General features: G+C 52.0%; 2 protein-coding genes across 5 annotated transcripts; one reads left to right on the top strand and one right to left on the bottom strand.

The window, feature by feature from the left end:
• The first annotated feature begins 1,346 nt into the window (after nucleotides 1-1,346).
• Nucleotides 1,347-28,758, top strand: PDE1B (phosphodiesterase 1B). Of its 3 annotated transcripts, XM_047741714.1 has the most exons (16): nucleotides 1,347-1,716; nucleotides 1,806-1,928; nucleotides 18,287-18,400; nucleotides 19,287-19,469; nucleotides 19,672-19,738; nucleotides 20,074-20,190; nucleotides 22,442-22,582; nucleotides 22,981-23,081; nucleotides 23,189-23,314; nucleotides 23,450-23,551; nucleotides 24,624-24,744; nucleotides 25,060-25,141; nucleotides 25,471-25,579; nucleotides 26,055-26,185; nucleotides 26,728-26,847; nucleotides 27,363-28,758. In XM_047741714.1, the coding sequence occupies exons 2-15, from the start codon at nucleotides 1,819-1,821 to the stop codon at nucleotides 26,829-26,831; spliced, it is 1,608 nt and encodes a 535-aa protein (XP_047597670.1). In that variant the 5' UTR covers nucleotides 1,347-1,716; nucleotides 1,806-1,818; the 3' UTR covers nucleotides 26,832-26,847; nucleotides 27,363-28,758. The 3 variants fall into 3 exon arrangements, with proteins under 3 accessions (XP_047597670.1, XP_047597671.1, XP_047597673.1); XM_047741715.1 differs by lacking the exons at nucleotides 1,347-1,716; nucleotides 1,806-1,928 and adding an exon at nucleotides 13,394-13,728; XM_047741717.1 differs by lacking the exons at nucleotides 1,347-1,716; nucleotides 1,806-1,928 and adding an exon at nucleotides 16,440-16,483.
• On the bottom strand, nucleotides 25,798-38,097 carry PPP1R1A (protein phosphatase 1 regulatory inhibitor subunit 1A). Of its 2 annotated transcripts, XM_047741719.1 has the most exons (7): nucleotides 37,439-37,745; nucleotides 33,678-33,738; nucleotides 32,626-32,663; nucleotides 32,210-32,273; nucleotides 31,459-31,614; nucleotides 30,417-30,523; nucleotides 29,748-29,879 (listed from the first exon to the last, which is right to left on the bottom strand). In XM_047741719.1, the coding sequence occupies exons 1-7, from the start codon at nucleotides 37,520-37,522 to the stop codon at nucleotides 29,874-29,876; spliced, it is 516 nt and encodes a 171-aa protein (XP_047597675.1). In that variant the 5' UTR covers nucleotides 37,523-37,745; the 3' UTR covers nucleotides 29,748-29,873. The 2 variants fall into 2 exon arrangements, with proteins under 2 accessions (XP_047597674.1, XP_047597675.1); XM_047741718.1 differs by lacking the exons at nucleotides 31,459-31,614; nucleotides 32,210-32,273 and having other exon boundaries at nucleotides 25,798-29,879; nucleotides 37,439-38,097.
• Nucleotides 38,098-60,948: the final 22,851 nt, after the last annotated feature.

Genomic DNA, 60,948 nt, shown 5'->3' with positions numbered 1-60,948 from the left:
AGGTCTCAAGGACTGACCTAACCTCATTACCTGAAAGACCATTCTTTTACGCTGGAAGTCTCTACCCTGCCACTTCCCTTCTGCTCTTTTCTCCTCCATTGCCTGGCAAGGGGGTGGGAGCCTCACCCCAATATTGAGAATGGAGGAAACACCTTCTCCTGATCATCCCTCCTTCCAACCTCCAGAGTTCTTGAAATGAAAACTCACATTCTGGGATTCTGGATTAGTGGCCTGTTCAGGATCTGGCTGTTAGTGAATACAGCTCCACTTTCTGTTTACATAGGATTTCCCCACAACACTAAGGTAGGTGGTTATCAAGGAAGAGAACAATTCTAAGGGATCCTAAGGTGGTTCCTGCCAGAATCCTAGGTAGGATTCAGCCGGATGGAGGAGGCTTGCCCTGTTACAAAGTCTTGAATTCAAATTTCAGTTCGTTAATTCTCCAAAAAAGTTTAAAAAAGATTTTATTTATTTATTTGAAAAAGAGAGAGAGAGAGGGAACACAAGCAGGGGAGGGGCAGAGTAAGAGGAAGATGCTGACTCCCTGCCCAGAGCGGGGCCTGACTGCCCTGGGCTAGATCCCAGGACCCCGGGCTCCATCCCAGGACTGTGGTATCATGATCTGAGCCAAATCAAGTGCCCAACCCACTGAACTACCCAGGCGCCCCTCATTCTACAAATGTTTGAAGCAGCTAGACTGTACTGTGCTGGGCCCTTAGCCATTAGATTTCTTTTACAGAAGACAAAATAAGAGGGAATAAAAAGTACCCGCTACAGGAGGGGCCGAGGTGACACACCAGGAATGGTTTCCTGGTTCTAACGGAGTTCTGTACAGAGAGGATGCAGTCCTGCCGGCTCTGGCGTATTGTGTCCAGAAAGCTTTAAGCTTGGAAGAAACTCCCACTGGCCAGGGGGATGGATAGAGGCACCAGGAAGGAAGGCCACAGCGCTGGAGACAGATCAGGACCATCAAGTTAAGGGAACTGAGGGGAGGAATGGGGTCCCATGGCAACTCGGAGCAGACCTTGAACTTTTCCCCGCAAAGGCCAGAGCGCAAGGTGGGAGGCTCTTGTCCCGGGCCGGGTTCGGACGGTGGATGGCTGCCCTCAGCCACAGCGCCCAGCTTCCCCGGGCAAAGTCGGGGAACTCCTCTCCGACCCCTCCCTCACGCCAAGGGGCGCACAGGCGGCTGGGCTCTCATGGATACACAAAGCACAAGCACATCCACAGAAACTCGAAGCACAGAGCCGGGAACGCCCCCGGCCGCCCACGCCGAGGGCTGCGGCCGCCGGCGCGGCGGGCACTCTGTCAACACGCACCCGCGGCCCCCTCACGGGGCACCCGCCGCCGCTCCTCCCGGGCGCCCGGCTGCGTGCGCTCGCCCTCGGCGCCGCTGTCTGCGTGTGCCCCCGGCTCCCCGTAGCTCCGCGGGGAGGGGGAGGAGGGGCCGCGAGAAGCGAGAGCCGAGCCGGCAGGCCGAGGAAGGCGGGAGCGCAGGGAGGGGGGCCGGCCGAGGGAGGAGGAGAGAGCAGAGGAGGCGGCCCCGGCGGCGCGCGGCGGCGGCGGCAGCGGCGGCGGCGGCGGCGGCGCGGAGAGCTCGGACTGGGAGCCAGAGCTCGGCTGGACAGCGCGAGAGCAGGAGCCGCAGGAACTGCAGCTCCGCCAGCTTGGGCCGAGCCCAGACACACCGGCCTGGCTGCTCCGCGCCAGCCGCAGGTGGGAAGGGGCTGGGGTGGGCGGGCGAGGGGCTCCGGGTTCCGGGCTGAGGCTGATCCGCGGGGCCGTCCCCTCCCTTCGTTCCGCAGACAGAGGGTGAGCATGGAGCTGTCCCCCCGCAGCCCTCCCGAGATGCTGGAGTCGGATTGCCCGTCACCTCTGGAGCTGAAGTCAGCCCCCAGCAAGAAGATGTGGATTAAGCTTCGGTCTCTGTGAGTCCCAGGCTGGGAGTGGGGGGAAGGGATCTCAGGGAGCCTGGAAGTGGTGGTGGTGGCGGCGGGGTGGGGGGGAAGTAGCCGGAGCCCGGCCGGTGGATTGTCTCCCGCACACATGTTGGCAGGTGCGAGGAAATAAGCTGCCCTGACACGCAGGGTCAGGCCACATGTGCAAGGCGTGTGCGGAGCAAGCCGGCTGGTTGGAGCGGGTTTAGAGGAGTTGCAAAGCTAACGCTGTGCCTGTGCCCGTGGACCCCCGGGTGACACACGCAGCGCGGACAGGAGGCACATTATGCGCCGTGTGGCAGGGCTGCAGACGGGCAGCATTCAGGATGTGCCAGGCTGACTCACACGTATCCGTGTGTAGGGGTGTGCAGATGTGAGACACACATGACATGTGTGTGCGCGAGTGTCCGTGGGACACACAGATGTGTGTAGAGTGATCGCACACAGCTGCAGATCTAGTGCGTGGGGATACTTGTGCCAACCTGTGGGTCATATGTATCCCTGTTGGGATTGGTGGTTTCTGCCTCCTGCATCTTTTAGGGGGTGGGGATGGGGGGGCGCTCCATACCTGAGCTGCTCAACACTGGGGGCCAGGAAACCCCCTGTACACAGTAATGTTGGGGGCTGTAGCTGGGATCTGGGAGAGTTGGGGTGGAGCCCCTACCTGGGAGCTGGGGTGGTGGTGAAGAAAGATTGATTGACAAGGGCAAGGCAACTGTCAAATCTTTTTGTTGCTGTAGGTCTCCCAAGGATCCCCAAGCACATTTAGGCATCTTTTCTTGTTGTGGCAGGAGGAGGGCATGGGGGTGGGGGCTGGATAAATAGGAAAACCAGGGACTTGGGTGTCCCTACTCCAGTCCCAGGGGAGGGAAGCAACTTTTCTTTCTGTTCTTCAGAGATGGAAAGGAGTGGGTCAAAGACAAACCAGGCAGCACCTTTATCTCCCAGTCAGCCGTCATCGGGTAACCTCCGCAGTCTGTTGATTCTTGATCAGAGAATGAGGGAAGGTGCCCCTCTCCCCGATATGACTCCCAGTGGTCCCAGGAAAGAGACTGTAAATGTTCAGTGAGGCAATGCAGGAACCATAGTCCCGAAACCCAGTTCCTTCCCATTATCCTCAATAGTGAGCCCTGAAGCTTTCCCTTTCTGGGGTCCAGTGGAGGGAGAGATGGTGGTAGGAGATGGATAGATGCTAGCGATTGTTTTGTTTTTTTTAAATACTTCACCTGTGGTAATAAGATGACACCTTGATATTGGGTGGGTGGGTCTGATTTATACTTTAGCTGCTTAGCGAGGCCTTAGGGAGAACTGAGGCCAATGGGCAACAAGGCTTGGCATCCAAATGTGCTTCTCAGTTCCTGTCCTTTGCTGCCTCTAGCAAATGCAATTTGCTGGGCTCTGTGAAGTGCAGCCTTGGAATGAGTTCTGGGATGAAGAAATGGAAAACCGGATTGAATTGATTTTTGTTGGGAGGAGCACCGAGTGATTCTTGATAGAAAATGATGCTCTGTTAATGGTAACTAAGCTGGGGAGGTGGTGATGGTGGTGGCAGGTAAGGAAGTGGTGGAAAGGCAAAGAAGGGGGCTCAGGGTTTATAAATGGGAGAATTCAAGGTGTCCCAGGACGGCTTCCCCCCATCATATATTTTCCTTGCCTCCATTCCGGGTAATGAGTGGGCCATGCTAGGGGGCAGGTTTTCCTTGTTTCAATGTCTCCCATACCTTTCTAACCAAAGTCTTTCTTGGAAGCAAATCACTATTTCTTCCTTTAGTATGAGAAGTGCTCAATGGTGAGAGAAGAGGATCCCCAGAGGAGGCATTGCAACCCAGGGAAAGAAGGGAGTAGAGGCAGCTGCCCCTACACAGTGCATTAGCTGAGATGTCCTTACAGGAGATCATGGTGGACAAGGAGCACTAATCTTATTGATTAAATTATTCTGATCTTCACTTATTTCAGCAGTCTGGTCCTTAAGAATGTTAGCTGCATGTAATAATTTAGCCAGAAAAGGCCCATTTCCATATTGTTAATCACCAGGAATAGATTCTCAATCTCACTTTCTCAAAGCAAAGAAAGATTTTGATATCAAGGTAGATCCCCACTTGATGGCTTACTGGATTTGGCCCTGTTTGAATATTAGTGAGGCTCTAATGAGAATAGGGTGATAGACACGATTATCTCATGACTGTGTACTGAATAGAAATGAAGATATATAAGGCCTCTACACAACACGTCCTAACCCCTCACCACCACTCCCCCAACTATCCTTTTAATTTCTAATCTAGGACATCTAGATTGTTTTCAGGGAGACCGGGTTTAGTGTTTTTGCCTCCAGTTAAAAAGCCCATACTAATATAATTTTGCAGGGCAATTTCTTCTTGGGAAGGGCATCCAGGAATTCTGTTTCCCACAGCAGGACTCTGCCAAAGATTAATTCAGAATCTGGAGCATCTGAGCTGAAGAGTCTCCAGCTATGGGATTTCACCTCTACCTAGCATGAAAATTTTCCTAACTAAGCAGACTCAGAAGTGAAGGCATTCGAGTGGCTGGAATAGGGAGTCTGGAGATGATGGGCTGAGTAGGGTGAGCATTTCTGGCCCTAAGATGAAGGATTTGACTGGACTGCTTGCCTTTCTCTGAGACCAGAGGACCTTGAGAAGCCTAGAGGAGGCTCAGGAGCAAGGGGTTTCCTGTGTCTTTTGTGAGTCAAAAAAATCTGTAAAGGGAGATTGGTTTGGCATCCTTAGCTCATTCATTCATTCAGCAACTATTAATTGAGTGCCTCCTGAGGGTCAGGTGATGTGCTGGAGACCGGGGTATGATTGTGGGCAAAGTAGACACAGTCCCTGCTCCTATGGAGTTCATAATCTGGTTCACATATCTCAGGGGGGTTGCAAGTGTGTGAGGCACCCAGTTCCTCATTTTGCTACCCCCATCCAAGTGCTAAGACTTTTACCACTTTGGTTTCTGCCTGATCCTTTCCTTTGGGGAGAGGGGGGTCTATGCACACAAGAAAAGCATAGAAACGAATTCTTTCTCTTTCTCCCAGGATTGTACAAACATCACTTTCTTCTCTCTGCCCCAGTTTCTCCTGGAATTTTACAGATAGAACTTCCCTTTTCCTTTGGGATACTATAAACACAATCCCTTTCTCTTCTCCTTTCTTCACATGGGACTCAGGACTCCCAAGGTCTAGGCTCTATGTCCTAGGCTGTGGTTCAAGGTCATTACAGCTGAGCTGGGGATTCTTTTTGCTCATCTTTGTTTCATCTGAGTCTAGTGTGGTACCTGAAACATAATAGGCACTCAAGAAATGTTGTTAAATAAAGGAATGGACAAATGAATTAATAAGTATCCGTGTATATGTCATGGAGCCCAGTTCTGTCTGATTCTGTGGTGCGTGTGCTCCTGTGCGTGGGCGGAGGGGGATGGGGGAAGGAAAGGAGGTGGTGTTGTTTTTTGAGAGGGTGATGTTTAAAAGGTACAGGGTTTGAGGACCTCAGGACAGAGCCTGGAACTGAAGGAGTTACAGAGAGGCTATGGAAACGTTATTTGGATGTGTGAATGAGATGTTTCAAGATGAAATCGTGAATGCCTGACGTGTATACATATGTGTCTGGGTGAAGGTTGGCAGGCGGGCGGGGGACAGCTCGTGGAGTCAGAGCTCCATGATGATGTCTCTTTGTTTTCATGTTTATAAATGGCACGTGTGATAATAAATAGGTTCAGAAGCTTTGCACTTACTCGACTACCTGAGATTGCCTTATGTATGAATGAGATGATGCATGTGTGTGAGTGTGTGTGTGTGTGTAGGTAATGGGATATTATGTACCTGCGATCTTGTGTATGTGTTTGTGACACACCAACATTTTTTTATAATCCTGGGGAGATCAAATGGGCAGGAGGAGGAAGCTGAGGGACTGGACTGGGTGCCTTACCGGTTGATTTAGTCTGCCTTTTGTCTTCATTTTCTGTATGCCCCATGGAGTGACCTTCTGTGGTTCTCACTGGTTTTGAAAGCTGTACAGTGGTTCCCCTTTTTCTGCATATGGTTGTGGAGCTGCTGTGAACATAGCAAGGTAAACTGTGGCCCCCTGGGTCTCTGGAGCAAAAGGAGCACCATTTCTCCCAGGCATTGGCAGTGATGAGTTTTTGTGCCTCCCTCCACGGAGCAGCCCTTCCTCTTTCATTTCCAACCATGGCCAAGGGGATCTCTCCTCCCTGGGTTTTAGATCCCCTCTCCCATCAATGCCTTCTGTTTTTACATTTCTTTCATCAGCTGTGTTTTGAATGGGGCATCTCGGGATGGGAGAGGGTAAAAAATGCTTGCGGTAAGGTGAAGGGAGCTGCAGAGAGAGGGGACATCAATTTAGACCAAAGGAAGAATTTCACAAAGCTCTGGTCAGAAGAGGGGATTAGGGTGGCAGGGTGGTGGGAGGGGAAGAACAGAGGGGATGGTGGGAGACTCGAGTTTGAGTTCACGTTCCCATGCTGCGAATTACTAGCTGCATGATCTTGAAGTCACATTGTCTCTCTGAATCTCAGTTCCTCATTTGATATTATGCATATGAAAGTGGTTTTGAAATGATAAAGTCTGGAGTTCTTTCAGCGCTGGAGGGCTTGCTATATGAAGAGGCTGGGGTGGGGGGGGATGGGAATGAATGGGGGACCATTGGCTTGGATGGGGAGAATGATAAAGATTCAAGAGGCAGGAATATGAATTACTTAATAGGTTTAAGTCCTGGTGTCTGGGACATGATTCAGAAGAGGCTTGTTGATGAATGGTTGTCTGGAGGGGGCGAGACAGGTGTCTGAGCTTAGAGACTAGAAGCTTGAGTGGGGCAGTCTTACAAAGGATGTGGGCCACTGAAGTCAGAAGAAAAGGGAAGGACTTAACTCCTATCATCTCTTTTCCCAGTGGTTAGAGCAACTGTTATTCTAAGATGTGGTGGGTGTGGGGAGCTCCAGGACTGCCGTTGGTGAGTTCTGTAAGCGTTGGAGAAACTCTCTAGCATTTATCCTGCATTTCTAGGCCTTGGGGGTAATATGATCAGGTATGCCATATCTTATTTTAGGGAATCCCTAAAGTCCCTGAGAACCCAAATATCACTTTGTTTGCCCAGAAGCCCCAGGAGGCCAGTTAGAAAGACTGAGAAGAAATTTGACAGTGGAAAGTTGCATTTGTCCCTTTTGCCAGGAGGAGGGTGAGGTAGGCCAGGGATGCTCTGGTCCTGGAAGGCCAGGTGAGAGACCCAGGAGGGGAGGGGAGGGGTCTGGACTTCTCTAGACCCCTTTCCACCTGCCTTCTGTCTAGGGAGGTTCTGAAGGCACTGAAATGAGCGGTTGTTTCCTATCTTCCCCTCTTTTTTTGGCCACTCCCATCTGACTGAGATGGAGGAGCAGGGAACCTTTTTCCTCTCTTTTAAAGGAATCACCAAGGATTTGTTTCCAACCTCTCTGCTCCCTCTGCTTTCCTCTTCTTTGATTCCCTTCGAATCCTGTCTCTCTGTCCCTTTCCTCCTTTGTTCCCATCTCTCTTTGCTGGGCTGCATTTTGCTCTTCTCTCTTGTCCCACTTCCTCTATCCCTATTCATTTTGACTGGGCTTCTCTGGCCTTCAATGCCTCTACCCCTTTCTCACCTTGGCTGGGAGCCAGGAAATCCCTGGGGGCTCCCTCCCCTGCCCCCAGGTGTTGGGGTGGTGGCTGTGCAGGGTGAGTCTGCTATGGGAGGACCCTTCGGGACCACCTTAGGAGTCCAGCCTCAACTGGTGCGTTCTGCAAGGCCTTTCTTTTGCCTTCTCAGTGACCTCATCCTCCCAGCTCCCCCTGGGGAGGAAGCCAGTAATTGCCTTCTGCTCTCAGGGGGCTGATTTTCTCAGGTACGGAAGTTGAGTAGCTATTTTCCAGCTCTCTTCAGGACAGCAGCAAAGAGGGACAAAACCAGGGCAGCAGGTGGGGTGCAGGTGAGGCCCCCCCCAGGGTCTGGAAGTTGTTAGATAATGAGATTGTGCCCTAAGGGAGGAAGACTTAATGGTCCTCCAGAATTGGTAGAGCATCCTGGGGCTATGGAGTGGGATAAGGACTGGGAACTGAGGGGGAAGGAGGGCTTCTGAGAAGGGAAAAGGAGGAAAACAAGTTGTTGTCCATTCAGTGCTGGGAAGTCCCTAATGCCAGTGCTCTTGCCTCTCTATCCTGAATATCCATCCTGTCCCCCTCCACCCTGCCACCTTCCTACAGCTGCTCCTCTCTCCTCAGCTCCTGCTGCATCCATGTGGATCAGGAAAGGAAACATCAGGTTAGGATTCTACTTCAGCATCCCAGACCTGGCAGGAGTCCACTGAGTGATCTGGGATGGGGTTGTGGTGGAGAAGCAGGCTTGGTGGGGAAAGGACAGGAGGGATCCAGGTATAGGTCCAGGGGCATGGGGCTGGGAGAAGAGCTAGAAAAAGGGTGCTCCAGGGGGTGCTGTTGGATACAGCCAGGTTCCTGGGTTAGTGGGTTCCACAGCTGCAAAGAGAAGTCAGATTTGCAAATAATTATTGTGGCTGCAGTAGCATGATTTGGCTGCCAGCTGGTGTTGGCACCATTTAGTTCTGGGAAGGGAGCTTGGCTTCCAGGGGGCTTTGTGGTTCTTTGGCAAGCAAGACCTGGGGGCTGGAGAAGATTCTCTCCTTGCTATTCCTTGGCTTCCCTGCTCCCCTGTTTGTCTGCTCTTGCAGATCTAATGTGGTACCATCCCCCTGGCTCTTGATGCCCACCATGTTTGGGAACTTTCTGGGGCCTGGGCTGAGGGAGCACACATGCCAGCAGTGTTGCCAAGCTCCCTAAACCCCAACTGTATCTCTACTAAGCAGTAGATTTAGAAATTCCAGTCTTAAAGAAATACCATAAATCTGATCGCACCAGATTCACCCTAAAGACTTCTTTGTCCTGCTTCTCCTCCTCCTATCTGTTCTTTTTTGGAACGCCAAGAAAATTTGCTGTTGTTTTGATTGCAGCAAGATGGAATAAAGATAGATATGCGGGAGAACTTCCTGGAAACTTCATGGAGGTTAGAATGTGACCTTACTGTGATAAAGAAGAAAGCCTTCCTCCTCCTCCTCCTTTTAGCATCAGGTTAGGGATGCGTTGGGGAAGCAGTGAGCGAGTCAGAAAGGATGAACTTGAACCAGGGTATTGAGACCCAGGCATCCTATTTCCCTAGTGCCTCCAAGCCCAGCACTGAATCTGAGAACCGTAAAATGGAGCAGAGGAGGAAAGTGTTGCCCAGAGGTGGTTGGTAAGTTTTGGGGACAAGGGTTGGGACCAGACCCCAGTCGCACTGGTCCACACTCTTGTGCTGCTGCCATCACACCTGCAGTCAGTCCCTTGCCAAGCTTCCAACTCCGTTTCCCATCCCAGGCTGCCTTCCACATCTGCTAGGCCCCCTGGACACAGGGCATCTGCTAGAACATCTGCTGGGATGTGATTTGGAGGGCTGGTGGGGTGGTACATGTGGAGGTGGTTGATGAGCAGAATTAAACAGTGCTGGGGGGTTAGGGGACAAGAGGGTTGTACAAGAGAACCAGAGAGAGAGAGAGTTCTTCTGGCCTGGGTCCTGGGAGCCTCCTCTCTCCTTAGCCTTCCTTGCACTTTCTTGCCCCCTGCCCCCACTCCGCCCCCAAATTCCTCCTTCTCTTCAGGGCTGAAGTCTGAGGGTGAGGTGACACCGGTGCATGCTGGGCTAGGAGCTGGGATATCTGGGGTCTTTTTAGTCTGGGCTAAGGCTCAAGCTGTTGAGAGTACCCTCTTCCTCATCTGATCTGAGCTGTGCTGGGCTGTTGCTAGGAACACCTGTTAGAAACAGCTTCTGGTCAGGAGGCAGAGGGGGAGTTGTTTTCAGACACAGCATGGGTGGGAGCCAATCCCCTGTTCTAACAGTTCTCCTCCCCGTCCAACACCCCCCCATTCCCTACCTGCCCCCCTCCACTGCCTCTGCTGCTGTGCTTCCCAGACCCTCTTCAGCATCTTTCAAATCTCTCTTATTTTCCTCTCTACCCCCTTCATACCTCCTGCCCCCTCCTCTCCCTTCAGTCTCTTGGTTTCTGTTCTTCCCACACTACCCACCCCCCCATCCTCCGCCACCCTCCCTCTGCCCAGCTCCTCAGTCCAGTGCCTAGAGATCTCTTAGGACCGCTGCTGTGTCCACCTGGGGCCTGCCACCTCCCAGGATGGCACCCCAGCTCTGCCACCAGGGGGGCTATTTTTATCTCTAGAGCCACCCCCGCCACCGTGCCCAGCCAGCTGCCAGAACCCAGGCTGCTCTATAGCAATGGGAAGCCAGCGGAGTGAGGGGAGCACAGGGCTAGGGTAAGGTGGGGAGCCGGTTGTTCTTGGTTTCTGGAGCTCTATGCTGTGCACATTCCCCTTTCTCTTTCCACTGCCTCATGGCTCCTGTGGAATAAGGACCCAGGGAGAAGCCCTGGACATCTGGAATGGTGGCGGCAGGGTGACTAGGGCTTTTCCGCACCAGAGGGCCTGGATACAAGGGTGGGCATAGGAGACTTTTTTCATGGAAGATTCTTTTTTTTTTTTTTTTTAAGATTTTATTTATTTATTTGACACAGAGAGAGAGATCGCAAGCAGGCAGAGAGGTAGGCAGAGAGAGCAGGAAGCAGGCTCCCCGCTGAGCGGAGAGCCCAAATGCGGGGCTTGATCCCAGGACCCTGGGATCATGACCTGAGCCAAAGGCAGAGGCTTTAACCCACTGAGCCACCCAGGCACCCCTCATGGAGGATTCTTAATGAACATTTGTGGAACAAACTAAATGAAAGGTTGGGCGAAGGACTATTCTGTTGCATTCATGCATCACTTTATGGTCCCTAAGGTGCTTGCATGTGATCTCATTTGATCCTTGTGTGAATTCTGTGAAGCACATACTACTTACCCATTTTATAGACAAGGAAATGACCTCAGGACCTTGTCCTGCCCAAGGTCATGCCTAGTGATAAATTCTGGGCAAAAGTCTCCTGATTTCTTTTTAGTTAAAGATTTTATTTATTTGACAGAGAGAGACATAGGGAGAAGAGGGAACACAAGGAGGGGGAGTGGGGGAAGGGGAGGGAGGCTTCCTACCAAGCAGGGAGCTGGATGTGGGGCTTGATCCCAGGATCCTGGGCTCATGACCTGAGGCCAAAGGAAGACACTTAATGACTCAGCCACCTAGGCAACCTTAGAAAGTCTCCCGATTTTAATTTATATCCTCTTGCCACTGGATTTAGGTGATTTCTTTGTTTTTTTCAATTTCTGAGATTTTGGAGCCTTGAGATCAGCTGGTTAATCCCTTCCCTCACACCCCCTACCTCCACCCCTACTCCTACCTACTTTCCCATCCCCACGCCCTCTCTGCTCCAACCAGAGTCAGAGTTTCTTATCCTTTGTTCATCCCCCATCCCAACTCCTATTCTTCAGGAAGGTGGGGAATGCTGGGAATCAGCTTGGGAAGGAGGCATTATGGTTGTGCTCCTTGCTATTTTAAAACTAAATTTAAAGACTAGAGGATGATCCATGATGGACTCTGCTAGGGCCATCATCTGTCTGCCCTGTCCCCCATTCAGGGAAGTCTCCCCAGCTCAGATAGAGGTGTGGTGTGTGTGTATATGCATGGGTGAGTGGATATGTCTGAGATCCCCAGGAAGGGCTGGTGGCTGGCCAATATCCTTTCCTATTAGGAACAGTTAATCATAATTCTAGACTGGAAGGAGCAGGTGTGGGCTGCATGCTGGGACCATGCAGCAGGTATGGGTGTATGGGGAGGTGGTGAGCAGTCATTCGTCCAACCAGCTTTTGGTTGGGCAAGAGAGCAGAGGGATGGACAAGATATCCTCTGCAATGCTTTCCTAGTCTAAGAAATCTCCGCCTTTTGGTAGGAAGGTTGAGGTGAGTGCCAGCTTGAGGTGGCAGGGCCTAAAGTGAGGGCCTGGAATCAGGTGCGGGGGGGGGGGGGGGGAGCTTCCCTGGCTTGGTGTTTGTTGGGGTTTCAGGCAGTATGCAGCCAGCGTTCCTCCACTCCTGTCCTATCCTGGTCCCTCCAAGCAGGCATGGCCACGGAATGGGGGAATCTTGTCCTTCATCCCCTGGGTGTCAGTTCTGGGTTTCTGATTCAGACTCTAGTCCTTTTCTTCTAAAAACACGAACCTGTGTGTGTGTGTGTGTGTGTGTGTGTGTGCGCGTGCGCGCGCGCTGGGAGCGCAGAGAGAATGAGATGGACCCAGAGAGGGAGGGTTTCCTTTCTTCCAAAATCTGCAGCAGCCCTGCTTCATGGCTACCAGGAGTTCACTGGAAAACAACTTGTAGATGTTTAACTTCATCCCTCTCGTTGCTGTTGAAGCCCACTTCCACTTGTCCCAGCACTCAGTGAAGCTGAGAAACAGCAGGTTCCCAAACTTCATTTGTTTATAATCATTCAAGGCTTTGGCACAGTGACAAGCTTTTTAAATTTCTCTCTGCTTTTGTGGGATAGAGGCGGGGAGGAAGGCTTCCCGTCATAAAATTTTGGTGCTTGGTCTGTTTCTTCTCTTTTACCTTTCTCCTGTCATACTCATCCCCACGGGTCACCTTTCCTCATTTCCACATCATCCCCAGCCCTAGACTCTAGATGAAGGAGAAGGCGGTGGCGCTGAACTCTCCACTGGATGCGTTCTTCTTCACCCCGGGCTCTCCTCCTCAGCCCCGCCCAGCCTCTCAACTGACCAATCGCCGCCCCGATGCGCTTGTATTGGTGATGTCATATCACAGCCTATCCGGAGGCGGGCAGGGGCTGTATGCGCACGTCCACTTAGCGCCGCAGAGGCTGGCTTCTGTCCCCCAACCTGAGCGAGGGCAAAGCCTGGAGGCGGAAGAGGGGGGTCCTGGTCCCCAGGCCCGCCCTAGGCTGTCCCATCAATTCTCTTCCTCTGGCTGGGTTGGCCTCTCCCCAGTTAATGCCCAGTTATCCCCCAGTGCTCGCTTTCCAGATGAGAAAACGGGGGCTGGGAGTGGGAAAGTAACTTGCCCAACGTCTTGGTTTGTCCAATCGAGCCATCCCGACTTTCATTCACTGCTTGGGCGGGGCCTTCCCTCCCTGTGAGCTGGTGTCTGGGTGAGGAGCCCCAGAACCCCAGCTTCAGTGAGCCCCTCCCATGTTGTTTCTGGATCTTTTCCTCTCTTGGCTTCCGTCCTTTCAGGTGGGCTAAAGCTCCTTTTGAAAAATGGCCCCTGAAGAAGGCTGTGAGAGGGAGCTGAATCGCCTTAGTCCCTCCAGGGGGCTCTTGCGGGCCCCTTCCCCTTCAAGGGTGGACCGCCTGTCCACAGCAGATTCAGGGTGGTTTCCTGTCCCTGCACCCTTAAGCCTTCTGCTAACCTCTTCTCCCCTAAGAGGAGCCCCACCTACTCAGAGCAAGGGGCTGGACTGTGCTATTTCTGTCCTTTCTGGGATTCTTCTGAGAACAGATTCTTGTTTTCCGTCTGATTCAGATGTGAAACTTTTCCCGTGGCCTCTCACCCAGTTGCTGTGGGCTGCCACTCTGTCTCATCACTCCCTTCTTCCTCCAGCCAGGCCCCTCCTGTTCCCCTCCCCAAAGCTCTTCTCTCTGGTCAGTAGCTCAGTTCTTCGGAGACCTGGAGGAGGAAGTTGGGCCCAAGAGGGAGTCATTCCCTGCGGGGGCCCTGGGGGCCCTGGGCGTGGCATTTCGATACTCTGAAGTAGGACACTGTGATTCCCATGGCAAAGCCTGTTCCCGTGCAGAGAAGTCACCTGCAGGGCCCCATCTTCAGGTAGGCACCAGGGGAGGCACGGAGAGGGGAGGAGGAGGACAAGTTGCTATGGGTCCACCTAGTAGTTTGGTGGAGGGGAGGGATCAAGGCTTGACAGTCCCCGTATGTTGTGTGTGCATGTGTGTCCACATGTGTGTCCACTTCTCCACCTTTTCCCCTGCCTATCTTGCCCTTTCTCTTATTCTCCTCCCATTTCCCTTTGTATTGCTTCCTCTTGCCTGTGGCAGGTGACTTAGCTGTGATTCCCCTCCTTTCTCTCCTTTCTCACACCAGCATCCTCAGGACTTCATATCCCTCTGAAATTTCCCCATCTGATCTTAAGAACCCGAAAGGGAAATCCCATCCTTCTTCCAACTCCTAGCCCTTTGGCTTTTGGCTGCCCTGCACTAAGCCCCCTACTTAACAGTGATCTTTTAGGGTGCTGGAAGTAGGACAGGGGCTTTGGAAATTGCCAGATCATCAGCCATGATGGCCCAAAGAAACGAACTGGTGGGGAAGTTGAACTCTTCTGGGCTGTTGGGATTATTACTACCCTGAGCCTTCTCCTTCAGTGGGCTGCCTAGAGCTGGAAGAGACTGGTGCTTTCCAGGGGTCAGGGTCTGAGGCTGTTCCTGGGGTGCAGGGGCCAAGGGTAGAGGAGAACGCAGTGGGTGTGGTGAAACAGGACTATGGGTGGAGGTGGAAGGATTGTTGTAGAAGATTCCAGTTTTCCTTAGGCCTGGATGGGGACCTGTCAGTGGGTGGGGAAGTAAGACTTCCTGCAGGAGAATACTGAGGCGAGGGCTGTGGGTGGGCCCGGGCAGGGAGGGGGAGGGGGGCGATCCTAACTCTGATCCCAAGGCTCCAGCCACAGATTCTAAAGTGTGAAGGACTTTAGAATCCGAGAGGCCATTGCTGGGTCAGAGTGGCTGTGAGGGAGTTAGAGGAAGGCGACGTTCATTCAGCACCTGGATCCTTCTGGCTGCCTGAGTCCAGGTCCCCTTCTTAGACTCCCCATTTATCAAATTCATTCTTTAATCTTTCTTCCCCTTGCTCCCCACTTCTGGTGTCTGGATCATGTTCACTTCAGATTTCAATAGGAACTCTGAAAGAGCAGGGTCTAGAGGTGGAGTCAGGATGAACTTGGAGGAAAGGTTGTGTGGAAGGCCAGCTACAGCCTCCTTCTTCTCCGCAGGCTCTCCATTAGAGTTTCTGAAACCCTGCCTCAGAGATCTCCATTGTGAGCTTTGGCAGATAGCCCCCCCACCTGATTAGTCTGCCCCCTCTCCCTTTTATTTGTTTATTTATTTATTTACTTATTTTTAAAGATTTTATTTATTGAGAGAGTGAGAGCATGTGAGAGAGAGAGGAAGAGAGATAGTGTGAGCAGGGGGAGGGGAGGAGGGGGAGTGAGAAGCAGACTTCCCACTGAGCAGGGAGCCTGATGTGGGGCTTGATCCCAGGACACCAAGACTTGAGCAGAAGGCAGACACTTAACAGACTGAGCTACCCAGGCGCCCCTCCCTTTTATTTAAGAAACATTCGCTGAGCACATAACTGAGTGCTCTGAGTACAGCAGCAGGATAAACAAGTCATTGTCAGTCCCATCTAGACGCTCATAGTCTGCTATGAGCTGCCAGACACCAGCACTTCAGACCACAGATTGAGGAGCTGTGATGGAACAGGCCTCAGCCTCCCTCCAAGTGAATTACACGATCGAGCCCCTTCTGCCCAACACATTTGGTGTACAGGGCACAGTTAGGCCCCAACAGTGTGAGTCGTAGGCTTGCCGGCCTGACTGAGATGGACAGTTTGTGTGACCTTGGGCCAGTTGCTTAACCTCCCTCCTCAGGTGGTTGTGTGACCCAAATGAGGTTTGTCATTATGAAGGAGAGATCGTGGCTACTTTTTCTCTGTTAGGGGGCTTCCCAGTCACCAGTCTCCATGCATACTAGACTAACTCTTCTCCACCTGGACTTGGGAGGGAGAAGGCAGGCACTTGTTGTTCTGGAGGCCACGAAGTGTGAGCTGGGTGGGGCCGGGGTGGTGTTGGTCAGTTCACTAGAATTCCTATCACATTTATATAGCCCCACTCTGTGTGTCAGGCCTTTTGCATACATTATTTCATTTATTAAATAAATTATAAAATAAATAATAATTCTTATTAACAGGCCCTTCGCAGGTGGTTTGTCATCATCTTCACTGTTTTACGGAGGAAGGAACAGAGGCTCTAAAAGAAAGGTCCGGAAAGCTTCATGTGCAGGGGAATCATCCTGGGTATTTGTTAAACATGTTTGCAGATCCTTGAATCCTACCCTCAGAAATTTTGTTTTAGTAGTAGGTGTGCTGCGAGGCCTAGAATCTCGAATCTCAGTTTTTCGCAAGCATCCCAGGTAATTCAGATGCCAGTGGTCTACAGGCCACCTTTTGAGAGGTTCTGATTGAGAATTAGTGACTTGCCCAAGGGTTCAGGGCCAGGAAGTGATACTTTTGAACCAGGATTCCTGCCTCCCAGAACTGTGGCTGGAGCCTTGGTTTCTGCACTGAAAATAAGGGTGGCAGTTTCTTCCTAACTCCCTCCCTCTAGGCCCATTGTGAGGATAATCTGAGATAACGTAGGAGAAATCCCATTTTAAAATGCAGAGCTGGCAGCATTGTTAATGATTATGCGAATACATGCAAATGAACACCCGTGGGCTTGGCTGTTCACTTTGGGAGCCCGCGCTGGGATGTGTGTTTCAAGATGTGGGTCGAGAGAGAACGTGGAAGAACTTCGGTGAGTTTAAGTTTGGGTTTTATAAAGGGCTGACCGACATGGAAGATGAGGGCCAGGGTAGGAATCTGGGAGACGGATGGGACCAGAGGCTTTTCTTTCTTTTTGGATTGTGTGTTCCCTATATCCAAGGGTCTCTGGTCACAGGGACTGACCAGGAGAGGGAAGCCCTGGTTTGTGCCTGGGCCCCAAAGGTGGAGCTAACCTCTTTGTTCTGCGACCTCTGGGTCAGCACCCTGGGAGATGCTGGCTCTGTCCCCCTTCCCAGCTCATTGGCTGGGAAGCCTTTTATGTTGTCTGGCCTCTGTTCCACCTCCCTAATGAAGCCCTTGCTGGGCAGACACTTACTGAAGTCGGCTTCTTTCTTGATGAACAACCGCTGTTTGCACTTGCTGCGGGTACAGCAGGAAGGCCAGAAGTGGGGTTTGAAGATCACCCACTGAGGAGGCTGTAGGGTCACCCTCAGCTGCTTTTCTCCCATTTTCCTCTTTGCCCTTCTGCCCCATTTGCATTCAGACCGTTCTGGGCGGGACTGCTGGCCCTGAGGTGAGACCTGGCCTGCAACGCTTCCTGAGGCTGGCTGTTTCCTGCACTCCCATTCCAAATCTGCTGAGACCCCGGGACTCTGGAGCTGCTTCTGTTCAGGAGTGCCATTGTTCTCCCTCCCCAGCATCTCTGGGAATTGATGCTAATTTCAGCCTCTGGTCCCTGACTCATTCTTTTTTCCTCCTTGACTCATAGGGTGACCTTGGATTTCTGAAGCCCCTCTCAGTGGGGAATTGTCCTCGCTGCCACTTCACCCCTACCCCAGTGTTAGGTGGGGCAGGGCAGGGCTGGGGGAAAGAGGGAGCAGGGAATGTTTAATTGCTTTCTTTAAAATCACCATCTAAAGTCAAGAGAGTTTTGTTTGCTTAGTGGCTGCCCGGGCCAGATTCGCCAGACTTCTAAGAAGTCTCTGGCTTCATCCCTGACCCCCAGCATTCCTGAGTGCAAAAGATGAGGGACTGTCCCCTCAGGCAGAGCGTCCTGGAAGTGAGACCTCCTGGCCTCTCCCCCACTGCTTGGGCTCTGGGGGAAGCCGCTGAGGGGCAGAGATAGGGGATGGGTACAGACACACATTGCCAGAGGTTCTCTTGGGCACCGCATCAGGGAGGCAGGGGTTAATCCTGCTTTGTCTTGGTTGATGGATTCTGGAATCATAATCCATTAGCTCTGCCTGAATGGAGTGAGGCCAGGCGAAGAGCATTCAGTCAGATTGGTCTTTGTTCTGTATCTTCAACATCCCTGCCAGGGACAGAGAGGCTGTGGACATGTACCTCCCCCCACCCTGTCCACTTCCCGGCCATGACCAACCGATATAATGGAAGCATCTTGGGTGCTCTTTTGATTGCTGTTGACCCCACAGCTCACTCTGCTGGGGGAAATTGGCAGTCTCAGCTCTTGGTTATTCAGGCTATGAAACAGATCATCCCCAGAAAACCAAGCTGGGGCCTTGTACCTGCCTCAGTCTGCTGGGCCCCGGGCAGTGTAAACAAGTTTTCAGGGAACTGGCCCAGGGGAGGTGTGGGGAGGTCAGAGGTAGGTCTCTGATGGTGGTGTCAGGAAAAGGCCTGGGGTTAAACTTGGGGGTATGTAAATTTAATACAGGCAGTGGCAAGAGCCCGGGATGAAACACCCTAGCTGCGATCCCACCCCTGTTGGAGAGAGTACCTATCTGTGGAAGACTGAGGCACCTTATCCAGGGGGGTCCTGCTCTTGTGACCAGGTAGGGGCGCCTAAGCAGACCGTCTGTGCCCACTCCCACAGGTTGCGCTACATGGTGAAGCAGCTGGAGAATGGGGAGGTAAACATTGAGGAGCTGAAGAAAAACTTGGAGTACACAGCTTCTCTGCTGGAGGCCGTCTACATAGATGAGACACGGTGAGAGACCGCTCCCGCAGTAAGACACCCGGCAGACACAGTGATGGGGGTGGGTGGGAATAAGACAGAAGGCTGGAGATAGAGACCCGGGACAGGGCCAGAGCAGGGAAGAAGAGCTGTAGATGGAAATACCACAGAGATAAAGGGGCAGAGGAACAGACAGGGGGTTGCAGAGACTGAGACAAACACAGGTGTCAAGGAGGGAAGACCGTTTCAGAGCTGGAAGGGACCAGAAGGCTCAGGTAGTCCTAACTCTCTGGCCAGTGGGAATCCCTCAAGACCTGTGTGGCCCAGCATGGGCGCCACTGGTTTCATGTTGCTGCTGAGCCCAAGGATGAACCGAGACGTGGATTTGTGGGTGACACGCACGCTGGATTTCAAAACCGAGAGAAAGGAATGTAAAATCTCTCTCTACATTTTGTATTGACTTCACATTGAAATGATACTATTTTGGGTGTATTTGGTCAAAGAAAACTTATCATTAAAATGAATTTCACCCATCTGTTTTTACTTTTTTAATGTGGCTCCTAACCAATTTAGAATTACTTCTACGTGGCTTGCATTTTATTTCTGTGAGACAGTGCTGCTGGTCTCAGCCTCCCTGACAGGTGGCATCTCTTCCGTTTGCTGCCTGAGCGCTTCTAGAGTTGTTGGGTCACTCACTACCTCACATAGTGGCCTGTTTCATTATGGGAGGCATCATAGAGACAGAAATTAAAAACAACAACAACAACAACATGTAGTGAGAGAAAGGAAGGGGAAGGTCAGAGAAGGGAGAGACCTGGCCTGAGTGTTCCTGAGCTGTGGGGTGTGGCTGGGCCCAGCGTCCCTAGGTTGTGGAGGCACCTGCTGTCTTTCTTCTGTGACTCCCCTTCTGGGACCTCAGGCAAATCTTGGACACGGAGGATGAGCTGCAGGAGCTGCGGTCAGATGCTGTGCCTTCGGAGGTGCGGGACTGGCTGGCCTCGACCTTCACCCAGCAGGCCCGGGCCAAAGGCCGCCGCGCTGAGGAGAAGCCCAAGTTCCGGAGCATCGTGCACGCGGTGCAGGCTGGGATCTTTGTGGAACGGTGAGGCTTGCCCTTGCTCAGCCTCCATCTGCCTCTAGTTGTGTCCCCCTTTCCCAGACACTCGGGGCTTCTGGGACCCCACCAGAGCCCCAGTGGTGTTCCCCCCACCCCCATCCCCCAGAGCTCATCCCCATAGCCCCACCTGATCAGACCCCACTTCCCAGACCTTCACTGTGGGCTGCTTCTCATTGTTTGCTCTTAGGATGTTCCGGAGAACATATACCTCTGTGAGCCCCACCTATTCCACTGTGGTTCTCAACTGTCTCAAGGTGAGTGCTGGGTGTTCGGGAAAGAGGAGAAGGTTGGGGGAAGGAATGGTCACTGGGACTTTCAGATTCTTTGTGGGGTGGTTTTTGCCTTCCCTTTTAACTGTCATCCCCCTATTCCTCAAAACAACATTTTGCCCCCTCCAGAGGCAAACTCCTGTCTTTTTGTCTCCCCTGTGCTGGGAAGAAAAAGGCCCACACTAGCATGTCTTTGTTTTCCTTTTTCCCAGATCTCAGTAAACATTGGGAAGTCCCCCTTGAAGTCTAACTGTAACCCTTGCTGCTGCTGGGAAGCTCCCCTTGGGAGTCTCCCTGCCTAGTCTGTTGTTTTTCCACAGAACCTGGACCTCTGGTGCTTTGATGTTTTTTCCTTGAACCGGGCAGCAGATGACCATGCCCTGAGGACCATTGTTTTTGAGTTACTGACTCGGCATAACCTCATCAGCCGCTTTAAGGTTGGGCAGCATCCTACCCCTGTTCCTGGGCAGGGCTCTCCACTCCCATCACTCCTGTTCTACAAGATTGCCAGCAAGCAGGTTCCACAGGCTCCCTCACTCAGTCTCACTGTCAGGGAAGTTTCCCCGTGCCCACCTGCTTAGTCTTTCTGTCACTTGTGCACCACCAGCTTCTGACTTCATTTATTGCTTTCCAGAAGATTCTAGGTCTGTAACCCTCCAGCCTAGGATTCTGCTCTGTCCTGCTTTGCTTCTTCCCCATAACTTGTCCTCTTCAGGCTGGCTCGAAGTTCGCCTCCTGATTTCAGCTGTCCTGCCTCCCGCCTGTGGACACCCGAGGCCTAGAGTCCACATGCTGTCAGCCTGTGCCCTTGGGACTAGAATCTCTCCACTTGTTCTCTGGGATGGGGTGGGAGTGGGGAGGAAGGGATAAAACTGGTCACTCTTCCCCTCCCCCTCCCTAGTGTCTGTCTGAGGAGTTTTATGGAGAGATTGGGCTCTTGGCAAGGCTGGATAGGACCGTATGAGGGGAGGCGAACTCCATTTGCTCTTCAGCTTGGCTGGCCATGAATATGGGATTAAAGTCCTTTCCAGATTCTGTGCCAGGAGGGAGTGTCTTTTGGGAATAGGGACTGGAAAAAAACCACTTCCATGTGGAAAAACCACACTTGGAAGTGGAGGGTGAAGGGGTTGAAGAGTCGCAATGGGAATATTTGGTCAGCATTTAGGTGGGGGGGTGGACATAGATATTAGAGTAGAGGAAAACATGTCTGTTCTGAGGGGGCCCTGGGGGAGGTCAAGGGAGTCCAGTTGGAGGACCCTTTCTCAGAGGGCTTTGGAAGATCATGAAGCCATCCTCAGCCTCTACTTTATCATAATAGACTATTGGTGCCTGTGAACCTTTCCTCAACCTTTGACTCCTCATTTTACACCAACTCCCGAGAAGGTTTCCAGAACTTTCCCGAGATGCTCAGTTGTGATTTTTCCCTCAGTGCCTTCCTGAGGCCTCTCCTTCTGCAGCTTCATTATCATCTTTCCAGTCCTGCCCTTTCCAGGACAGCAAACAGCAGCGTCCTCCTTTTCCTAAGAATTTTCCAGCTCATATTTTTCCAAAGTGGTTCTCAGACATTCTCCAGACACCAGCTTCTCTTAAACTCTGCTTCCTTACCTGGAAGGACTGGTTTTGGAGGACCCCAAGAGTGAAAGCGTCAGGTTGGGTTTGGCCCAGCCCCAGTTCACCCTGCTCTGAGGCAGTTAGAGAGAGGGGGGCACTTCTTGCTTTGGTGTTTACTCATGTCAGGGATTCCTGTTGGAGCCACCCTTCTCAAGTTCCACATTCCTGTCTTGGGCACCCAGCCCCTCCCCTGTGTCCCTTCCCTTCCCTTCCCTCCGGGGACACCATGGCAACGCAGAAGCAAGGGCAGTTGTCATGGAAACAGTCCTTTAAAATTCCCTGAATTTGGGGCACAGCCCTTCGAGGTGGGGGTGGGAGATGTTAGGGTCTGACTGATCAGTGGTGTATCTTCTGTGTCTCATCACTACTGCTCATCTCTACAGAAGCTTCCCCAAGTCCTGCACCTCGCTCTCCTCACAGCCTCAGGAGATCCAGGGACTGGTGCAGGCACCAGCCCTGCCCTCTGGGAGCCTGAGCCTTTGAAGGAGGCAGGCAGACTGCAAGGGGATAGACAGAGACAACTGATAGGAGCTGGACAGAGCTCTGGCTCCTGGTGTCCCGCCCTGTGTGTCTCTTTGTGTGTGTTGGTGTGGGTACAGGGAAAGCCTTCTTAGAGGAGGGGATGACCCATGTCTGCCTGGAAGGATCCTTTCTAGGTCATCTTGCTCTTTCCCGTGCTTCTGAACCCCTTTCCATGGTACTGGATTGGGGATGGGATGGGGCGGTTGGAAGAAAGGAGGGAAGTTTGCTTTTCTTAAAAAGCTCCAGGGAAATAATTATAGCTACTCTTTAGAGAGTACTTACTAAGTGCTTTGTACTTATCTCATTAAATTCAAGGAGGTGGTGTTATCTTCGTCCTGAGATTAAGTGTCAGAGGCATAAGATTTTAACCCAAGGTCACACAGCCAGCAGGTGGTGGAGCCAGGATGTGAGCCCAGGTCCACCCGACTGCAGCCGGTGCTTTCTCCCTAAGCCATTCTACCTTCTAAAGAAACGTGGCATCGCTGATCTCAGTCCTCGGCTGCCTGCCTTTCCTGCACATACCCCCGTATCTCGATTTTCTCCCTCCCACTTCAGATTCCCACTGTGTTTTTGATGACTTTCCTGGAGGCCCTGGAGACAGGCTATGGGAAGTACAAGAACCCTTACCACAACCAGATCCATGCAGCTGATGTGACCCAGACAGTCCATTGCTTCTTGCTCCGCACTGGGATGGTGGTAGGTGCCCAGAGATCATTCTGTGATTTAGGGTCTTCTGGCTGCAGGACTGGGAAGTCTAGACTCTCCTCCCATTTCCCTTTGTCTCTCTTTGGTTCCTCTCCTTTGGTATTCCAGAGTCTTTACAGAGCCAAATTTTACTTACTCCGGAGAATTCCTGGTGGACCATAATGTCATGGGCAGTGCTGGGGGCGTGTGCTGGGATATAGTGGGAATGTTTCAGGTTGGGGTAAAGGGGCGTATTTCACCATTCTGGGAGCTGAGAAACCTGGCCATCTTAGCCCAAGAGCTGGCCTTGAAGAGCAGAAGGGATGGGCTGAGTCGTATAGCCTGGGGCAGAGGTCTTTGGGCAGTGATGGGCAGGGTGAGGCCCTTCTCTCCCCCTCTTTCTCTGCCAGCATTGCCTATCGGAGATCGAGGTCTTAGCCATCATCTTCGCTGCAGCCATCCATGACTACGAGCACACAGGCACTACCAACAGCTTCCACATCCAGACCAAGTGAGGGGTGCCAGTGTGGCAGGGGCAGGAGGGGCCCAGTGTGGGTGGGGAGGCTGCCAGAGCCCTCACTTGCAGGGGCCTGGATGCGATGACCCTTGGCTCTGCAGGTCAGAGTGTGCCATCCTGTACAACGACCGCTCAGTGCTGGAGAATCACCACATCAGCTCTGTCTTCCGAATGATGCAGGATGACGAGATGAACATCTTCATCAACCTCACCAAGGATGAGTTTGTGTGAGCTGAAGGCAGGAGTGGGCCTCCTGAAGAGACCTCCCTCCACTCCCCCCGACCCTCTCTTCCCATGCGCTGGACCTCCGGCCCATCAGCGCTGTGGTGGGGGCTGATTGCTATCTGGTTCTGTCCATCCAGAGAGCTCCGGGCCCTGGTCATTGAGATGGTTTTGGCCACCGACATGTCCTGCCATTTCCAGCAAGTGAAGTGCATGAAGACAGCCTTGCAGCAGCTGGAGAGGTGGCATCTGGGGGGATGTGGCTGGGTCATGGCCAGAGTGGGGGCTGTGAGAATCGGGGGCACGTACGTGGGTAGCTGGTGTGCCAGGCCTTTACCTGGGTGGAGAAACTCTCCTGGTTCCAGGTGCCTGAGCCCATCTCCACAATGTGTGTGTGTGTGTGTGTGTGTGTGTGTGTGCATGCGCGCACGCACGCGCGTGCGAGAGAGACGTGTGCACACAGGCCCAGGTTTGCATCTGGGGCACTGTGGGAGGGCACGTTGGGCCAGGAATCTGAAATGCATGGTTTTGCTATGGGACAGCCTGACCCTGCAATGTTGGGAAAACCTTGCAACGTTTTTGGATTCGGTTCCTTATTGTGCCATGTGAGAACGAGAGGCCTCCCCGCCACAGCTCGCCGCTACTTCCAATACCAGTAGGGCTAGCCAGAGAGTCATGTGAGGTTAGAGGAAAAAAGCACAGAGCAAATGCCTCGATGACATTGAATGTGGCTTAGAAATAGGTGGGAGAATACAACTGTGTGTAAGAGAGAGGAGACTATGTGTGGGGGAGTCCCCAGGGTGTGTGTTCATGTCCAGTGTCTCTGGGGGACAGTATGCAGTGTGGCATTGTTGGGGAATAATGACAATACTTATGATGATGAGGATGATGGAGATTATAGATAACATCTACTCTCAGCACCGTGGGCCAGACTCTACTAAATACTTTTGTGTTGTGTGTCATTGAATTTTAAGAACCCTATGTGGTAGATTCTGGTCCTATTTCCTGTTAGGATTGAGGAAAGTGGAATATGAACATTTTAAATAACTTGCTCTGTGTCACACAGCTAGTGTGTGATACGTACAGTGGGGATTTGAACCTGTGCCCCCTGATTCTCAGCGCTTGGCCTGGTTCCACCTATATAGGTGTGTGTGTGTGTGTGTGTTTGCGCGTGTGTGCGTGCATGTTGCCCCAGAGGGTGGCTGAAATTCCCTGCAAGGATCCCAGGGCTTGTGATGGGAAGTTAGGAATGGTCCAGTTTTTCTTCTCCTAAAAAGATGAGTCTCCCCTTCCGTTGCCGCCCGCTCTGACCAGGATTGACAAGTCCAAGGCCCTGTCTCTGCTGCTCCATGCTGCCGACATCAGCCACCCAACCAAGCAGTGGTCGGTCCACAGCCGCTGGACCAAGGCCCTTATGGAGGAGTTCTTCCGTCAGGTAGCGGGGCATCTTCACCCATGCCTGCCCCCCTTCCCCTTGTTCTCCAGGCTCCCACTCCACTTCCAGATCTTCATTCAGCTCCCTGTAGCTTCTGACCTGATACCGAAGCCCTGGGAACAGAGGTCATTTTCCTAAAAGCTTAACCGTGGTAGCATTGCATTTGCGTATCGTCCATTTCCAGGTCAAAGGCACCGAGATGCCTCTTTTCCCACAATAACCCCTGACCTCCCCCAGCTGCACCCCAGAGTGGGGGTGGTCTGAGGCAAGCCTCAGAGGAAAGCCTCCAGCTTTCCCACCTTGTCTTCTCCCCAGGGTGACAAAGAGGCAGAGCTGGGGCTGCCCTTTTCTCCGCTGTGTGATCGCACTTCCACTCTGGTGGCACAGTCGCAGATTGGTGAGTGGCCTCGCCCGTGGGGAGGAGAGTCCTGGCAAGGGGACAGGATGCTTTCTGGGCTGGGGCCAGGCCTCTCCGAGTTGCCATCCCTTAAAACCAGTCTTCCTGTGGAGTAAGCTTGTGCTGGGGCCTGGGGTCCTGGGTGGAAGGCCTGGGGGTACAAAAGTGGGGTCACAAAGACATCGTTGCAAAGGCTGCCCCCTCTGGGAATTTCTCAGCCTGGGTCACCCTGTCTTACCCGCAGCCAGGGGTTCCATCCACACAGGCGCCTCTGCCCAGCCCTCTGTGTGTGGGGGGGAACTCTCCATCGTGTTCCCCCTTTACTGCAGGTTTCATCGACTTCATCGTGGAGCCAACCTTCTCTGTGCTGACTGATGTGGCCGAGAAGAGCGTCCAGCCCCTGGCGGATGAGGACTCAAAGTCTAAGAGCCAGCCCAGGTGAGGGTGGCTGGGGCAGCTCTGTCTCCTGGTTCTGGGGGAGGGATGAGGGACTCTAAGAGAGCACTGATCGAAGGGAGGAGGTACAGCCATGGTGGGCCGGTGGAGAAACTTGGCTACCCAAAACTTGGGACTCTCTGCTGCCTGTCACACAAAGGGGTGAGAGGATGGGGCCAGAAGGCTGTGACCTGCACCTGTGGTCCCCTCCAGCCATTTTTGTTCGCTCTGTCTTTATTGCCGTTTTGCTAATGTTGTTTTTATTTTCCTTCCAATAGCAGGGAGGGTGTGGAGAGGAAGGGGTGAAACTGTAGGAAAAGGGGCAGGGAATTGGGGGTACCCAGCAGTGGGAAAGGGGGAGGATAAGTCTCCCTAAGCTTCCTCCTGGTCTTCCATCCCTGCCGCTCTGAGGGCTGTGAAGGCAGTTCTGGAGTGGGCTGGGTCTCACCTCTGGAGTCGGGGTGGGGGGCTGCTTTAGTTCCCAGTGGCGCCAACCCTCTCTGGATGTGGAAGTAGGAGACCCCAACCCTGATGTGGTCAGCTTCCGCTCTACCTGGACCAAATACATTCAGGAGAACAAGCAGAAATGGAAGGAACGGGCAGCAAGTGGTGGGTGCTGTTGGACCCAGGGGGTGGGGTGGGGTGAGGGTGAGGCCTTGTGGGGAGGGTGGCTGATGGAGCCAGAGCAGGTCTACTTTCTTTAAACCCCTGGAGCAACCCTTTGTTTGACTCCCAGAGTTGAGAATGGAACTGATCAGACTAAAGTAAGATGATAGGAAAGAGTGTCAAGCTGATTGGCCTGGACTGTTCTAGAACAGGGACAGGAGAGAAGATAGGAACAGCCATATTCCACAGCCCAAAGGACCCCATGCATGTTGTGGTCTGTAAATGGTGCCCCAGTAGATCTGGGTGACTTGGTGGCCTTGGCTGGGAAATCTCTTTTCTTTAGGTGTGAGTTGACGGTTATAAATTTTAGCAAGGCTGGGAAAGAATGCTAGGGAGGCTCTTCCTAAGTTGTCATGTGTTGAATGCAGCTCATCTTGAAGGCAGGAGGATGCATGAGAATCCTTTACTTTTCTCCACGTGCTCCTGGCATTTTGGGGAAAAATATTTCTTGTCTGGGTCCCAACTTCCTAAATGCCCCCTTGCAGGTGTCACCAACCAGATGTCCATTGATGAACTGTCCCCCTGTGAGGAAGAGGCCCTGCCCTCCCCCGCTGAGGATGAACACAACCAGAATGGGAATCTGGACTAGCCTGGGGCTGGCCCATGTGAGCCTGTGTGCTGGAGGGGGGAGGGTCTGGAGAGTCTGTAGGGAGTAGAGAGAGCTGGGTGTCCAACATGGAGTCTCTGAAGGGTCATGTCTGGGATTCTGTGGATGCGAGGTTCTTCCTAGCTCTTCTGAGGGAGGAAAATGGAGAAGTGAACACATACTTGAGCCAGGGCCCGAGTTGGAAGCAGGGAAATCTTTCCACTCCTTCTGTCCATTCCATGCAGGAAGGAGGTAGCTCCTCAGAACAGGGAGGGCCTAAGCAAGGCTACAGCACCTTTGTGAGGGTTCGGGAACAGGGCCCAGCCAGGGCACAGGACTCTGCGAGGTCGGTTGGGCGTGGCTTCGAGAGCAGCCCCCTGCTCAAACGCTGGGCTGGGCACCCTGTGCAGGCATTGTTGGCACAACTGTGTGTGGGACTGGGGTGGGGGGTAGGTCTGGCGGGCCTTGGAGAAGGTAAATCAGGCTGGAGATAAGGCAAAGATCGGAGCACTGAGGCCTCTCCCTCTTTCCCAGGTCCTCAATGCGTCCAAAGTGTTCAATGTCATCAGCACCATTCATCGGGTCCGGCTCCCCCATCTGCTCCAAGGGAGCACGGAGGTTGAGGAACAGACAACCCACCCGAAGGCCAAATGCCAGAGATTGTGGGGTTGGGGGAAGGGCCCCTCCCCACCTGACACCCACTGGGGCGCACTTTAATTTCCCAGCAGCAAGTCTGGGAAACTTCAGGCTCCCAATGGTCACTGTGCCCATTCCTCTGCCTCTGGACTCCCCCCCCCATCCACCCCTATAGCCAGTTGGCTGGCTGGGAGAGGGGAGCTTCTTGGAGGCCTCCCAGGGCCCAGGGGGGAGGGTCAGAGATGCCAGCCCCTGGGCCCTCCCCCATCCTTTTTTGCCTCCAAGTTTCTAAGCAATACATTTTAGGGGGTTCCCTTAACCCCCCCAGATCTTAGCTGGCAGGTCTGGGTCCCCCTTTTCCTCCCCTGGGAGGAGCTGGAATAGGATAGAAAGCTGGGGGTTTTCAGAGCCCTGTGTGTGGAGAGGGGAGTGGGCTCCTTCAGGGCATGGGATCTTTCTAGGGCCTGGGAATGCAGGGGGTGTTCTTTACCCCAGACCTACACTGCTTTAGCACCATCCCCAGAACCCTCCGCATCCCAATCTTCCTTCCCTCCCATTCTGAAATGTGGACTGGGGGAAGAGAGGAGGCCTTCCCTGGGGTCCACAAGAACTTGGGATTGGTCTAGGCCCCTGGGGCTTGTCACCTACCCTGGCTGTCCTGAGCCCTTTGCCTCCTTCCTCTCCTCTCGGGCTGGGAGGCTCCCATCCGACCAATGTCTGTAAAGTGCTCTGAGGTCTCCCCAGCAAAGCACCTTTAGGATGCATTTTATAAGCAAAGGCAGGAGAGACCAGCTGGGTTGGGGCCAAGGGTGCACGGGGAGGGTGAGGTGTAATCCAGAAAGCCTGCAGTGTTCTCAGAAGGCCACTCCCTGCCCTCCCCCTTCCAGCACCTGCCCAGCCGCTACCGGCACCAAGAGGCCCCTCCCCTGGGACAAGTTCGGAGTGGTGGGTAGAAGGCAGATGGAAGGGACTTAGGGCTGCTGCTGTTGTGCTTCCTAAAGAGAGCCTGCCAGGCCCTGTGTCCCTTCTTCTCAGGCTCTCTGAGCAGCCTTGTCCCAGGAAAGGCCTAAGTCCAGGTGACTGCCCTCCTCTTATCTTGTAAATACCAACCATGCATTTGTACAGTGGGCCCTGTTCGTGTGAAGTCCATATCCATGGTCTCTTAGACCTACCACCTTGACACTTGTCCCTCCTCCCCCCGCCCAAGTGGGGCAGAGACGCATGTGACTCACCCCTGCCCTTGGTCTCCCAGAACCCTGCTATAGCCAGAGATCAATAAAGAAGGGAGACCAGGCCTGGTTGTGTTTTGTGTTCACTGGATGGAAGCATCTTCATGTATACTGTCTCTGTGAAGCTCGAAAAAATCCTGGTGTGGTGTTCTCCCTATTGTGGATGTGGGTGGGGATGCTGCCCCCACCGCCGCCCCCAGGTGAGGTCTTGCCCGAGGGCACACAGTAGGGACTGCTGAGGCTCTGGCTGCCAGAGTGCTTCTTCTGTAAGGAAGGCCATTCTTGCCTTTCCTCCTCCCTCCCCACTCCACCACCTGGAAAAAGCAAAAGCAGTGGGCAGGAGAGGCCTGGCTGGCCAGGGAAGTTTCTTCCCCTGTTCTGGGTTTTTGTCTTTTGCCCTGGCCCCTCCGTGTCTTAGACCAGGGAGAGAGAGGCTCCCAGCCAGGGCCTCTTCGTTAATAGCCATTGTGTTCTCAACCCAGCTTTGCTATCGGGTTGGAATAGGGGTGGTGGTCTCCTCATTGCTGGAGGAGGGATCACATCCTGAAGCCTGGGAATCACTGAGGCTTGGGGGCAGGCAAGGAGGCATCCACACAACACAACAACCCCTTTCCCTTGGGCCAAGGGCTAGGATGCAGTTCCCCCTTTTGCCCAGCAGACGGCGGCTACAGCACAGGCACAGCTGGACGGGCTGTAGAACTCCAAGTCTCAGCTTTGGGACAATCCTGCAGGGGGGTGGGGGGGGGGAGGGGGGCGGGGCTGGTATATTTCCCTCAATTAAGAGAAGAGAACCCAGAATCCAGGCCTTTCCTTCCTTCTTGGTGCCCTGGAAGTTAGTCCTTACACCTGTCTGACCCCCCATCTCTCTTGCCACAGCAAGTAGGGGCAGGGTTGGGGGGGAGAATTCTCCCCCCTCCCCCAAGGCTCCGGCCCAGCTTCTCTATTTCCTCCTTTCCAGAGGACCTGGGCAGAAGGAGAGGGGGCTGCAGAGAGGGCAGGACAAGAAGGGAGGGAAAGAGGATTCTCCATGCCGGGAAAGAAGGAAAATGCCAAGGACCTAACACCAAATTTATCACTTTTTAAAAACAAGAGATTTTCCCCCAAAGTGGAGAGTAAGAAACAGATCCAGTGTCCATGCATTCCCAACCGCAGTCTCCATTGCAGGATAACTCCTCCACTCTCAGACCTGTTGTAGGGGAGGGGCAGAAAGAGAGGGCGAGTGAGAGACCAGAGGGCCTACTGTCCCCACCCTTGCTGCACTGCCCATCATCAAGCGTCTAACCTCTGATGTCTGACACCAGTCCCCCCAACTTGTCCAGCTTCACGCAGGGGAGGGGGGAACTGGAAAAATCAAAGCCCACAAGGCTCTCTCAATGCCTCCACTCCAGGCAGGACTACTGCTCACACAGCCTGGACATGAGGTTCTTCCTTTGGGTTCCGAATACCTTTTCTCAGAAAGCTGATGGCAGACTTCCATCACCCATTCTAGGAGCCAGACACCCTAGTACAGAGCCTAACATCACTCCTTTGTCCTGTAGCTTAATCCCATTTCTTTGTCCATGGATACATAATACCCCCAAATCTTCTTGCCTGAGACAAGAGCTTTTCAGTGACTGAAGCTGGTCCTTTGTTCCCCCTTTTCCTGATTCCAGATCTTCATCCTTGCCCTTATCTACGCAGCCTGCTCTCCTGCACATGGGGGCGCCCAGCCCTGGGCTCTTACCGAGTTGGCTCCCTGGGAATCCAATGGTGGTATATGGGTTGTGGGTTCCTCTTTGCTGGGTTTCTCACTGCCCCTCTCCTGAGCTTTAGGGATGGGTTCTGCAGGCTCTAAGGAGGGAAAATGGGCAGTGGGAGGGAAAGGCAGTATTCATGAATTCTGGTAGAGGTTGCTGCTCCTCTTAGCCCATCTGATACTCCAGTGACCCCTGAGAGGGGCCCAAGACCAGGAGGGGGGGCAATCAGATAAAACCCGTGGTGTGTTCTCTGATCACAGCTATGACTACAGGACCATTTTTCTTTTTTTATTTGCCATCAGAAATTAAAAACAAACAAACAAACAAAAAACAAACAAACAAACAAAAAAAACCAAAGGAAAGTTAAAACAAGTTTGGGTACAATTTGGCTAAACCTGACCTTGTATGGGACTATTGATGGTCTTCATTGATGTCATTTAGTGGGACCCTTCAGTTCACTGCAGAACTATTACCGTGTTTGATTACAGGGTGCTCCGCTGGGTAGTACGTAATACACAGTACATGTACGATGTCACCTTCGTGTAACTGGAAGAACTCTGGATTCTGGAATCCATGTGGGATAAGGGACTGCGGACACGTGTTAACAGCACTTCCATTTACTGCAAGCTTTGTTTGTGTCAGCTGCTGGGCTAAGAACCGGTCTCATTCCATTTTCACAAACAACCCAAGGCCAGAGGCATTGTCATTATCATTTTACAGACCGAGGGCAGTGAAAACAAGCAAACAAAACAAAACTGCTGGTGGAATGACAGAGCCCAGGTTCCAGCCTGTGAGTGTGGGTCCCTTGTTGGTGGGCTCGAACCACCCAGCAGGGAGCCCCCCACAACTCCGTCCAAGCAGGGAGGGGCTGGGATCATTCAGTGAGGCAAGGTGAACAGAGGCAAACACATGTGGTCCATAGAAATGGATCCATATTCTTAGGGCAGTTTCTGGCTATGATGAGACCCCTCCCCATGATAGGTAAGGTCTACCTCCTCCTGGGACAGTCCCTCCCCAGCCTGAACGTACTTTGTGCTCTCCCAGACGAGCCCAGCCTTAACTCCGCTTCTGTGTCTTTCATCCCAGGTGGGCAGGACTCCTGGGCCCCTGTGCTCTCAGCTGCTCCCTCGGGTTCCTCTCCCTGCTGCTGTTGCCCCAGGTGATGTTCAACCATCATCTGGAGCTCTGGGGGCACAGAGAAAGGGAGGGATGTGACAGCTCAGAGTCTCCTCTGTGGACTGTCCTATTCCACAGCCCCATGGAAGGGCCGGTGGCTCCTGTGTGACTTTTCCACCTTCTGAGACCTGAATGGGGTGGGGGTAGGGGATATTTGCTGGGCACCAGGGAGGGCCTAAAGGTACACAATAAAACATATTTCCTTCGAAAGGAAGGGAGGGAAGGGGCAGGGCCTTCAGGAACCATAGATCTTCCTAACTCGCTGAGTTACTTGATCTCCCGTGGGGGGAAAGAGGAAAGACTCCATTTAGATTCAGGAAATACTTGAGAACCTTCCGTGTGGTGAGCACTCATAGTCTCTTTAGCTGCCATAGTGAGGTGGTGCTCAGGGCTCAGTGGGTGAAGCAGGTCCTCCCAGGCCTCCCAGCTAGTTGGAGGCAGAGCTGGAACCCAGCCCAGACTGTCTAGCAGCAATTCGATTATAATAAAGGCGAGTTTAAGGACTTCCCAAGGATTCCCTCCAAAAAGGGGTCATTAGGTCTACTGCTCAGTCTCAGGCACAGAGGGGAAGAAAGGGATGGGAAGGTGGGGGGGTCTTCCTAACCTTTCATTGTGGGTGTGGTCCTTGTCACCTTCTTCCGTTGTCGTGGAGACATGGCCAACGTGGACTGTGAAGGACACAGAGCATAGGTGGGGGGGCCAGCCCTTCTCCCCTGCCTTCTGTGCCTTGCCATGCTTTTGGATTGGAGATTGGGGGTCAGCTATGGTCTTCAGAAAGTGAGGGGAGAAATATCCTGCTTCCTAGGGTGCTCCCCTCCCCCACACAGTGGTGAGCAAGGAGACTGGGTATGGGGGATATGGTGTGTGTGTATGTGTATGTGTGTGTCCGCTCATATTCACTTGGAGGCAGAGGAGAGGGAGTCAAAAGGCCTTACAGATTGGGGGGGGTGGTCTGAGGAATAATCCTCTGAAGAAACTCTGGGTTCTCTGGGCTGGGCTGAGCGAGAGGGACCGGCTCACCTTGAGAAGCGGGTTGGGAATCCGGTCTTCATCTATCTCTGAGGGGAACAGGGAAAGGAGAATGTGAAGAGGACTGAAAACCCAGGGGTCCCTATGGAGCTGACTTCCCAAGGGGAGGAGCCTTGGCAGTCACCGGCTTTCTGATCTGTCCCTCACTTCTGCCCTAGGAAGCTGGCCCTGATGGCTGCCCCAGGCGCGCTCCCTTTGGCTCCCTCCTGCCCTGCTTTCTTCCCTGCACGGAGTCCTGTTCTTGACTCTGTGGTCAGTCTGTGTCTACATCCTTGCCTTGGACCTGCAGGTTCCTGAAGTAGAATCCTTGGTCCTTTGGCTCTTTTCCTCCATCTCCTCCCAACCATTGCCCCCCTGGCCCAGGACCAGAACTGAATCCTGCACGGGAGGGAAGACCGGATAAAGGAGAACAAGTTTCCCCTGTGCAGGGAGGTACAACAACCCTTTTTGGTAGTTGGGTGCAGGCTGGAGACTCCAGCCTCTTGAACTCCAGGCTCACTTATGAGCATGACGGCCTCTCTGCCACTGTCCTGGCAAGCTCCCCTGATATTCTCAAACACCTGGTTCTCTGCAGACCTTGCTGGGCACATGGGTGACCGGAATGCCAGCTGCTCCCTGAGCTGTGTCTAACCTTCCCCTTCCCCTCTGGGGGCCGGGAAGATGGCTGATGGAGGCGGTCCCTCCCCCTCACAGCTGTCACTGCCTCTGGGGGTGAGGGGCCTGCAGCATCTCAGTTGCTGGAGAAATCTGGAAGGCTGTTGCCACAGCAACCAGCACTCAGTTGACCACCCCAATTCCTGGGGGGCTTAGGAGCCAGGTGCTTTCCCTCCCCTTCCCCAGAACTGCTCCATCTTGCCAAAGCAAAGGAAATGCTCCTGCTAATACAGCCACCACTTTCCGGACTCTGATCCCCAGGGGGCTGCGGAGCTAGCTCTCTGAATCCTTGGATCTGCCCTTGTTCTCTCTAGTGCCCGCCTGCTCTCACTGGACCTGGCTGTCCACAGCAGCACCCATGCCCTTCAACGACCCATCCCTGGGGTTACCTGGGGAGGACTGGTCACTGGTCAGCACGAGGGTAGCAGGGGTGGGGCGGCGCCTCCGAATCTGAGGGAAGAGGTCAAGTGCAGGTGGAAGCATCGAAGCCCCACCCAATACCACTCAGCAACATAATCCAGGCTCCTGGCTTAATACATCTCAAAAAATGCCACATTACACTGAACCTACCATCCCAAGATGGACATTCTCGGGCCCATCCCTCTCCCTTGGGGACCCAAAAGACCCCCAACCCCTTTCTGTTTTTGCATCTCCCTCGTAATCCATCTTAGCAGCTGTATCTGCTCTCATGCATTGATCTCTGGCTGGCTGTCCTTCCGTCCATCCTGATCAATGGTCAGAAATAACCCTGGAGGACCAAGGCTCTTCCCTCAGTGTTCCAGCCCACAGCCCCAGACAGACATTAACCTTTAGTGCGCTGGCATCAATGGAAAGCACCCCTTGGTCCCCACCCAGGCTGGGGGAATGGCACAGGGAAGGTAGGGCTGAAGGTGCCTTCTCCTGGCCAACGCCCATGCCTTGGCTCATTCTCCAAAGTCCTCCCTATGCTTGGGCACACTGCCTTTCTAATTTGTCAGGAAATGCGGTCTGGGGAAATCCTTGTCATGGTAAATAAAATACTAGCAGGAGCCAGAGGCAGGAGTCTAATCAGGGCCTAAAGTTACCTGAAAAATCTTATCCTGGGCTCCAGGGTCCCATTCTAAGAAATTAATATATAAAAGCAGACTGCCGGCAGGGTGGCTGCTGTTCCTCTGCCTTGCTGCCAATAAAGTTGATTGTTGTTGAAGTCAGTCCAAGGACTCCTGGGACGTGTGGGTTTTTTCTCTTTCTCTGGAGGGTTTAGAGGCTTAGAAGCAAGGGGGTCTCATGGGGCTGGAGAGTTCCCGTAGCTCCCTCCAGGGCAGGAGGGAGGAGGGAAGTCTAAAGGGGCTGGGAAAGGGGCTAAAGTTATCCAGGGCTGAGGGCAGTAGGGTGAGGATACTGAAGGATCAACTTCTTATCTTCTGTGTCCATTATGTAGCATCACTACCATTGGGGGTTGGGTAAGACGCCCGCCCTTCTCTATGCTCAGAAATGGATTTCAGCCCTCGCAAGAGGTTAGTCTGAGAGGGGGACTCTCCCCAAAGAAATGGGATGCGTCCAATGGGGGCAAGTGGGGGTAGGTCACTGTTTCTCTGGAGATTCCAGCGACATCTGTTTGGGGTGACATTTCAAGGTCCCCGGCAGTACCAGTCCTCTGTGTGAGTGTGTGTGTGCGCGTGCGCGTGCACGCACATGCATATACACATAGGCACTACACAAACATCAGTTGTGAGTCTGACTGGCCATTCCTGAGGCAGAGGGGCTGGGCGCCAGCAGGCCGGCATGTGGGCTTCACATCTGCGGGGTGAGGGGAATCCCTTCCCCAGGGAGGACTCCTCTTTATGTCTTTCCTGCTGTGGGTGGAGGGGGGATGCTGGCTGTGGAGGAGTCAGAGACACAGGGAGAGGATGGGGATGTTAGTGGAAGTTGCGAGGCTGAGAAGGGACCACAAGGAGGACAGAAAGGGCCTCTGAGAGGGCAGCAGGGCTCTGCGATGTTGGACAGGCTCCTTCCTTAGCCCATTTCCTTGCCTTGGATAAGATTTCTAGGCACTCAGAGTCTTTGAGAATTTTGATATCATATAGCTGAAGGGAGTCAAGTCAGCCTTCCCAAAGCACCTTCCAGGCACCTGAACTACTAGGTAACAAATAGATGGTCTCTCTTCTTTCTCTTGCACCTATCTTCAATCCCAGTGTTCAAGGACACCTGGTGCCTTTGCCTCTGATTTGCTGCCAAACCAGTCATGCCAAAGACAGGGTAGCTGTGGGCACCCCTCCACCCGCTGCCGTTCTGTGCTCCATAACTCACAGCTTCTAACCTCTTTTGCTCTCCCATGTCAGTCTGGATTAGGAGCTCCTGCCACGCCTGGAGCTTCTGGACTGGGTAACACACTTGGGTGACCCAGCTAGAGGGGCCGAGTTAGACTGCAGGTAGAATTTCAGGTCTAGTGGACACCAATTTTGGAATATTAGAGAAAAGCAGGTGGAAGTCCCATTTCTTTTTTCCCTCTGGCTCCTTATCTCTGTCTTCTCCTCCTCTGTTTCCTGACCCCTGAACCAGCTGGCCTACCCTCTCCTCCTCCCAACACACACTGACACCTGCCTTCTCCAACACCAAACAGATGCAGGTGTCAGGCTGTGAGACCTGTCTATGCTGGTGGAAGGCAATCCTTCTTGGCACCTCACCCTTAACCCCACCAGCCCACAGTCATGGGCCCTTTTTTGAGTCCGAGGTTATCTTAGCCAGCCCCCTGCCTCCAGGCGTAACAGCCTTGCCCTTGACTCTGGGGAAACACTCCCCAAGCTCAGGCTCTCCACCCTCCTCATCCTCACCAGGCCTGAGGTCTCCCCACAGTTCCTCCTACTGCCACCCCTTCCAGGTCTGGAGAAGCGGCTCAGCCCCGGCCAGGGAGAGGGGAGAGGTGCAGGTTCTCACCCCTACCCACACTTTGGGAAGCTGAAGTCACAGGGAGAGTGTGTGTACCGACCCCTCCCTTCACACCCCGAGCTTATTCCACCAAACAGCTGGAGCAAGCCAGAGGACACTCTTCATCCCATCCCAAGAGGCTACAGAGTTTTTTTCAGGTGGGGAGGCCCAGCCAGAGTCCTGGGAGCCATTTGGGGGAAATGGAGAACTGACCTTGTGGCCAATGGATATTCCTTAGGAAAGGGGATGTCCAGGGAAATGGACAGAGAACACAAAAAGAGATGGAGCAATGAGCAAATGAACAAATATTTCGAAAACGGGCGGTAGTAGTGACCACAGGGGGTCACCGTCTCCACACAAATGCTCACTCTCCCTGAGACACACACTTGCTCACACACTCTCATCCACTGCCGCCTCTGCCAGGCGGCTCTGAGCTAAAAATAGACCAGGCCCTGGGCTGGGCCAGGGCCTTGGACTCCCACCCCTTGAGCCAAGGCCAGCACAGGACTGCTCCCCTGAGCATGGGGTTCCTTGAAACCAGCCCCCAGAAAGCCCCTGCCTCTGGTTTCCCTGGGTCCATTTCTCCATGCCATCCCCATTCCCTGTGCTCCAAAGGGCAGGAGTTGGGAATAGGGACCCACGTGTCCAGACTTGCAGAAGAGGGGACCCTCAGCCTGTGGACCCCACCACCCTTTCCCCAAAGCCCCAGCCCTTTCAGTTTTCCTGAGCTCCTTCTTGTTCTCACTCTCTGGAGTCAGGCAAGGTAGCCTTTGGTTAGGGGAGGACCCGGAGGGCTATTTCTCTTCTTTCAACTCCTTTGACAGCACCAGGCTCCCCTCCATTACCTACCTTTTCCCCGAACCCCTCCCGCAAGGCTGCCGGTACCCTTCGGCGCCCCCACCGAGCTCAGAAACTCTGGCGGGGGCTGACTGGGTGGGGGATGCAAGACTGGCGAAGGGGGGAGGGGTCGTGTCCTCATGCAGGTCCCCTCCCCCAGGGCTGGGGAGGCAGAGAGCGACCCTCTGCAGGGACAGGTTTCGAGGGGAGGCGCTCGCCTTAGCACAGACAGGAAGATGTGGCTCCAGCGGTGGGGGAGGGGAGAGAAGACCCCCAAACTGAGCGCGGTCGCCCTCACAGGGGCGCACTGCCAAGGGCAGACGAAGAAGGTTTCTCAGATCCCACAGCCCAGGGGTCCCTCGTCCTTTGCTGGGCGAGTCCCCGGCCACCCCGCCCTGCTCCGCACCTGCTCCGCCGCCTCGGGGTCAAGGTGCGGCTCCAGCAGCGGGACGGTGAACTGGATCTTCCGCGGGCTGTTGTCTTGTTCCATGGTTGGGGCGGCGGCCGCTAGGCCGGCGCTGCGGCGGGAGGGCAGGCGGCGGGACTCAGGGCAGGCGGCGGGACTCGGGGCTGGGGCGGGCACTCTCCCTCTCTGTTCCGCTCGGCTCGGGCCCCGGCCCCAGCCCGGCGCGCTCAGCTCCCGGCTCCCGGCACAGCGCTCCCTGCTCTCGGCCCCGGGGACTCTGCGGCCGCCGATTGGCTCCGCACCCGCCCCTCCCGGCCCCTTCCCCCTCCCCCAGCCCGGAACCTTAACCCCGTCGTGGCTGCTCCGCGGGCTGCGGGGGTCTCCACCCCGCGGGCGGGCGAGCCGGGTGTGGCCGGGTCCGGGTCGTGGTCGGCGGTCCCTGCCGGCATCCAGGTGTCCTCAGAGATCCGGGCAGGGAGTGGGGGTGGGGAGCGGGACGGAGAACTTCTTCAGGCTGGGACAGGTTTTATGAGTGGGAAGGTAGAGAGGGGCGCTGCCAAGAGGAGGCGGCAAACGCGAGAGGAAGATTTCATTTATGGTCTTAAAACGGGTTGTCTCATGGAGCGAGGAAGGAAAGGGGATTTAGGCATGCAGCAGGAGGGATGAAGGCTAGATACGGAGAGGGACTTTCCCTGGAGAAGGAAAACACTAGGAGGAAGGTGAAAACTTGGAGGGGAGGGGTGCGGTCCGGGCGCTGGCAGTTCCCTCGGCCCACCGGGAGGGAGAACTGAAGATCTTAAAGGGTCTCCAGAGGCCAGAGCCTCTCTCTCTTGAAGTGCCGATGGGAGTGGGTGGAGGGCTCTAGGAGAGAGGACCATCTGGGAATCAGCAGACGGAGCGTTGGGGGTGGGGAGCCGATAATGCTTGTGAAATAGATTTCTCTTTCTGCTTGCTAAACTGTGGGGCTGGGAAAGCAGGTGAAAGGCCTGCAAGGGGAGAAGGCTGGGGGATGGAGGGGGAACTCCTGGTGGGGTGGCTTGTTTACAGCTGGGGTTGGTTTCCGATTCCGCTACTGGCAGGGTGATGAAAATGATCTGCTGTAACTGTAGGGATGGAGGTTAGACTCCCTGAAGAACTTACTACGTTGGTATATGACCAGAAGTCAGTCAATACCTGTGAGTGAGGCAGATAGGTTATTCCTAGGATCTGGTGGGTACCATGCCAGGGTCTGGGGGCAATTGGATAGAGGGAAGAGAGGTGCTGCGGCCCTGGGGCAGGGCAGGGCTGGGTGCATCACTGCGGGAGGAGAAGGACTGGAGGTAGGGAGAAGGGACAGGGAGTTCTGGGGGAGGGGCTGGGCCAGGGCCAGGGCCAGAGATCTGTTTCTTTAGCCTTAAGACCAGCAACTGGCAAGCTCCACACAGATTAATGCTTGGTTCTCTGGGGTCCCTATGATCACCCTCTCCTCTGTGGGCTCAGCCTTACTTCCTAGTTGCCTCCTCTCTTGGGCAGCGCTTCCCTGACCTGGATAACAAGGCCCCTTCCCCTTTTACCTCCCAAAATAACCTCCCCTGTCCTCCCCCCTAGCCATATCTCTTTACACACGTCAGGCCCAGCTCGGTTTTCTCAGGGCAGGCCTGGGGTTATAGGGACTCAGTGGGCCAGCCAGACCTCCATTTGCATGTTAACCGACCCCATTTTGCTGTCACCTGGACTCTAGAAATGACCCCCTACACTCAGTCTGCACTTGTAGGGTCCCTCTGATTCTTTTTATTTTTATTTTTATTATTTATTTATTTATTTATTTAAAATATTTTATTTATTTATTTGACAGAGAGAAATCACAAGTAGGCAGAGAGGCAGGCAGAGAGAGAGGAGGAAGCAGGTTCCCTGCTGAGCAGAAAGCCTGATGTGGGGCTTGAACCCAGGACCTGGGATCATGACCTGAGCCTGAGCCGAAGGCAGCGGCTTAACCCACTGAGCCACCCAGGCACCCCATCTCTGATTCTTTTTAAAAACTTTTCCTCTCCCGTTTTATTGAAAAACAAGCAACATACATCACTGAATAAATTGAAGGCACACAGCACCACAGTTTGACTGACATATATTGTGACATGAAGACCACAATAAGTTCAGCAACACTCATCTTCTCATAAGATACAGAAACAAAGAAAAAGAAAGAAAGAAGAGAAAAAAAGGGGGAAAAATTCTTTGGGATGAGAACTCAGGAGTTAACTCTGTTAGTAACTTTCCTGTGTAACACACATTGGTGTTAGTTTCCGTCATCATGCTGTACAGTACACCCCAGCACACACTCATCTTAGATCTGGAGTTTGTACCTTTTGACTACCTTCCTTCATTTTCCCCTCCACCTCCCCTCTGCTTCTGATAACTGCAAATCTGATCTCCTTTTCTAGCAGTTTGACTTTTGCTTTAGATTCCACATATAAGTGAGATCATACAGAATTTGTCTTTATCTGGTTTATTTTGCTTAGCATAATGCTTTCAAGGTCCATCCACATTGTAGGATTTCCTCATTTTTTAAGGCCAAATAAAATTCCATTGTATATACACATACATCTCTATAGCTATACCTTTATCTGTGTCTATCACAACTGTCTCCATTCATCTGTTCATCCCTCAGTGGACACTTAGGTTGTTTCCACGCCTTGGCTATTGTCAAGAATGCTGCCAGGAGCACGGGGGTGCAGATATCTTTTTGCCTTTACTCTTTCTTTGATGTAGCAAAGCCAGGCAGGAAAACAACTAGTTGTATTTCCCAGCCCCTCCCCTGAAGCTGCTCCCCAGCACTGCCCCCCAACCAGAAGTGACGGAGGAGGGAGGGGGTATGAAGACACTGAAGCCAAGGGGAGGCAGATGGGGAGGGGAACGCAGGGCCTATTAGCCTGCGGGTGCTTGCTCTGGCTTCTGCCCCACTTGCCCACCTCCTAACCACACATACACAGAACAGGATCCCAAATATCCCCCAAATAGGTGACTTGTCCATCCCTTACCCCATTCCACCAGGATCCTGGAGCTTAAAGTCAGGATTCTCACACCCCTGCGTCTCTGGGGCCTCAGAATTCCCTCACTGAGCCTCATTTGTAAAATGGGAGAAGAGACCCTGCCTGATAGGGTTGAGTCTCATATGAGCTAAGATACCTGGCACATAGAAGACCCTTGATTAATCTGTGCCTGCTATTGTTACTGTCTTGTCATCTCCCAGCAGGGCAGCCGTGAGGGGAGTCGTTTCTCTAGGCTCTCATCGGGAGAACCTTCACGGACCCCCATCAGCCAGTTTGCCTGGGCCTCTTTCGTATTCCTTTTTTCCTCCTCAGACTGTGGTCTGGCCATGGAGATGCCTCTCAAAGTCCTACACCCACCCTTCATGTTGCTTCCTTAAGCTCCAGTTTCCCCGAACCCCTTTCCCCAAAAGCTACAGGAAAGGAGAGGGGCCCAGGTTGCTCAGGCTTTGGAGAGATGGCTGATGAGGGCTGTGTGGGGAGAAGGGTCCCAGGAGCAGCCGGTGCTGGGGCGGAGGCAGAGGAGGAGAGAGCAGGGAGAGGGAGGAGACAGCTCTGGGTATGGGCTTGGCTTCAAGAGATGGAGGCTGGGTGCAGGTGGGCGAAGCGTTTGTGGATAGTGGGGAGGTGGAGTGTGGCTGGCTGTCGCCTCTGGGGCTAGGGTCTCGGCATGGGCTAGAATTGGGCTGTCTGGGTATCTTGTTTTGACCTTCATTCATGCCCAGAGCTGGGCTGTGGCTGTGCGTGTGTGTTGAGCTTGTGGGTGGAAGAAGGCACCGGTTGCTCACACACACAGGGCTGGGGAGGCGTGGAGGGCCCACTACTTGCTCTTGGAGGCCCCTGGTTGGAGGTGGAGCCTGCCCTGCCCGAGTCCCTTCCCCGGCTTGCAGGTGCCTGCGGAGAGGTGGGCACGCAGGTGCAAACGTTGCCATCCCTGCCGCAGTCACATCCCTGGCTGGAGGAGAAGCAGCTGTTCCGCGCAGGGCACTTCTGGTTCCATGAAATATTTAAGGCCATGGGGATGTGACTTGGTGACGCAGTCACTTCATCTCAGCTCTCCCCCTCCCCGCCAGCTCTGTCTTAGAGCTGGACTCTGGGTTGATGGGTCTGTTCTTTTCGTTCTCAGCACGTCCTGCTTTTATTTAGCTGTCCTCCTTACCTCCACAAACCTTCTCATGCATTAATTCACTAAACCTCACAACCGACCGGGAGGGAGGCGTGTGTTAGGATCTTGATTTTACTTCTCATGGGTGGGGTCACAGAGCGAGCTGATGCTGGAATGGGTCACTAGGTTAGCTCTTGGGAGGTTAGAGGGTCAATTCCTGCCTCTGCTACCAATTCTCTGGGCCACAGTGGTGGGGCAGTCACCTCTCCCTACACCGAACGCACCCTGGTCTCTGTTTAATCATCTGTAAAATGAGGGCGACTAGGCGGTGGCGTGGGTTTCTTCCCATTCTAAAATGTTGTCATCCTGAGTTAGGGGTGCTTCAACCACATCCTGGGAAGTCTCAGACCCAGGCTTGGAATCAGAGGCAGGGATCGTACGTCTGTCTTTTCATTTCTCCCCACCTGGCTGTTGTGGCGGGGGTGAACTTCTGCTTGTTGGATACATGATGCACTCATACTTTTTCACACACTTGGCTCTGACGAGGTGAGGCTTGAGACTGATTTACACACCCAAAGGAGCAACGACCCCATCCAAGTGGTCCCCCTGGGAAACCATATGTTCACACCAATTTGCTGTAGTTTCTCAAACATTTCTGGAAACTCTTTTGGAAGCATCTCAGAGCCTGTGGCATATGCTCTGCAAATCCTCACTGTGGAGTGACTCTTTGTCCTTTGGAGTGGCTTTACTCTCGTGGAAACGACTGGTGGTCATGCCTTGTGATGAAGGAGGGAACCCAGCTGGGGAGCAGAACTTGACCAGGAATTGAGGTGTGGGTACCCTGTAGTGAGGCCTTGTGTCCCTTGCAGCTCTGACACCCATCTAGAAGACCTCTCCACAAGAGAAGTTTCCAGAGCTTCTTGTGGGCACGAGCAGCACCACTGGAGTGGATGTTGGCCTCTCAGGGGATGACTTGAAAGCCTCCGCCACCCTTCACTGTGTATGTCCTGGTTTGCCTGTGAAAAAGCCCATCGTTGCCACTCTGCCAGGCATAGGGACACACCCCCCTGCAGCTGGCACTCTCGGGAACAGGGCCAACACTGGTGATTCAAACACAGGGGCTGCTCATTTCCAAAGTGCTTTGTGTCTTCTGAAACCACACACTGGCAGGGGTGGAAGAAACTTGAAGATCAATCCATTTTCCTTGAGCTAGAGAGGAGAAACTGAGGCCCAGAGAGAGAAAGCAGCTCTTCTGAGGACTAGAACCCATGCCAGCACTTTTCCCGAAAAGCCAGATTTGGTGGTTTTGGCAGGGCGATGGCTGAGCCTGAAACAGGAGTGTGGACCAGGTGACCTCTTGAGATGCATTTTTTTTTAAAGATTTTATTTATTTATTTGACAGAGAGATCACAAGCAAGCAGAGAGGCAGGCAGAGAGAGAGGAGGAAGCAGGCTCCCTGCTGAGCAGAGAGCCCGATGCGGGGCTCGATCCCAGGACTCCGAGATCATGACCTGAGCCGAAGGCAGCGGCTTAACCCACTGAGCCACCCAGGCGCCCATTGAGATGCATTTTAACCCTATGATCATCATCGGTCCAGAAGAGCCAACCCTTAGCTAGCCCCTTCTACCACAACTCTAACAGTTGGGTTGGATTCATTCTTCCAATCAGTATCTATTGGGGGCCAAACATTATGCTAAGTGCTGGGGATATAGCAGAGAACAAAACAGGTAGTCTCTGTTCATGGGCATAGCAGGGGTCAGGGTGGTGGTGGGCTGACCCAGGAATCACAAACGATGACTGTTACAAAGGGGGAAGTACAGGAACGAGGTGCATCAAGAAAGGAAGAAGGTCAACATAATCTCTGACTGCTCAGAGCCCCCACCCCCACATATGAGCTTTTTCCAGCATGGTGGTTAAACACCCAGCTCCTGGAGCAATCTGCCCGGGTTCAAGTTCTGCCACCTGATAGCTCTGTGACCTTGGGCGAGCTGTATGACCTCTCCGAGGCTCAGTTTTCCCACCTGTAAATCACAGCGATCCCTATTGTTATAGAGAGGGCTTTATTGTTATAAAGAGCCTAGCTCGGTGCCTGGCACCTGTCAGGCATTTGAGAAATGGACAAGAGTAGGTAGGAGTTCATCTCAGCAAATGTTTTCTCTGTTGGCTCTGGAAAAACAGGGAAGAAAAATGGGGATTTCAAAGCTTTCAGAATTAGGGGTTGGGTATCTGGGGGCTATCCCTTGCCCCTTTTCAACCAGATCCTACTCCTGCCTACCTTGTCTGATCAGATGTCCTGCTGTGTCCTCATCCGCATGGGTGATTACCCTGCCCTGCTAATTAACACCAGCCCTGTTAATGATTAAATCTAATGACTTTGACTTGGGGATGTGATGGAAAATTCCCCAGCCATAGGACAGGATGAAGATAGGTTACTAAGAGTAGGAGTTAAGGGCTCCCTGAGATCTGGACATGTTGTTGAGGGTTGGTGGCTGGGGATGGGTGTGGCTGGGGAACAGATGCCTGGGTTTTTTCTCGGGGCTGCTCAGCAGGGGAGTGTGGAGGGAGGGGGTCATTTGAAAGTTATAGTCAGCCCTCCTCCCCCATTTCTCCCAGGTTTGGCAGAGCACGCTGGGCCCCAGCCCAAACCTTGGCATTCCTCTTGCTAGGGGTTGGTTGATTGCAGCTAGAGCAAGGACAGGCGGGAGATGGTGGATCAGTGTCCCAGGGCTGCTGGAACAAAGGGCCACTAAGTGGCAGGAACTTATTCTGTCCCAGTTCTGGAGACTAGGAGGGTGAGATCAAGGTGTCAGCAGGGCCAGGCTCCCTCTGAGGGCTCTAGGGAAGAATCCCTCCTTGCCTCTCTCAGCTTCTGATGGCCCCCAGTGTCCTTTGGCTTGTGGCGGTGTCACCTCGATGTCTGTGGCTGTCTTCACGTGGCTACCTTCCCGCGGCACCTCTCTGTGTGGTGTCTTCTTCTTACAAAGGCTTCAGTCCTTGGATTGGGGCTCCACCCTAAATCCAGGATAATTTCGTCACAAGCTCCTTAATTAATTACATCTGCAAGGACACTGTTTCCAAATAAGGTCGCATCTGAGGTTCCGGGTGGACGTGAAGTTTTTGGAGAAGTTCTTCACCCCATGGCAGATAGTGAGAGTGCCTGGTAGGCAGGGAGCCTGTGCTTACCGCCCCCACCGCCCAACTGCCCTGTGCTGGGGCCTCCATCTGCCTCTCCCTCTCCCCAAATAGAGCATGCTCAGGAACTCTGGGAGGCCTAGAAAGGGGGGATATTAGTGGAAAGAGGTGAAGGGATGGGAGCAGGGGTGTTCTAGATTGGAGAAAAGAAGACTGCAGGGACTTTGAAGGGAAAATCCTGGGTCCCTAGAGTTTCGTACTGTTGGAGGGGAGAGTGTAACCCACATTATATTGTATATCGCACAAATTATGTGCTATCTATTATACATATTATATATTGTATATATTGTATATTATATTCTATGGTATTTGACAACCACAACATGTCATGTGATAAAAAAAATAAAGTTGCAGTTTGATATCCTGGTGAGTTTGATTCATGACACAATCCTTTATATTTATTGGGCACACCTCTCACCCCCCCACACCCCACTTTCATTGTATGCCATTTCTGAGTGAGAGTGAGGTGTGCTGGGGAGGATTTGGGGGGTGGTGTGGGGCAGACCGGAAGGGGTGATTCTCAGCCTCCTCCTCCATCAGCTGGTACTGTCCTGGCACCTTTCTCTCTGGTCTTCTGTGGTGACTGTTCTCTTGTGGGCCCTTTCCTGGCCCCTTAGAGCTTTGCTGTCAGACCCATTCACCTGTGTTCCCTTACTCCAGGAACTTGAGCCTCTTTCCTCAGCTGTTGGCAGCCTTTTGTCCCTTGAGGGGGCACTACTGGACAGCACCCAAAAGAGATGCATGGGGATATGCTTGCTTCTCTCCCAGGACCCAGAGCCCATCAGTTCTTTGTCAGGCAAATGAACCCAGGGCATCCCAGAACACCAGCCCTGTCAGCCCACCCACATGGGAGTTCCTTGGTCCTTTACTCTCTTTCTAAACTTCTGGGGGGCACCCAGGCTCCAGGACACTCTGCCCTCAGCTCTAGGGGCCACATACTCAGCTCCTGGGGTAACCCACTTAGCATCCACTGGGTTTGCTCTAAGGTAGGTGGTATCTCCTTTCCCCTTCCTTGAGAGAGGGGAGAAGGGGTTCATAGCATAGCTTTATCCATACATTGCCTCCCCAAAAGATCCTCCCTTCTCTCTACACTATGATTTTTTTTTTTTTAATCTTTGATCTGGCCGAGGCATTCAGAAACTAATTCTTAAAATTTTCCTTTGAAATTTGTCATATGATGATTTGGCCTTCACTTTAAAATGTCATCTATTGGGGAGCGTGGGTGGCTCAGTAGATTAAGCGGCTGCCTTAGCTCAAGTCATGATCCCAGGGTCCTGGGATTGAGCCCTATGTCGGGCTCCCTGCTCAGAGGAGAGCCTGCTTCTTCCTCTCCCTCTGCCTGCCTCTCTGCCTACTTGTGTTCTCTATCTCTCTGTCAAATAAATGAAAACCTTAAAAAAAAAAAAGATGTCATCTATTGGGGGTGCCTGGGTGGCTCAGTAGGTTAAGCGTCCAGCTCTTGATTCCAGCTGAGGTCATGATCTCATGGGTGGGGGGCTGGAGATCCCCGCCCCTGCCCCAACTCCCAGGTCAGGTCAGACTCTGTGCTTGAGTCAGCTTGAGGATTCTCTCCCTCTGACACCTCAACCCCCCCCCCCCCATGCTCTCTCTCTCTCTCTTAAATAAATAAATATTTCATCTATAGTATCTTGGTGCTTACTTGAAATTCCAATTTTAACATCTTGCTGCAAAAGCACCTGGGACAGTTAAGACTGTCCCAGGAGAGGGGGCATCAGTTCCTAAATCCATAGGGGCTACTTCTCTTTGTCGGGCAAAGGGAGAAGGTGAGGACACCAAACAAATGGCCTAGAGGCCAAATGGCCACCAGAGGGCAGCAGATCCTACTTCAAACTCAGCCTCTTCCTCCTACTGGTCGGAATTACTTTCTCCTTCAGTTCCTGGAGGCCAGGTAGTGCCCAGTGGTCTGCCACGTGGAGGGGCTCAGCTCTCCTGGTATCTCGACTGGTTCCCCAGAGGTGGCCCTGCCTTCTGACTTTCTGCCGTCTAACCACTCTTCTTCTGCTTGAAGTATCAAAAATGTCAGTCGACGCTGAGCAGGAGCAGCCATTCACTGAACACCTGCATTGTAGTGGGCCTGAAGATTGGGTCATACTCTCTGCCCTGGAGAAGCCCAGCCAGGGAGGGAGAACCCTGAACAAGCACGATGAGCTGCAGAACAGCAAATGTTGTTGGGGAGGTAGAAATGAGGGCTTTTTACTGAACACAGATGTGGAGAGCAGTGTGGACGTTGCCAGGGACAGGGTTGGGGGAAATGGGAACAGGTGGTCAAAGGTACAAGCTTTCCATTATGAAGGATGAGTAAGTTCTGGGGATATTGTATATTTGGAAGTAGCTAAGAGGGTAGATTTTTTTTTTTTTTTTTAAGATTTTGTTCATTTATTTGGTGGAACACAAGAAGATAGCAGAAGGTGGTGGGGCTGTCTGGAGTATAGGGGGGACCTTTGGGAAAATTCCATTTCTTATACTGGCAGAAGCAGACCTTCCTTTCCCGCTCCACAGTCTCCAGGAAGCCGGCCTGAGGTTGGATAGTGGCAGGATTTTATTGAACATGGAGGATTGGAGAAAAAGGGGAGGATGGGTGCTTTAAGCTTCTCAGAGAAAAAAAAATGCTTGAAGGAATCATGTGGTTTAGCTGCGATTAAAGAAGACTCGGGGGTGTGGTGATTTTGGTATAACGGGGGAGGTGAGGGCATGGGCTTGGGAGGAGTCAGATGGCTGCTGGAAGGAATCCTGGTTCTCCCAATACCCGAGCGACCCTGGGCTGATTGCTTTACTTCTCAAGCTTATATCCTAATCTGTAGAATGGGAATAATAACCCCTGCATGCTAGGGGTACTGCAAGTATGGATTGAGATAATACACATAAAATGCTTAGCACAGTGCCTGGTAAGCATTGGCTAAATGGTAGCATTATTACTGGGGTGGTAATTACCTTCAGTTGTCACACGGAAACAAGCAACTTATTTGTGCCGTTCCAGCAGGTAGAACTAGCCAAGCAAGCGAAAGGGACACAGACTTGGGCTGGCTGGGAGGAAGGGTGTTCTCACCATCAGAGCCACTCAAGCCTGGAAGGGGCTGTGTGTAAGGCTGGAGGTACCCAAGAGACTGTCCGGGGTATCCTTCCTTTGGGGCCAAAGCCTGACATGTATGGGTTTTTTCCAGTTCGATTCTTTGGGATTATAGGTTGTTCTGAAACTGTTCATTGGAGTCTATGAATGGAAGATTCTGTGATTCACTCTGAAGGGCCCAGGGACAGGGGAGATGGAGCTGGCAGTGGAGAGAATCAGTGACTCTCCTGGGCTCGGGCCAGATTCCCCAAGGCCTTAGCTATCCTTTCTCCTCAGGTGAGGGGAGGGCAAGTGGGAGGCTCTGTGAATGTTGTCTAGTCCCTCATACTGCCTCCATGTGACAGAACTCCATTTTCTGTATTGGAAGTTTGGGAGTGGGGAAAATTTTTTTTAAGACCCTTCTCCGACTTCCAGTAAAAAAGTCCCCATTCTGGAGTTCCCCTGCCTGGGCATGCATTGAGAAACCCTTCCTGCAACATAATCTCATGCTTCCTCATGGCAGTGTCCGGACCTCTGATATGTACCATGTTCTCTGTGAAGGTGGTCTTCTCCTTGCCTCTGCATTAATCCCACAGATGCTGGGGAAGGGAGCCCTGGGCCTTTGAGCAAGAGCTGCCCAGGACTTTTTCTTCCCAATCACTCTGAGGGCTGGAGCCCCTTATCTGCCACCACTCCCCCATGCCCCTGTCCATTGGAGGAGAGGACTTTGTTCCCTTCTTCACAAGGGGGTGAATGTGGCAGTGAATGCTTCAAGACTCTCTGTTCCTAACTTGTTCTTCCTAGGAAAGGAGTAGCTAATTTCCTTCCTTCCTTCCTTCCTTCCTTCCTTCCTTCCTTCCTTCTATTCACTCACAATTTCAATTTGGATTTATTTACCGAACTCCACTTGCCCAGTAATTGCTGTTCAGGATTCTAGAGAGAAATGATGAATACTAATAATTGACACATTCCCAGGTTTCATAGAGTTTACATTTTTGTGACATAGAAAGTATATAAACAGGTCAACAAATGTGTAAATAAGATGCTTTTAGGACGTGGTAAGTGCAGGGAATAAACAGGGTGAGGTGGCAGGAGTGATTGATGAGGGTAGATGTGGGTGGGTGTTGAATAGGTGGCCAGGGGAATGCTCTCTGAGAAGGTGCCATTTCTTCAGAGTCCTGAAGGATAAAAGGGAGTCACTTAAGCAAAGAGCAAGAGGAGCCAGGTTCTAAGGAGAGGGAACAGCAAAGATGAAAGTCCTGAGCTGGGAAATGCTGGTGTGTCCCAGGATGCCTGCGTGGCCACAAAGTATTGAGCAGGAGAGTGGAATGAGACGAGCTTGGAGGAATAGGTGGGAAGCAGACCAAGCCGGACCTTTAGGCCTTGGTAAAGAGTTAAGATTTTATTTAATGCAACTGAAAAACACCTGAGACTTTTTCAGCAGCAAACGGACCAACACGATTTGATATACTTTAAAAGATCACTTGTCTAAATGCTGAATGGAGGATGGGTTGGGAGGCGTGAGGGTGGAAGCAGAAAGGTTAGTCCGGAGGCCATTACAGAGGTCTAAGTGATAGATTGTTCTGGTGAAAATTGGGTGGTGGTATGGAGATGGAGAGAGGGGGATGAAGTCATAATATATTTTGGAGAGAGAATCTAAGACTCTGTTGATGTGGGGACTGAGGGAAAGGCAGAAATCAAGATTGACTTTTAATTGAGTATAGGAGGTTATACTTAATGAAATAGGAAGATGAGATGGATGAGTATATTAAGATACTGGTTGGGGGCACCTGGGTGGCTCAGTGGGTTGAGCCTCTGCCTCCAGCTCAGGTCATGATCTCGGGGTCCTGGGATCGAGTCCCACATCCGGCTCTCTGCTCTGCAGGGAGCCTGCTTCTTCCTCTCTCTCTCTCTGCCTGCCTCTCTGCCTACTTGTGATCTCTCTCTGTCAGATAAATAAAATATTAAAAAAAAAAAAAGATACTGGTTCAGGTGCCAGTAATAAGGTCTTGATACCATGACTTAAATGGGAGTTAAACAGCAGTGTTATGGTGGCTTCACAATATTCAAGACTCAGGTTCTTTCTATCTTGTAACTCTTTCTTTTCAAGATGGGGCTTCCATTTAGTGGCCTATGATGGCTGCTCCAGCTCCCACCTCTTCATCTCATTCTAGTTGGTTGGGAGGAAGGAGAAGAGCAGAGGAGAACATACTCTTTTTCTGGCAAGGACACCACCCATAATTTGCCCTTATTGTATTGGTTCATATCCTACTGGTCACTACCTAGTCACATGGCTGCATCTAGCTGCAAAGAAGCCTGGGAAATGTAGTCATTAACTTCATGGGAAAAAATGCTGGTGTAGATTAGAGGTTTGGGTAAGGTCAAAGCATTGTTACCACTGGACTTGTAGAGTAAAGGAGATGGGAGGTCAGGAGGTTGTAGACAAGATGGGATTCTTGAATTGGAGATTTTGGCGGTTACTGTGGCAAAGTGTAAGTGGAGGTACAAAGGTCAAGGACTGAGAATCCAGGGTATTGGAGAGGTCATCTGTGTGGATGTGGAACATCCTCAGGAATGCTGGGGTGGGGGGAAGCAGGAGCTGAGGTTAACAGTGAATGGGGGGAGGGCTAAGAGGAGGGGTAGCCTGTGTTCAGAGCTTCCAAGGAGGGGAGGTTTAGAAGTTAAAAGGAGGAGCAGTGGTGCAGAAGCAACCTCCCCTTCCCACGTTCTGGCTCTGAGGTAATTGGTGGTAAGAGGGAAAGCAGCTCCCACTTGAGAGCCTTGTAGAGGTTGTGGGATTCTCAGGAAATCTCTAAATTTAAGACTAGCCAATAGAGAGAACACTCAAAACAAGACATTGCCACTACCAAGGAGTTTGCTGATCATATGCCAGGAATTCTAGAAGGCACACTAAAAGGTTCTGGGAGAGAGGCTGAGTGGAGAATTGGTTTGGGTTAGGGAGATGGGAGTCTGGATAACTGGGTCCTGGAGGCTTTGGCTTGGCCTTGGCGATGATTGAGGAAGACAGACCAGGTATGGCAGGAGGGATTTGGTTGCCCATCTTCTTCTGAGAACAGTGGGGACAGAGTATAGACCTTAGTACCTAACTGGATGGTTTGGGGCCTCTGGTAACCGATTCCTGTGATACCAAGGCCTAAGGGGGTATGGGTGGTGGCTGATCCCATGGGAGTAAGGTATGTACATTAGCAAAATAATAGCCCCAAAGATGTCCATGTTCTAGTCCCCAGGACCTGTGAATATGTTGGCTTTCATGGCAAAGGGGAAATAAGGTTTGGGATGGGATTAAGGTTGCTAATCATCTGGCTTTAGAATAGGGAGCTTATCCTAGATTCTCTGGATGGGTCTAGTGTAATCATAAGGAATCTTAAATATGGAAGAGGGATACAGGAGAGAGTACCAGATGGATGGCAAAGTGAGAAGAGCTTGGCTGGTTGTGGCTGGCTCTGAAAACAAGGGAATGGGACCGAGAGCCACAGAATGTGGACTGCCTCTAGAAGCTGGAAGGAGCGCAGAAATAGTTCTCCCCCGAGCCTCCACAAAAGAATATGGTCCTCTGGACACCTTGATTTTAGCCTCATGAGACTCATCTCGGATTTCTGACCTCTAGAACTATAAGATGATAAATCTGTGTTGTTTTTAGCCAGAAAATTTGAGTAATTTGTATTTAGAAATTATAATCTGGAAACTACTACAAGTTGAGAGGGTCTCCTCTTCCAGGCAGCCGGTCCCTCTTGCATGGTGGGGTGGTATGGCAGCTGGGGAGACAGAACACTTATTGGACACATTTCACCAGGGAGTGCTGTTCATGTGTTAAGGGGAATGTTCCTGAATAGCATCGCTCCAGTCTCTGCCGTCCTCCCATTATGCAAACATACACATTTGTACAAAGCTTCCCTGCCCTGCCCTCCCCTGGGGCATGTCTGTTCTTTCCCTGTCTGTTTAGTGGCTCAGGCAGAGAGGAAGTAGAGGGGGCCCCTTTTGGACTTGTGTCTCGATTGCATTCTTTAATTCGGTTTGCCAGAGAGGTGAGAGTGCTGTGGGTTGTCTGGCACTTGTCTGGCCAGTAATAACATTGGTATCTGCTCTCCTTTTTGCTCCTGTTCTTGGGGCACCTTCTATATTGGCTTGATTCAGAGGGGCAAAGGGTTGACATGCTAGTGGGCCTTGGCACTAAAATCAAGGCCTGGCCTAGGGGCATTCCAGTGCAGTGGATTTTAACAGGAAAAAGGTTTGAAGGTAACTTTGACCTGCAGCTTTATAGGTACAGCTGAAGTGGGAATGAAATTGCCCCGATTTCATGGGGGCACAGAACACGAAACAGTTAAATTTTGGCTTCAGATTATTTGTGCTAATCTTTGGTGAGCAATGCTCACTTGGCTGTCCCACATCCTGATTGTCTACTTTGATTTAAACTATGGTTAGGACCACAGAGGGAAGCATGGAGCGATTTTATATATGGCCTGCCCACAAGCTCCTGAAATTATTTCCTACCACACAGTCTCAAGTTGGCTCTGGATTGTATATTTGTTAAGTCGACCCTGACCTCTGACCTCAGAGGCCCACTGTGGGATTAACCACATGGATGTGGTGGACTTCATGCAGATAAAAAGGACCAGAACCCCTTATGTGGAGGAAACACCAATGTGGATGAAAAAAAATCTATGAAATTATTACAAACTCAAGGATAGGAGAAAAATGAGCAAATCTTGTACCTGGAACACTGTGTCTCTAGACATCAGACTTAAGGAATTAAGGAGACATGGGGTGCATGTGAGATACAAGTTTTAGTTTGAGAGTGAGAAAAATCAGCAAGAAAGGGAAAGAAAAGAGAAGGATGTTCTGTTGACTGAGCTGGAGAAAAAGATAGGATTTTCTTGGAAAAGAGGTTGAATTCGTAGGGGCCATACCTGAGGTATATTAAAATAAAAAGGAAACGTCTCCCCATCTAAGTGCTTTTAAAAATCGAACTAGAACAGACAGAATATTTATTCATTTCTGGATCAGGGAGGATGACTGGGGGTGAGTTGAATTTAATAAGGATGCAAAGCGGAGTGCGGCCGCTAGAGGGCGCGCCGATCTGGAAACCAGCGCAAAGCGCACCTTGCGCGGGTGGGGGGGTGTGTGTGTGGTGGGCGGGCGGGGGGGGAGTGTGTGTGTTAGCGGCGAGCCCTGCGACTATTGTTAGTTTAGTTTCAAAGCGGCACAGTTATTCAGGGGTGAGGGCTGGAGGAGGTACTGCTCATGCCCTGAAGGTACATGCCCAGGAATCTGTGGTCAGGACCCTCCTCCCCCACACGTAGTTACTGAAAAGATGAAAACACACACTAAGGCGAATTCATGCAGGAAAGCAATCCATCTCGCTACATCTGAGTCAAATTAGGATGACTGGGAGCACTATTTAAAAATTTTAAATATCACAAGATGACAGAAAGTATTAAACACCCCGCTTTGACAGAAGAAGCAGTAGTCATGCTCCCCACCGTCTAGAAAACAATGTATGAATTAACCTCTCAATGGGATGGGACATGTAGGACATGGGAGGCTGCTGGGGCTGAGGGCCCCCCTTCCATATTGTCTTTCTCTTGAACTTTGAATCCTCATTAAAAGTCCCTTCCCCTCCCCCCAAAAACCCACAGGGTTTTTGTGCACTAGGTTCTGGGCACCTAATTGCCCTGGGGCCTGAGAATATGCTTGTGTTTTAAGTTTTGTTGGTGTGGAGCTGGTGCCATAGTATTAGTCTGTGTCCCTGTCACTCTGACTTTGGAGCTGCTGGAGGAACTGCTTATGGATCAGGGGGACCAGGCTAGTCCCCTGCCTCCACACATAACAGCCTTGCCCTTGACTCTGGGGAAACACTCACCAAGCTCAGGCTCACCACCTTCCTCATCCTCACCAGGCCTGAGATCTCCCCACAGTCCCTCCTACTGTCACCCCTTCCAGGTCTGGAGAAGCGGCTCACCCCAAGGCCAGACAGAGGGGGGAGGTGCAGGTTCTCACCCCTACCCACACTTTGGGAAGCTGAAGTCACAGGGGGAGTGTGTGTACCGACCCTTCCCTTTACACCCTGACCTTATTCTACCAAACAGCTGGCTTCAGAGGACACTCTTTCCATCCCATCCCAAGAGGCCACAGAACTTTTTCAGGTGGGGAGGCCCAGCCAGAGCACAGAAGGCATCTGGGGGAAATGGAGAACTGACCTTGTGGCCGGTGGATAGTCTTCAGGGATGAAGATGGCCAGGCAAATGAACAAAGCTAAGTTCCTTTGCAGTAAGACCTCCTGGCTAAGAATGAGCAGAATAGGACATTGGAAAGGGAAAATTTTGGACTTTTCATTTTCTTGCATTTTCATGCGAAAGAGAGTAATTTAAATTTTGCTCTTTGTTACTTTTGATATTAGGACGGAGAGTAGGTTCAAATTTAGTGCAGTTTTTGTCTGCTGTAATTGAATTATTTGATATTTTATGGTGCCAGCTCATGTTTGTTTAGTCCTCTGCAGGCAGCCAGAGGGAGGAAATGGAGTTTTAGGAAACAGAACGGTCCTGGAGTCCATCTCTGACCTTTCTGGATCCCATTGAGAGGCCTTGGGGGGCAAGAGTATTCTGGTCACCCCACCGATTCCAGGAGGGTATATACAGAATAGTGGTGAGAAACTGTTACTTGATTTCTTCATCTGAAAATGTAGATAATATTTTTTCTTTTTGTTTTGTTTTTTGCAAGGATTAAGTGGTAGGTTTTCGGGAAGCACTTAGAAACTTATTTCTTCATTTCCTGTTTGGAAATGTATTTCCTGCCACAGTGGGGGCTATAAGAATCAGTGGATCATATGATGTGGCCACTTTGTAGGTCACAAATGGCCAAATATCTGTGATTGGGAGACTGCTCTGATGCACAGCTGGTCTGACCCCATCCCCCACCCCCTGCCTCCCACGCCTCCAGGCACACATGTGTTTGGTTGCAGATTGTAGGCCCACCTGTTAAACCTCAAAGGTTGAGAGAAGAGATGGCTACTCCGTGTTGAGGGCTTTCCCTCTTAGATGTCCCCTCCCCACAAGAGGAGCAAGTTGGAGGGAATATTTCCCAGCCTATTTTCTCATTTGTTGCTTACTCTCCTTTGGTGATAGAGTAGATGATTTTATGGGTGAGAACCCCAGAATAGCTTTTCCAGCTCTGCCTCTTGTTTGGTCTGTGAATTGGGAGTGGGGTGAGGTGGGATGGGGTGAGAGTGGGAGGATGGGGTCAGAGTAGAAGGCCCCTTTGGCCTGGGATCTCCTATCCAGTTTTTTTTTTTTTTTTAATGTTATTTATTTATTTGACAGAGAGAGAGAGATCACAAGCAGGCAGAGAGGCAGGCAGAGGGAGAGGGGGAAGCAGGCTCCCCGCCAAGCAGAGAGCCCTATGTGGGGCTTGATCCCAGGACCCTGAGACCACAACCCAAGCCAAAGGGAGAGGCCCAACCCACTGAGCCACCCATGTGCCTCTCTCCTATCCAGTTTTAACAGAGAGCCCTACGTTATGGGTTTATAGAACATCTGTCCAGCCATTAGTAAGGGGGATACTTTCTTTGATCCCCATTACATCATGACCTTCATTTCATATTTTGTATTGGTCTGAGGCTGGAGGGTCAGAAGGATGAGTCTGGGGCTTTTAATCTCCAATACACTTCCATTTTCCTAATCTAATCTTCTCAGGAAACTTCTCCTCCCAATTCCTTTCTAAACAGCATAATCTCTCATCTCCCTCCTCTGTCATTTTGGCGAGAATTTATGTCTTATCTCAAGCTACAGCTTGTGAGAGACCCATCATAGAACTTTCCATCTAGGTTGGGAGATGTTTTTGGTGGAGCCGTGAGTGTGTCTTTATACTGGAGGGGAGGGTGGGTAAACTAGGGAAAACAGGCAGGTGGAAACTTTCTATACCAGAAGAAAGCAAAGGAAGGAAGGAGATCATTTTATTTACCTCCAGCTCTGAACACACTTCCAGATTCCCCTGGGCTGGGGCAGCCCCAGGCCTGCATTGCAATCTATCAGTCACTCTTTGGGTCTTCGGAGTATGTCTTTCTCTATGCTCTGGGAGTAGGACAATAGGCATCAGAGGTGGCTCCAGAATTGGAAAAACTCAGTCATCCACCTGTCTTTCTTTATTCACACTCAGGGTTTTGAAACTTTGTGCCAGGAAGGGGGGTGGCAGAGACCATTATATCTATATTCTGTTATCTTGCAGTTTCCTTTCTGCCACCCTATCTCCTCTTGAATGGGCAGTCTTCCTTCCATTTGCAAGATGGGAAGATATTCTTCTTTTCCCATTCTCTTTTCTCCCCATTGAGTCCTATATGCCTTTACAGTGAACACTGGCCAGGGTTGGGGGGAGTTTGGCACATTTTGGGTAGACGAGGATAGCATGTGGTAGACACTTGGTGGATGTTTGGTGAGTGGGTCAGTGGGTCAGTGGGAGCCACGCACTGACAGATGGGGATGGGGATGGGGATGATGGGGATGTAGAGGAAGGAAGGTGGAGAGAAGACAAGAGGGCACAGGATAGGAGCATAGAGCACACAATCAGGAAATGTGCCAGAAAGGAATGTGAGGGGGCTCAGAGAACCAATCAAGTGCAGCAAAATGGAAGTCAGCGAGGAGAAAATTTCTAGAAAGTGTAACTGTGTCCAGTTCTGCAGAGATAGCCAGGAGAGTAGGGACTGGAAGTAGCCACTAGGCTTGTTGCTGTCGGTGATTTGGGGCTGGCAGGTGTGAAAAGGGAGATGGCAGGGGGACAAGGAGGGCAGGAGGGTGAGGGAGCATGGAGGTGGAAGCATGGGGAGGAGGAGGGGCAGTTTGAGGGCAGTCAAGACCTCACAGAGGATATTTTGGGATGTGAAGACCTGAACGGGTTTGTAAGCTGAGGAGAGGTTTAAAATTAGATTGACGGGGTAACTCAGGAAGAATCCTAGGAGAGTGCAAGCCTCCAGCCTTGCTTCCTGCCCAACGGAGCCACCACAGAGCCAAGCTTAGGATGCAACACTTTAATGAGGAGTGTGAGGGGCTGAGAGCTGGCAGTCAGGGTGAGCGGAGTGTGGGTGCTGCAGACACTGGCTTTCCCCAGCCTGGGATCGGGCCTCCTTATCACTAGGGCCTTGTGACTTCATAGGAATGAGGGAGTAGGCTTTTGGGTAGTTTATGGTCTCTTTCATGGTTTTGTCCAGGTTCTTCACAATATTATGGCTGAGCTTGGCCAGTTTTCCCTCTGGGGTGGTTGCTGGGAAATACTGGGAAAGAAATGTCAAGGTGAGGCCAGTGACCCTGTGTCTCCTCCACACACCAGTCACAGCCTTCCACGGTGCCATCATAGGCCGTCAGTGGATCCTTTGAGTCTCATTTACCTTTAATTCTTGTTCCCCTGAAGCTTCCTTATTCTTCCTAACCCCAACTTTCCCCCCCAAGGTAGTGTTGGGCCCCGGCCTTTTCCTGTTAAATGGCCTCCCTCCCAGCTTCTTCCCTCCGCCCTGGCCCCTACCAGCCCTCGGAGTGAGTTCCGTAGTTTCTTCTGACTGAGGGACAGCATTTCTGAAACTGGCCTCCTGGGGGATGGGGTGAAGCAGCTCGAGTCTCCTCGTAGATCTGATCACACCTTTCCCTTTGAAACCCAGCTCTTTGCTGGAGATGGGAGTTTCCTTAGAAGAGTTTTCAATGGAGACATGGTCCCTTTCAGGGATCAGCTGGGCAGCTGGGACCGAGGAGATAGAGGGAGTGAGGGGCAGAGAAAGAGCTCATGGTAAGGAACAGCCAGCTGGCACTGTGCCATATCCCTTAACACGCAGAGCAGTTCACGGTAGAGCCATCGCCCAGTCAGTATAGACCAGGATTGATGTCCCACGCCTGCATCCAAATCTATGAGCACCTGAAAGGCACATCCCTGATTTTGAATGGCATTGAATAGGAATTCCACTTCTAGCAAATTCACCAGCCTCCTCATCTCAGGGTGAGCTGATACTCTCCACCTGCTAACATTTGGGTATGAGTGGTTCCTACACCCATCTTCAATGACTACCCAGCATGAATTGCTGTTCAAATTGTTCCTGGCCCCTAGAGGCTGGCTAATTAATGCAGTGGAAAGGATTAGGGTCAAACACTAGGAGGGATGGCCTTTGCTCCACTTCTCCCTCATGGAGAGAATTCATTATTTGCTGGGCAGCCTTTTACTACCACCACTTACTGTAAAGGTTGCCAACATGAGACTTACAGGCATCCATGGGTTGAGCCTCCAAGTGGATTTCATCTCCTGGTTCTGAAAAAGAAGAGGCTAGTCTCCAGGGGTCTTAAGACATTTAACATGGGAGATGCTTCTATGTACTCCCTCCTGCCCCAGCATGTCCACCTTCCTCATCCTGGTCTAGGTCTTGACATTTTCTAACACGCTATGCAACCTAATACGCTAATTATCTGTTTCTTTCTCCTGGAAGAAAATCTCAGTGATGACCGAGGTTTCTGAGTTTTGTTTGTGTCGCCCAAGTGCCTAGAGCTGTGTGTCTGGCACGTAGTATGTGTTCAATAAGTAGCAGTTAAATGAATGTGTGCATATGTCTTGCCCTCATTGTTACAGAGGGAGTCAGGGAAGCCCAAAGAAGGACAGTGGCTCTGCCTGAGGCGTCCAGCATCCTCAGAGGTTGGATCTAATCTGAATCTCTGTTGACACATAGTCCCCCTTGATTTGGGTCCAGGTGGTTCCTTGGGCCCCAGCCCCAGGCTTTCTAGGGTACAGGATTTCTGGGGTCATGTGTCCTAGTTCCCTGCCTTCCTATCTCAGTCATCCCACGTGTAAACTTTTTTTTTTAAGATCATATTTATTTATTTGAGAGAGAGAGAGAGAAGAAAGAGAGAATGCAGGAGGGAGAAGCAGACTCCATGCTGAACAGGGAGCCCAATGCGGGGCTCGATCCCAGGACCCCTGAGCCAAAGGCAGACATCCCACCCACTGGGCCACCCAGGAGTGCACTTTTAGTTATGCATCTCCAAACCTCTCCACACAACACGTTATAAGGATTAAGGAGAGCTCGCCCTAGAGCTGAGGGTGCTCCAGCTGACAGCTCGATGACCTCTGAGGGACAAAGAAGAGTGTGACTGGAGCCAGACTCACCATTAAGGATGGCGAGAGAGGTGGGGACTAAGCTGGCCAGCAGCAGGAATGCAAAGCAGTTCATGGTGGAGCAGGGTCCGTCTGCCCTGGGGAGACGTTGTGGAGGAGAGTAGCCTAGTGGTTCTTTATTTATCTTGGGGGTAGGGAGGGGCTTGGGGCTTTGGGGAGCCCGGTTCAGGATTGGATCTGGGGGCATTCCAGGTTTCCCCTCCCAAGTTCCCTATTCTGAATACATTTGTTTTTGGGAACTGGGGCTTCTGGGAAACTAGTTAACAGGAAAGTGAGGCCCCTAACCTTCCCCTGGCTTGGGCCACGCCAAAGGTGTGCCAGCCCCAGGCTCCATCTTGGGAAGTCCTTGGAGTAACTAAATGGGTGTGAGTTTCTCTCCTTCATGGTACTCATTATTGGTATAATTTTATTTTTATTTGTGTGATCACTTAATGAATATCTACCTACCCCAGGAGAATGGAACTTCCGTGATGGGATTAGGTTTTTGCTTGCTACTGTTTTCCCAGCACCTAGAAAGGAGCCTGCACATAGTAGGTGCCCAGAATATAGTAGCAGGGTGAATGAACAAAGAAAGGGCTAGGCAGTTTCAGGCATGCTGACTACATGCCAGGTGCTGTCCTGAGTTCGCTCATGTGGGATATTTTATTTAACTCATCACGGTCATGAGGTATGGATTATTTACCAAGCCAAGAAAGTGTATTCACAAAGGTGAGGTGACTCTCACAGGATCACATATCTGGGTGGATTTGAACCTAGGTTAGTCTGACTCCAAACTCTACGCCTGGCAGAAGCAGGGTCTGGTGGCTCTGGAAGTGGGGGAGATGGAGCAGCGAGTTGCCCACAGAAGCATAAGGGAGGCGGTGGGGGATGAACCCAGGACTTGGGGCTGGTGCCAGACCTCTGGCTGAAGTAGTTGATCTTCTGTGCCCCCATCAGGTTGGATTTTTTTTTTTTTAAGTTTTTCTTTAAGTTCCTGTTAGTTATCTTACTGTGTAATATGTGTTTCAAGTGTACAGTATAGTGATTCAATACTTCCATACGTCTCCTGGTGCTCATCACAAGTGCCCTCCTTAATTCCCTTCCCCTATTTCACCCATCCCCCCACCTCCTCCACTCTGGTAACCCGGCAGTTTGTTCTCTATAGTTCAGAGGTGGTTTCTTGGGGAACATCCGGGTAGCTTATTTGGGTAAGCACTGGACTCCTGACTTGGGCTCAGGTCATGATCTCAGCCCAGCTTCAGGCTCCGTGCTCAGCTGGGGGTCTGCTTTTCTCCTTCTCCCTCTCCCACTACCACTCTCCTTGCTCGCACGCAAGCTCTCTCTCTCAAATAAATAAATACATTAAGAAAAAAAAGTCTTTCTTGGTTTGCCTCTCTCTCTCTTCCCCCTTTGTTTGTTTTGTTTCTTAAATTCCACATATGAATAAAATCATACAGTATTTGTCTTTCTCTGACTGACTTAATTCACGTAGCATAATACACTCTAGCTCCATCCACGTTGTTGCAAACGGCAAGATTTCATTCCTTTTGGTGGCTGGATAATATTACATGGTAGATATACACCACATCTTCTTCATCCATTCATCAGCGGGGGGACACTCGAGTTTCTTTCCATAACTGGGGTGTTGTTGATAATGCTGTTGTAAGCACCAGGGTGCATGTCTCCCTTTGAATTAGTATTTTTGTGATCTTTGGGTAAATACTGGGTTGGAATTTTTGATGATCTCCCTGGGACATGCTTTGGAATCATCTCCAGGAAGGAGGAGGCTGCTGCACCCGAGACTGAACCTCCTGTCCTCAGCAGGGAGCACATCTTGCTGGGTATGGCAGCGGGGTGGGGGGTCCCACTGAAGGTGAGAGCCCACCTGTAGTCCACAGACAGCTCCACACTCTGTCAGCCACGGGAAGCCTTCTCCCTCGGGCAGCAGCCGGAGGGAAGAGCCTAGGGGCTCCCTTCTCTCTCCTTA

Source organism: Lutra lutra, chromosome 8 (genome assembly GCF_902655055.1).
Source record: "Lutra lutra chromosome 8, mLutLut1.2, whole genome shotgun sequence".
NCBI classification, from domain to species: Eukaryota; Metazoa; Chordata; class Mammalia; order Carnivora; family Mustelidae; genus Lutra; species Lutra lutra.
The sequence above is the reverse complement of the archived record's forward strand: the minus strand, read 5'-3'. Positions and strand labels throughout refer to the sequence as shown.

Excerpts from the sequence above, each read along its gene's own strand:
- PDE1B (XM_047741714.1), top strand. The coding sequence starts at position 1,819 with ATGGAGCTGTCCCCCCGCAGCCCTCCCGAGATGCTGGAGTCGGATTGC. Across the intron at positions 23,315-23,449 it reads CTCACCAAGGATGAGTTTGT|AGAGCTCCGGGCCCTGGTCA; the intron begins GTGAGCTGAAGG and ends CTGTCCATCCAG. Across the intron at positions 26,186-26,727 it reads GAAGGAACGGGCAGCAAGTG|GTGTCACCAACCAGATGTCC; the intron begins GTGGGTGCTGTT and ends GCCCCCTTGCAG.
- PPP1R1A (XM_047741718.1), bottom strand. The coding sequence starts at position 37,522 with ATGGAACAAGACAACAGCCCGCGGAAGATCCAGTTCACCGTCCCGCTG. Across the intron at positions 32,664-33,677 it reads CAGTGACCAGTCCTCCCCAG|AGATAGATGAAGACCGGATT; the intron begins GTAACCCCAGGG and ends TGTTCCCCTCAG. Across the intron at positions 29,880-30,416 it reads ATTCCCAGGGAGCCAACTCG|GTCTGAGAGTGGAGGAGTTA; the intron begins GTAAGAGCCCAG and ends CCCCTACAACAG.